The 72,089-nt window shown below is 45.4% G+C and overlaps 1 long non-coding RNA gene across 1 annotated transcript; it reads right to left on the reverse strand.

Moving 5' to 3' along the window:
- Positions 1-1,704: 1,704 nt before the first annotated feature.
- On the reverse strand, positions 1,705-44,610 carry LOC134918974 (uncharacterized). Its single transcript, XR_010177451.1, has 3 exons — positions 44,460-44,610; positions 20,858-21,040; positions 1,705-4,047 (listed from the first exon to the last, which is right to left on the reverse strand). It is a non-coding gene; the product is annotated as an uncharacterized LOC134918974 (long non-coding RNA).
- Positions 44,611-72,089: the final 27,479 nt, after the last annotated feature.

Below are 72,089 nucleotides of genomic sequence, written 5' to 3' on the forward strand. Positions count from 1 at the left end.
TAAGCCGCAATGAGGATGATGATGGATTAATTGGCATAAAAGATTGAATAAAAATCATAAGAATTTGGCATTCAAAGAAGATAACAAGAAGACAATCGGCTACAGTCCACACCACAATGGAACATTCAAAGATGCAAAAGACAATCAATTGAATTACAGATATTACATGATAATAATTACAATCACAAATGTTAGCATATTATAATTGGAATCACAGTCTATAATGTGGTCATGAGTGATGAAAAACACATTTAACAACAACAATTACTAACTTTCTATCTATTTCCTAGCCAAGGTATAATAATCTTTACGGGCAATTAACGTTGGAGCCCTGGAATAATTCTGTAGTGCCACAGCGTTTCAATGGGGGAATTGACACACAGATGTATAAAGAATCCTGGGTTGTAATGATGACAATGTATCTCAGTCCTATCCAAAGAGGGTGTAGCTAGCGAAGGGATGGTAGTGTCTCTTGACAAATATAACTCAATCGACAATGAAGGTCTCATGGTTAGATAAACTCAGTCTCTCTTAGTTAAAGGAATTTACTTGCACTTGCACACATAACTCATTCCTTTCCAGATTAAATATCTGACTTGCACTTGCACAATAAGTCAGTCCTTAATGTCCCAACAGTGTCAACGCAGAGGGAATGGTTGTCTTTACTGACCCCTTGACAGGGATTAGTTTGTGGAGATGGCGCTATGCTGTCCGTGCCCTTTTAACACTGCACAGCGGGTGACAATGGATACTTAAACTGGGTGTCAGGTCTGCCCATGGCTTAGGTCAATCAGTTTGCTGAAAGGCATTCACTTGCTGGACCAGTTTTTAGCGGTTCCTCACTGTTACAAGATGGCTACGACATCCACGCCTTCCAATAGACCGACACTTGGCTTCCCGGTAGCAACCCGCTCTCACCGCCCAGTGTGACCCTGCGGTTTGCGTCTGTTCTCAGCTCCCGCTCTGCTCCTAGCTCAGCATGCATCCAGCACCTCCAGTGACTTCTCCAGACTCCTCCTTCTTCACACAAGGCTCCTCTGTTCCCAGGCTACCTTGCCCAATTAGCCGTCAGCATCCAGACCATGTGATTGAACCAGGGTCCTCACTTAACTCTTGCTGTGCCAGCGCTTCACTTTTGCTGCTGCAGACCTGTAAGTTAACTTTAAAGGGGCACACACACTATTTTCCAGGGTGCCACAATTGACTTGAACCCAAAATTGCATGTAAATAACAGCAAGCTAGAAATTCTGGAGAAATGTAAATACATTGGAGAATACATATTATTATGCTCTTTGATGCATGTGCCATATGAAAATTTTATTTTCATTTACCACTACAAACTATTGAACACTGAGCTTTATTAAGTATATAGTGTAGCTATTTTATACAGTATGTACTTCAAGCATGTATGTTTGTGTCAATATAAATGTAATCCCAAAACACCAATGAAATCTTAGATTTTAGTACTATGTACCGCTACATGCGTGACAATAAGCAGTAGAGACTCCTCTGGGACAGTGCATAACTGTTAGTTCTATATAGTACTAATATACTATTTCAGATTTGAGACTAAGTGAGATTAATATTCCTGAGATAAAGTTACTCTGTTAAAACCCTCTCTCAAAGACTCTCTAATATAGTGGAACAATAAACAGGTAAATCATGAAATGGAATTAATAAAAAAATATTTAGTCTTGCTACAGATATTTTATACAGTACTCACCGTACTGACTTTTACTGTAAACACATTTTTAGAAATGTAAACCACAGGATACATTTATAGCTCTTCTCCCCACAAATGACAGCTCCCACATGTGGGGAGGGAACAGTTAGGATTAGGCTGCGGGGAGGGGACAGCTAGGATTAGGCTGCGGGAAGTGGGCATTTAGGGTTAGGCTGCGGGAGGAGGGATGATTAGGGTTAGGCTGTTGGGGGAGCGATTAGGGTTAGACTGTGGGAGGGTGGAAGGTTAGGGTTAGGCTGCGGAAGGGGGCAGTTATGGTTAGGATGCGGGAAGAGGTGCAGTTAAGGTTAAGCTGCAGGAGGAGGGATGGTTAGGGTTAGGCTGTGGGAGGGGGTGCCACTGCTGTCCGCAACACATTATTTATCTCTGATCACTTCCCACCCCCCAATGCTCAAAGAATCTAAATAATTTAAAACTTCATCACAAATGTAAGGTGTATAATATTTGCTGTAAAGCAGTAAAAGTGCATGCTAACACACCAAAGGGGAGATGTATCAAACCTTCGAGAGAGACAACTGGAGAAGTTGCACATAGCAACCAATAAGCTATGATTTATCTAGCACAGTCTATAAGATCACAGTTAGATGCTGATTGGCTGTTATGGGCAACTTCTCCAATTTATTTCTCTCAAAGTTTTGATCAATTATCACCCTGAGATTATCACAATTATAACCCAGAGTCTTATTGTTATTATTACAATTTGGGAAAGTTAAATAATTAGTAATTTAATAAAGTAAATATGCCCTCTCTACTATATATATACTGTAGAGAGAGAGAGAGAGAGAGAGAGAGAGAGAGAAAGATATACAGTAGATATATATATATATATATATATATATATACTGTATGTAGGTATGTGTGTGTAAAAAAGTCTCTCTCACTTGCAGGGGACTAGGAATGGGCTGTGTAAAGATACAGGGTTCCAAAAAACAGTTCAGCTCACTTCTGTAATTCAATTCCACACGTCAATTCCCACCACAAACTCCTGACAGAATATAATTTCTTAGCCTATGAGCAGAGAATCTCCTCTCAGCTCTCTTGATAGCTCTATTTATATCCCCAGAAGCCTCAGATTGCAGCTGGGTTCACACTGGAGCGATGTCGCTCCAAAATGCTGTTTTGGAGCAACATATTGCTTACATTGCTCAGTGTGTACCCAGGATTGCGCGCTCCCACGGTTGAATGCAACAAACACTTGGTTTGATGTGCTGCACATCAAATCAAGCATCCCTCACTAGCGTTCTGTGTTATGTTAATGAAGGACTGTCATTCTGTCCTTCATTAAAGTTGTCCCAGTGTTTAGGGGCAATTTGGGCTGATAGAGATTCATTCCTATGTTGGAACGAATCCCCGTTGCACCAGTGTGTATCCAGCTTAAGGATCTTATGACATTGGAATACAATACACATATTATAATCAAGGTGATTACATCAGCCAGAAAGTCACCCTGTCTGGCCAGCTTACTGTTGGACAAAAGGGAGTACACAAAAGGGACAATGGTACCTTAAATTACTTAACCTTTGAATGTCCACTGTAGTGTAAGTAAACATTAGAAAACTAGGGCTAACATGACTATATTACCTAGAGTGTGTCATGCTCCAGAGTCTTTAATTTAGTTTCAGACCTATGAAGTGTCTGTCCTGGCTGGTGCTAAGATCCGCTCATGTTGCACATCCATCCCAGTGTGGATGTTCCTGTATGTGACTCTCCACAGTGCTCCAACTCCGCTGAGTATCTTGAATGTCGGAGTTCCCACCAAAACACAGCATGGGTGCTGCCATCATGGAAAAAATCAGTTGACTCTCCACAGTCAATCTGGACGCTGCTCTAAGACCAGATGACCAAAGCTTCCAATCAACTTCAACTCAGTGCTATAAAGGGGACTTCCTATCAAGACCAAATCACCTGTACAACCTCACTTCTACTGAAGGAGACAACTCAGTACTGTGCTCCCGGTTACTGTGACTCTTCACAGCTCCGATCCTTTCGTTCCATAGTGTACAGTACCTGCTACCAGTCAAGTCTGCTAAACTAGTCCCAGCATGCTCCAGTCTCCAGAACTTGTTTGGTAATTAAGGGACTTATTCTCAGTAACACCAGCACAGTTCCAGTCCAGTCGCATATTTTGATTCCAGTCCAGCTCCAGCTAATATTCTTGTTCCAGTCCAGCTCCAGCTAATATTCTGGTTCAACTCTAGTGCCAGCCTGGCTCCAGCTAATATTCCAGTTCCAGCTAATATTCCAGTTCCCATCCAGTCATGGTCCAGTTCCAGTTGTCTTCCAGTTCTAGTTATTGTCAGTTCCTGTTCCAATACAATAAAGTTTATTTATATTCAGTACACACTTTCAGGCAATCCATTGCTAACACAACTACATCACCTACTAGTCCTTCTAGCAGTACCCATTACTGCTTTGCTCCATGAGCAAGAGCTGGATCAAGCCTCCCAGCCTTGTCCACACACCCACAGCTTCAGCCACAGCACCCCATGCCAATCCAAGCCAAACCCAAGACTTAGGTGTGACAGAGTAAGATAAAACAGTTGCATATATTACCAATATTAAACAAATTCAAACACAATGTTGGGGGTGAGCAGGGTCATGCTATGGGTAATGAACAACCACATAAACTAAATATAGATAGTTCTATAGGGAGACTTGTGGATAAAAAGTAAATATTCAACAGGTTTTGTTGACGTGGGAAATGTGGCAATTATATTAAATTTCACAGATTTCTAATTTCCTCACAGGCTACTTTATGCCTGTATCTCTGAGGAATCTGACTTTTCAACCCTTTCTGAAGGGCACTATCTCTTGGGCTGTTCTGAGAACACAACTTATTATGTTATAAACCCGATTAGCACAAACTTTCATAAACACAACAATAATAGAGGCTACAGATGTTTCCAAAGTATATATGATACAGATATTGTTGTTGACAGCAGATGTAGTGGGAGTTACAGGCAACCACGGGAACTTTGTTTCTACCTTATGTTCTTTTTACCTCTTTGAGGGACCCTGTGTTCTCGCACAGATGCACTGGTAGCAAGTTAAAATAAAAGTCACAATAGCATTCCTTCAGGAGACATTTCCAGCTCAGTCACCAGAAAGAAAAGACAAAGCTGATTGTTAGAAGTTCCCTTAGATGTATTTGTTCATAAGTGACTTTCTGAAATAACTCTTATATGTAGAGATGAGCGGGTTCGGATTTACTCGGTTCTTAATGCCAGAATTATCGCAAGTTCTTTCTTTCTGGATTTTTCTTATTGGCTAACCAAAACACGTGACGTCCATGAGCCAATAAGGAGATTTGGGTAAATCCGAGTAAAACTGAACCCGCTCATCTCAATTTATATGTGAATAAAAGTAATCTGGAAAAATTAGCCTAAAGGAGTAATCAATCTTCCAGTTACTTTTTTTTTTTTTGCTTTGTCCATACCTTCTACAACCTGTCAACCTATACCAAATACGTTTCTTTATCTTTCTGCATCCTTCCATAATTTATACCCCTTTTTCACTGCCTTTGAAATTCTGGGTTTAGCCACGTGAACACGCATCAACCTGAGATTTAGGTCAGTGGAAAAGGAAACGATGGGGCCACAACCCTGCTTACTACCCAGGTCGAGCTTGAGACCCGGGATTTTGCCAGATTGATAGACTTGGCAATTTCCCAGGTTAGCAGTGGAAAAGGGGTATTATATTATATTTATTATCCTGAAGTAGAACATAAAACTCATTAACCTCAGAATCTATAGCACCAGACAAACTTATATAAATTTTCCACTAAAATCCCAGATCCAACCCATGTTTTTGAAGATGGTTTCCACCAGGGTTAGACCCCGTTCCCACCGTACCTTCGACCCAGGTTAATTCTAGGTTGGCCCCATTTACACTGCACCTGTGTGCAGTGTTTCTGTTCTGGCAGTGCTTGGAGAAAATGCCATACTGCAGCCAGCACCCACCCCCCTGAGCACACATAAATGTGGTGCCTGACTTAAACAACATCCTCATTAGCACCAGCGTCAGCTAAACAAATATCCCCCTCATCCTCTTGCAGTTTCACAGTGGCATTGTCAATGTGCAGATCATCAGCTATACTTCAGTTGCTCATTACCCACATTTGCAGAGGGAGCAGAAATGGAGGAAGGTGGCTTCTCAGAGAGTACAGTATCAGAAAGGTCAGGCTCACACATAGAACTCAAGGACTCTCCTCAGGCATTTGTGACATTTCGGTTTCTGAATTCACAGTTTGTTCTACTGCCTTAGTGGTTTTCAGTTTTTTACACCTCTTCTAGACTCTGAGTGAAAAGGTCTTGCATTGTCATGAGAGGCAGCAGAAGATGCCTCACTAACAGCTGCAGAATCATCACTCAGAAATAATGGCCAAGGCCTAAGCCATTCCTTGCTACTGCATGTGGTGAATGGCATGTTGGCAATTTTATGTTTTTCTGCATCAAACCTTCCCTTTATAAGAGGTGTCTTTTTCTTTAACACTGTATATTGTTTTTTTTATTTTAGATGCCCTGACTTAGACCCGCTATGCCCATGAGCATTGGCTTAAGTAGATGACGCTGCTGGACTAGCAGCATCACCTTGACTAGTGGCAGTAGCTGCTGCACTAGTATTTGGTTGCTATTCTATAAACTGATAGTTATCCATCTGTCAAGTCACAGATCACTGCATGGACCACAGGGCTTATAGATGTACGTGAACAAAGAGTAGAGCGCACCACCCAATACAAACAATAGATAGATATATTCTGTTGCTCTTTTTATAACTTGCAGCTCTGCTTAAACTGCAGGGATCACAGGACTTATTATTAATGCACGTAAACAAAGCACACCAAACAGTACAAGTAATAGATATAAGAAGAGTTATGATAGACTTACCTTTGTTAACTCTCTTTCTGTGAAGTACATAGGATCCACTGAGAAACATTGGGGTGTAGTGGTGGATCAGGAATCTGGGCATCAAACAATTAAAGCTTTCAGCTGTCCCAAGATGCACGGCTTCCCTCCTCTTTAACCCCGCCTCCAGGCACAGGCAACTCAGTTTTGTTAACCAGTCCAATGCAGAAAGGAGAGAAGATATATGTTAAGCACATAAGAATACACTCTCACTAAAAGGAGAAGGCAGCAGAGGTCGATGCCATACGAATCCCAGAGAGGCCAGGTGCGTCTTGGTGGGTACCCTGTGGACCCTATGTACTTTGCAGAAAGAGAGTTAACAAAGCTAAGTCTACCATATCTCTTCATTTCTGCAGCAGGGTACATAGGGTTTCCACAGGAAAACATCAAGGATGTCCCAAAGCAGTATGTCAAGGTAGGGGACGTGCCTGAGCAGATAAAAGAATCCGGCGTCCAAAGGAAACATACTGGGAGGTGAATGTATCAAAGGCATAAAACGTAAGAAACGTGTGTACCGAAGATCACGTAGCTGCCTTGCACAATTGTTTGGGGGATGCTCCACAGCATGCCGCCCAAGAAGGTCCCACAGACCGAGTAGAATGGGCAGATATCGAAGCTGGAACTGGAAGAGTAGCTCGAGTGTAAGCTCGTGCAATTACCATTCTAATCCATCTGACCAGCATTTCAATAGGTACCACATTAGGGGTAATGCCACAGGTGGACCCATAGGGGGCACGAGGCGATCTACAGAGTACCTAACAGTATGGAGAAGGCTGCCCATGGGGGTTCCTGTGCAAGGGCAGGAGCAGCAGACTGGCTGGGAGGTAACAATTAGCACAGAGACCATCATTTAACATATCCTCAGATATACCGGCTGAACAAATGCTGCATGAGAGTAACACAGGAGCTTCAGCCTGTTTGCATCCCTTTTTGTTAAACATATTTGTAAAACAAAGTGGATGTACACAGTACAGTTAGTGCAATTAGCACAGGGTAGTATGTGACTGAATCACAGATATAAATATTCTTTACTTTTTTTTAATTATCTTTATTGGGTTTTTTCATAATAAAGATCAGAGAAATAGAAATAGCACAGAGTAATGTACAAAAAAACAATGTATAAGAAATAAGGGTCAGGTAGTATAGCAAGACATTTCCATCAATAGAGCAAACAGCGCTGGTCCATAGAGGCAGAGCCTATCGCCGATTAAGGAAAGCGCAACACAATAATGGAGCAAAAAAGTGCAGCTACCAGACCCAAAGCAGACACAGAGTAAATATACATACAGTCACTTAATAAAATACACCACAATAGCAAGAGAAAGAATTACATAGACAAGGAGAAGAGTCAAAGGGAGAGGGGAGGGAAGGGGGGTTGTAGCTGTTGGTAAATATACTACTAAAAAGGAGAAGCAGAGGCATAGTAAATAAACAGAGGCTTTGGAAGAGTAATACTGACAAATAATATAAAAAGTGATGGTGATCATAAGGAACCCAATGACCAAGTACAGGCTAAATAGGGATACAGATCCTGCGGTAGGATTCCCTGCTAAGTGAGTCAAATAACTGCAAAATATGCTTTTGTTGTGAGGGAGGGAGAGACTCAATATAAGGACTCCATTTTTTATAGAAACACGCAGCATTGAGTTCTAGTTCAGGGAGAGTGGACTGATGTTCAAAGTATAATGTAGCAGTGAGTAGGGATTTTAGATTCTCAAGGGAAGGGGAGGTTAGAAAAATCCAATGATTCAAGATAAATTTTTTCCCCCAAAGTCAATAAGACATACAAAAAAAAAGTATAATGTACCTGAGAAACAGGTAAGTGCCAAGCGGTGGTGTGCAGACCCAGAATTGCGACCGGGTCCATAGGGAGATGGATAAGAAAAGTAGATTTAATATACCACAACACTTTATACCATAATCTTTTTACTTTAGGACAGAAGTTATGCATCAGGAGAGCGTTAGGTGCTTTGCATTTAGGGCAGTGCCTGGTTTCCGTGGAAACTATGGGTCTAATTCAGATCTGATCACTGGTCTGCGTTTTTTGCTGTCCTGCAATCAGATAGTCACCGCCTACAGGGGGAGTGTATTTTTTGCTGTGCAAGTGTGCGTTCCTATGTGTAGCATAGCTGTTTAAATTAAAATCAGTTTGTGGAGTCTCTGCGCAGCCCAGGACTTACTCTTCCAGTGTGATTGAATCCTGCTAATCGGGGCCGGAGCTGACTTCAGACACCCTCCCTGGAAATGCCCGCCTGCGTTTTTCTGGACACTCCCTGAAAACGGTCAGTTGCCACCCACAAACGGCCTCTTCCTGTCAATCACCTTGCCAACGCCCGTGCGAATGGATCCTTCCCACCATCCTTGCACTGACCGCCGATGCCCGTTTGTAGCCGTCCAACCCGCCTACGCATTGCGGCTCAGATGCATGCGCAGTTCAGATCTGACCACCCGCTGTGCGAAAACGAACAGCAGCGATCAATTCTGAATGACCTCCTATGTGTTTACGCTGACCAGGGGCAATATAAGCACGGTGGAGAAACCTGATATGAATCTCCAGGAGCTAGGCTGAGTGTAGGGCTTTAAGGATATGAGGAAGAGGGGACTCAGGTTCCTGGACCAATCAGAGGACCATTTAGAAATCATAGAGGGTCAGAGAACATCAGGTTGACGTGGAAGAAGGTCCCAATACAACCATCTAGTTTTATAAGAGAAATGTTGCAATCTCAACAAAAGGGATGACAGGGGGTCACTCCTCCGCTCGTGCACAGGAGGAATAGGAAAGGATTGCACATAGTGTCAGACTTGGAGAAACATATAAAAATCAGACGGGAGCGCAGCATGCCTCTCAGCTAAATCTGTAAAAGACAATAAAGTCCCACCAGGGTCAAACACATCTTTAATGATATCAATTCCCTTAGATTTCCAGGCAAGAAATTTGCTATTCTTAAGAGACAGGGTGAAACATGAGTTCCTACACAAAGAGATGAAGGGGGAATATTCAGGGTTCCTGTTTATGGATTTAATTATGGCCCACCGCAAGAGGTAGGCATCCCAAAAAAGCATGTTCGTACGGGCTACAGGTGGGAGTGAGGCCTTGGGAGCGTAGAGAAGTGCCCTGAGATCATAAGGATGCACCAGGGCTTGTTCAAAAGCACAATTAACATAAGATGAGGTACCCAATAACCAGTCAGATACATACCTAAAATTCATGGCCCTAAAAAAGGTCAAGAGGTCCGGGACAGCAAGAAATTCTCGACTTCTTGTTGTTCCATAAAAATTTAGAGAACAATCGGTCACACAGAATCAAGTCAGATATGGAGGGCTTTACAGGCAACATCTGAAGGAGAGAATAAATTGTATGGAAAATAATACTTTTTAAAACAGTAACCTGCCCCAGTAAAGAATTAGAAAGGGAAGCCCAGGTAGTAAGGAGTTGGGAAATTTTTGCAAGGACTGGGGCATTTTTAATGGAGTACAAATCAGACATATTAACCGGGATATAAACACGCAAGTATTTCAATTTAGAGGTGTTCCAGTGGAACTGGGTGAGAGTGGGAGAAGAACGCACACATGCAGCCAGAGTAAGTGGGAAGAGCTCAGATTTGGAAGTATTTATCCGATAGCCTGCAAAGGAGCCAAAGTTAGCAATCACCTAGAATTATTGGAATAAACAAAGAAATAAACTAAACCACAACTCAAAGTCCCAGATCTTAACACATGAGTAGATGGGGGGATGAAGTAGCATGATGGCTAGGTGCTCCATCGCAAGGGCAAACAATAACGGTAAGAGGGGGCAGCCTTGCCTAGTGCCCCTATGGAGAGGAATGGGGCCAGACAGATAACCATTACACATTATGCGGGAAGCTGATTGGGAGTAAAGGGTGCGTAGCACATTGATCAGGTCCAGCGGGAACTCAAATCTTTCCAAGGCAGTTTAAAGATGGTCCAAGCTAACAAGATCAAACGCTTTCTCAGCGTCCAAGGAAAGCACGTACTGTGGGTCAGGGCTCCCGCTAGAATGTAACCAAGTAGCTGCCGATATAACCTTGCGAATGTTATTGGTAGAGTGGCGGCCAGTAATGAAACCCGTTTGGTCCTGGATAATAGAAGGAAGGAGTCCCTTCAATCTATCAGCAATAATTTTAGTAAACAATTTATAGTCTACATTTAGAAGGGAAATGGGGTGATAAAAGCCTGGGAGATGGGGATCTTTACCAGGTTTAGGAATAAGATGGATCAGTGCATCAGTGAAATATAGGGGGATAGAGCGGGTGGTTAAAATATTGGTAAATACCAAAGTCAGGGGTTCCACTAACCAAGGCAGCAGCATTTTGCAGTATTCTCCCGAGAAGCCATCCGGCCCTGGGGCCTTTAACATTTTAAGACTTTTTAATGCACATGGATATATATGTACTATAATTAAAATAAAGTAAACTTTTATTAAGCACTTACAAGTGCCACCAGGAAGACTACAGGCCGCAGAGGACGCTAGACAGCCATTAATAATAGTCATGCAGCAAAAGAAAAAAAAAATTTTTTGGTGGAGGGGGTTTCTGGGTGCTCGGAAACCCCCCTGGGTGCGCCACTGGCTAGAGACCGGGAAATCTGTGGGAGGGAATCCCAAAAAGATGCTTTGGCATGTTCATTAATGGGGGGTTGGGTGTATACATCTGTATAAAATTCTGAAAGGAGCAGAGCCATATCACTAGACCTCACAGCCAATGATCCATCCGCACATTTCAACGTCTGGATCACAGAAGGCACAGATCCATTTAGAAGATTGGAAAGGAGGCGACCCATCTTATTGACAAATCTATAAAACCTATTATTTTTATGGAACGTGTGCCTATCACCCATAGCAGACAGAACGGCATTAAACTGGGACTTAGTTTCCAAATACAATTTCTTGGATTGGGGGTAGGGGTGCTGTTTGAAAACCTGGTAGGCCTCAGTCAGGCTACGCTGAGATCGTTTAAATTCAGAGAGGAACTATTTCTTCCTTGAGGAGACATAGTCAATAAGTCAACCACAGATAACTGCTTTTGAAGCTTGCCAGAAGTCCATTCTAAACTCTTCCCAGAATACATCCAGTTTATTGCAAAACTTCAATGAGGAGGTGAAAGCGGATGGGAAGTGCCAGCATTTAAAGGAACCACAATCAAAGGAGGTAGTGAGAGACACCCAAACGAAAGAATGGTCAGATATAGACATGGGTTCCATTTGTGACTCGGTAGTCGTAGGAATCAAGGGGTCTGACAATAAAAAGAAATCAATCCTGGACAAGTTACTATGGGCAGCTTTGAGACATGAGTACTCCCTGTCAGTAGGGTAAAAAAATCTCCACACATCAGTTAAGTGGAGTTGCTGTGTAAAAAAGGGAATACCAAGGGCACAGGGAGAGCATGCATGTTAGAGAAGTTAGAGTCCATAAAGTTAAAGACAACAATATTAAAATTGCCTCCCACAATCATAGGAAGAGAGGCAAATGGGTACAATTTAGACAAAAGGGTTTTAAAAAACAGCTTGGAGCATAGACAATACACAAAACATATCTTATGTTACACATGTTAATAACAATATGAGAAACCCGCCATCTGGGTCACAGACAGAATTAAGAAAATCAATTTGTAAGTTACGTTTAGCAAGTATCAGGACACCTCTAGCTTTTGAGGTATAGGGGGCGTCAGAGAGTACCTTCCATCCCAGAACACCCAGTTTTTGGCCTCCGAGGGGGAGAAGGTGAGTCTCCTGTAGAAATATGTAATCTATTTAAATAAATCAGAATCTTCTTCCGCTTAACAGGGGAATGTATTCCCCTGACATTCCATGTTCCTACTAATCGAAGACATAGAAAAGCAATACACAGTATTCATATTCCCGAACAACCCACATACCCACAAACCCCAGGGAAGGGAAGCAGACACACGAGGAGGGATGGGAGAAAAGACAACAGAAACACAGAAAAAAGAGAAGGAGAAGAAGAGACCCCTGGGGGGGCCCATCAAAATCAAGTTCAGAAAGACTTCACGGGAAGTAAATACAATAACAACATAATGCAGGGAGTACACAACTCCTAGCCAACCACCACTATATTAAGCAATGTGGTAATAGAGGAAGGGAGCAGCCAAAAGTGGATCCCAAAGTCTAACTGGGTAGGGAAATAGGGAGGCTAAACAGCCCCCCGAAAACTATAACAGCAGATAAAGTGCAGTAAACCATACATACAAAATGTGGCAGAGTCTTAATTCTGGCATATGTATACATCACCCTTCGGACCAGTAAAAGCATGTAGAAACAGTCTTTGAAGGTCCACATAGGTGGATCTTGGTCCAAGGAGGGTAAGGGGAAAAAAAGGGAGTACGAGGTCAGTTCATAAAATGCAACATAGGTCCAAAAGAGTCAGGTAAATAGAAGCAAAGGGTACATTCACTCCAACACAGAGCCTGGGGCGAGGAGTTCAGAAAGAAAAGCTTTGGCATCCTCAGGGTTAGTGAAGTTCCGGGGAGAAATCCTGAAAGAACAACAGCTTAGCAGGTCATGTTTATGACCACATCAGGTCATGTTTACGACGAGAGGCAGACCACAATGCTTCTTTGTGCAGGAAGTTAAGATACCGAAACAAAACTGCCTAGGAGACGATGAGGATGGGTGGGTTCTATGAACACGCTCTACCACCAGGTCTGAACAAACATCCTGGACACCAAGGAGGTCAGCTAAGGTATGTCGAAGGAAGTGATAAAGCAGAGCCATAACTAGGTGTGTGCTGAGTGTGCCTGGCACACAGTGGACTTGCAGTGGGAGCGCATTTGCGCTGTGTGCTCCCGATTGGCCATCCTGGCAGATGCAGAGCTGTTCGGTTCTGTGGGAGTGTAGTACCTGCTGCAGGAACCTGACTTCTGCCGCTGGTGCTGGGCAGCAGATCCCGACTCCAGTGCCTCCTCCTCCTCTGCCAAGATAACTCCGCCTCCAGCCCAGGTGCCCCTGCTGCATTTCTATTGGGTTTTTATTAAAGGGGCATGGCCACGGAAGTCCATGATTAGGCTATGCCCCCGACTTTGCCTGGCCATCGGTGGTTGTCTGTGTGCGGCCCAGCCCTGCCTGCTACCTCTGCGGGACCTGCAGGTAACATGTATGTATGCATGTGAGTCTGTGTGTTTTTGTGTGTGTGTGTGTGAGTGGGGTGGGGGTAGGGTCAGGAGACTGGAGGGGACAGGCTGTGTGTGGCCCAGCCCTGCCTGCTTTATCTGTGGGGACATGGAGGTAAGATGTATTAATGCATGTAACTGTACATACAGAATGTATATATGCATGTATGTATGTATGTATGTGTCTGTGTGGGGGAGGTGGGGTGACTAGAGGGAACAGGCTGTTTGTGTGTGTGGCCACTGGGGGGGTAACAGGCTGTGTATGTGTCGGGATCCCAGCTTTTAACTGGCTGGCAGGGGGCAAGCGCAACCAAGGCCCTTGCGGGCTCGTTGCGCTCGCTAAAGGTTCTATTCCCACTCTATGGGTGTCGTGGACACCCACGAGTGGGAATAGTCCCTGTTGGTCAGCATTCTGACAGGTGAGATATTGAGGTTTCGGGATCCCGGCGTGGATATTGTGACCAGCTGTTTCCTGATTGCCGGTCACATAACTGCATCCCGTTGTGTATAGTGATTGGAGATGCCAGGCTGTGTGTGTGTGTATGTGTGTATGTTTTGAATGGGGGGAACAGGGTGTGTATGTGGTGACTGGAGGCACTGTTGGTTTTTCTTTTTAAACAGGAACCTGCAGCTGTGTGGCGCGATAAAGGGGCATGCAGCAGCACTGTCAGCGCAGTACTAGCAGGAGGAGATCCAGCCAATACAGACCCTCCTCTCACCTTTTCTTCCCCTCAATGCCGCTGTTGCCCGACATCACAATTCCACAAAAAACTGCTGCCGGTGCTGAAAAGAGGACCCGCTTCTATCGGCACTGATGAGAAGGGGGACCTGCCACTGCCTAAGGTACACAGTGCCGCTTGTACTTAAGGAAGGGGGGGGGGGGGGGCGACATACAGGGACACTTGTATCGGGGTTAGGGGGGCAGAGCATGGTACATAGTGTCACATGTACCCCTTCCCTCTTTTTCACCCCCCCTCTTTTTAACCTCTCTCCCCGTTTCTCTCTTTCTCACTTTCCGTCTTTCCTTCTCTCTCCCCATCTCTCCCCTCCGCCTCCCTCTCTTTCACACCGTCTCATCCATCCATCCATCCATCCATCTTTCTTTCTCTCTCACTTTTTTCTTTCTCATTTTCTGCTCCCCTTCCTCTCTCTGCCCTGTTCTCTCTCCCCCACCCCCCTCTCCCTCTTTTAACCCTCTCTCCCACCCCCCGTCTCACTTAACTTAATCTCTCATCCTCTCTCTCTCTCACGACTCTCTTATTCTCTCTCTTTCTTTCTCTCTCTCTCTCTCCCCTCCCCTCTCAACTCTGTCACCCTCACTCTCTGTCTCACCTCTCTCTTTCTTTCTTTCTCTCTCTCTCTCGAACCCTCTTTCTCCCCCGTCTCTCCCTCTTTTTGTGCTCTCTTTTTCTTTCTCTCATTCCCTCTCTGCCTAATCTCCCTCACTCTCTCATCTCCCTCACTCTCTCTCATCTCCCTCACTCTGCTCTCCCACTCTATAAACCCTCTCTCTCACTCCCCCTCTCTCTCACACCTGTCTTTTTTTCTCTCTGCTCCTCTCTTTATCTTTCTCACCCTCATGCTTCTCTCTCTCTCTCTTCACACTGCTTTCTCATCCCTGCTGTCTGTCTCACTTCTTTCACTCTTTCTTTCCCTCCCCTTTTACTCTCTCTTTCCCTCCCCTTTCTCTATCTCCTCTCTCTTTAACTCTCACACCGACTCTGTCTCACCTCTTTCATTCTCTCTTTATTTCCCCTCCCTCTCTCTCACCCCGTGCCTGCCCCCTCTCTGTCAACCCTTTCTTTCTTTCTTTCTTTCTTTCTCTTTCATTCTTTCTCCCCCCTGACCCCTCTCTCTGACACCCCCACCTGTCTCTAACCTTTCATTCTCTCTCTTCCCCCCTCTCTCTCCCCCGCCTATCTCCCTTACCCGCTCTCCCCCAGCTCCCTCTCTTTCACCTCTTTCTTTCTTTTTTTCTCTCACGCTTTATCTCTCTCTTTGCCTTGCTCTCTCTTCCCCTGCCCCCCTCCATCTTTCAACCCTTTCTCTCGCCCCTGTCTCACCTCTATCGCTCTCTCAACCTTATCTCTCATCCTTCCTCTCTGTCTCACTTCTCTTTCATTCTCTCTCTTTCTCTCTCTCTCTTTTCCTATCTCCATCTCCTCTCTCTCTTACTCCCTGCTCCTCCTCTCTCAACCCTCTCTCACTCCCCCTCTGTCTCTCTCTCTCCCTCTCTACTGTCTCTCACCCTGCTTTCTCTACTCTGCTGTCTCTCTCTCTTTCTACCCACTCTCTCTTTATCTCTACCCGCTCTTTCTCACTCTCTCACACCGCTCTCTCTCTATATATATATACATACCCTCCCCCTTTCTGAGAGGTAATGGGTGTTGCTGGCTGCTGCTGTGATCTGTACTGCTTGGTGAATGGTGCTGGGTCAGAGGTGGTACTAGCGTCAATGCTGGGGGCACCAGCCAAAATCTTGCCTAGGGCATCAAACTGGTTAGACAGTTTACAAGATGCAGAAGGGTGCACCCCGGGGTAATAGAGGTTGTCCAAATGAATTTTTTTTTGTGTTCAGAGATTCTCCCTTTTTAAAACAGAACAGGGTTCCTCTTCATTCCCTGTAGTATCTATGAAGATAGTTTATGTGCATTCGCTAGATGAGGTAGCGAATGCACATAAACTATCTTCATAGATACTACAGGGAATGAAGAGGAACCCAGTTCTGTTTTAAACTATCATCTAGCGAATGCACATAAACTATCTTCATAGATACTACAGGGAATGAAGAGGAACCCTGTTCTGTTTTAAAAAGGGAGAATCTCTGAACACAAAAAAAATTCATTTGGACAACCTCTATTACCCCGGGGTGCGCCCTTCTGCATCTTGTAAACTGTCTAGATACGTTTTTGGAAGTGGGGGTGACCACTTCGGCTGACGGTGCAACACTGCTGACTTGGAGCGCTGGTTGGAAAACGTTTTCTAAACACATCAAACTGGTTAGGGCCGGCTCTGCGGAGTGGATATTGGTGCTTTTCCATCACCTAAACACACACACATATACACTCACACTATGTCTAAGCCTACACACACTCACACTGTGTCTAAGGCTATACCACACACACACACACACACACTCACACTGTGTCTAACGCTACACCACACACACACACAATCACCCTGTGTCTAGCGCTACACCAAACCAGGAGTGTAACTACGTGTGTGCAAAGTGTGCATTGCACACAGCTCACTTTAGCTGAGGGCACATCATGCACTGCGACCTCGATTGCCCGCCCTATTTGTGTTGCAGCGCTGTTTGCTGTAGTCAGCGCTGCCGAGTTCATAGGTAGGAGAAGAAGCGCCAGGACCATGCAAAGGTCGTGCTCACCTGAAGAAGATCAGAGCATCCTGAGAGCTACCTTCCACCACTGCCACCCAAGCAGAAAGGAACTGCTGGCAGTGGGAGTTCGGGAGCCAGTGACTGGAGTCTGCACTTTCTGTATTACAACCGGTGTGTTGGAGTGGCAGCAGCACTGAGGACCCAGGAGCTGACTGCATCTAAGCTGGAATGTCCTCAGGAGTGCCTGCACGGAAGGAAGTCATCCAGAAGGAGACCGATGGAAGGATCAAGCCACTCAGGAGCCGTGGTAGTGGAGAGCAAAATGGTGGAGGAGTCCCCCTTTTTTTGTGGCCACAGAAGACCTGGCAATGAAGACCAAGAGCGTGCAGGCACCGCAGAAGACAAACCCCACCGGCTTCAAGACCCGTCAGGACCCACGTAAGAACCCCTACAGTGAGCACTCAGCCTTAAGAACACCTTACAGAGGACCCCAGGAGAGAGGACGATAGGAGCACTCCGGTGGGAGTCGTAATCGGAGGAGTCGTGCCAGCTGCCAGATAGGATCAGCAAGGACCCTCTTTGCGGCAGGAGCAGCGTGGTGCAGTTTTATACATCCTGAGCCAGCTCAAGACTTCGGAAGTGGCAGAAGAGCCGCAAAGCAGAGTGGTGAGAAACATCGTTTTTTTGTTTGTTTTCTGATGCCCTTCCGCTGCATACCCTGCCCTGTAAGGCTAAGCCATCCTGGGGGAAAGGGGGGGAGGCGCCAATGCGGTTTCTTGCACACAGCGCTGAAATATCTAGTTACGGCACTGTGATAAAGAGCCGGTCCCTTAACAGACTCAGGGAGCACAATGAGCCTGAGGTTGTTGTGTTCTGATCTATTTTCCAGATCGTCGGATTTTGACCACACCATGGGGGTAATTCAGATCTGATTGCAGCAGCAAATTTGTTAGCAGTTGGGCAAAACCATGTGCACTGCAAGGGGGGGGAATGAAAAATTTGCAGAGAGAGTTAGACTGGGGTTGGTTATATTGTTTCTGTGCCGGGTAAATACTGGCTGCTTTATTTTTACACTGCAATTTAGATTTCAGTTTGAACACACCCCACCCAAATCTAACTCTCTCTGTACATGTTATATCTGCCACCCCCTGCAGTGCACATGGTTTTGCCCAACTGAAAATTTCTGCTGCAATCTGATCTGAATTAGGCCCAGTGATTTCAGATTTCTGTAGTTTAGCAGAGACATCAGAAAGGTCAGCAAGCTTCTGGAAGTTTTCCCCAGCGGCATGTTCCACATGTATAACTCTCTTAGCCAGCTGCTTATATTGACTTTTAATGTTGAGGACTAGGGCTTAAAGTGGTCCTGGGGAGGTGGTGGAACTCATTTACTCCACCCCTTTATTCACATTGCACTACATAATGTTACACTTTATACATGTTATGCCACACAGTAGTGCCCCTTAGATACAATGCCCACAATAGTGCCCCTTATACACAATTCCCACAGTAATAGTGCCCCTTACACATAATGCCCACAGTTGTAGTGCCCCTTAGACATAATGACCACAGTAGTGCCACTTATACACATAATGCCCACAGTAGTAGTGCCACTTATAAACATAATGCCCACAGTAGTAGTGCCGCTTATATACAGAATGCCCACAGTAGTAGTGCCCCTTTCACACAATTAAAAAGATTATGAGTGCGCTGTCAATGGCAGCCTGTATAGGGGGGTCAGCTCCTAATAAGTGATGCCTAGAGATATAAATATATATACTGGCACTGGCTAATAATCCAATGAGGGACGATAAATCAATTTGAATAAAATTATCAACAATTTATTAAACAAGCAGGAAAAAATATATATACAGGTTGAGTATCCCATATCCAAATATTCCGAAATACGGAATATTCCGAAATACGGACTTTTTTGAGTGAGAGTGAGATAGTAAAACCTTTGTTTTTTTGATGGCTCAATGTACACAAACTTTGTTTAATACACACAGTTGTTAAAAATATTGTATTAAATGACCTTCAGGCTTTGTGTATAAGGTGTATATGAAACATAAATGAATTGTGTGAATGTACACACACTTTGTTTAATGCACAAAGTTATAAAAAATATTGGCTAAAATGACCTTCATGCTGTGTGTATAAGGTGTAAATTTAACATAAATGCATTCTGTGCTTAGACTTAGGTCCCATCACCATGATATCTCATTATGGTATGCAATTATTCCAAAATACGGAAAAATCCGATATCCAAAATACCTCTGGTCCCAAGCATTTCGGATAAGGGATACTCAACCTGTATTAAAATGATTTTAAAAACTGTGTCACGGTTCTCTATCTGAACTGAATTGTCACAGTTCTCTGTCTGAACTGAATTGTTGACAGAGAGATATATGCAAATGACCACTTAGATATATGCAAATGACATATCTATCCAAACACAAGTGTGACAGAACAGATGATATACTCTGATAGGTTCACTCCTAGTCACGTAATCGGAGTACGCTCACGTGAACAGGAAGTATTACAAATGGCTTAATACTTTATGCACTGTATAAAAGTAATAAATACTCATTTTTAAGATATATAATGATTATTAGCTATGGGGGTAATTCCAAGTTGATCGCAGCAGGAATTTTGTTGGCAGTTGGGCAAAACCATGTGCACTGCAGGGGAGGCAGATATAACATGTGCAGAGAGAGTTAGATTTGGGTGGGTTATTTTATTTCTGTGCAGGATAAATACTGGCTGCTTTATTTTTACACTGCAAATTAGATTGCAGATTGAACACACCACACCCAAATCTAACTCTCTCTGCACATGTTAAATCTGCCTCCCCTGCAGTGCACATGGTTTTGTCCAACTGCTAACAAAATTCCTGCTGCGATCAACTTGAAATTACCCTCTATGTGATCTATTGGTAATGCCTTCCATAATAAATTTTTATTAGTTCTTTGGGCTTTTTTTTTTAAATATACTTTGATAACAACAGGTGACTGTGATCTAACCCTAATTAAGAGGGTATATAAACTTACATAGACAGCCTGTGAGATATGCTCCTAAGGAAGCTGGCAGCCATTAGTCCAGCGAAATGCGTTGAGCTTCACATCATTTGACCCCCAGCACTGTATCTACTCCTGCTCCCTCTGGTAACAATTGGACTCTTTTGCCTCCATTGGACTTCTAAAAGTGTTTCAGTTCTGGGATCCAAAATTCTCCCCTACTGCCATTTCGATCTACGGCTGCAATTGAGATCCTCTGGGGACTACACCTGAATGGACTGGGTAACACTACACTTTAAAGTAAACCAATGGCTATGATGAAGAATGAGCCCTAACCAGAAGTTGTGCATAATAATTTGAGACAGAACTAAGTGGTCATTTGCATATATCTCTGTCAACAATTCAGTTCAGACAGAGAACTGTGACAATTCAGTTCAGATAGAGAACCATGACACAGTTTTTTAAAACATTTTAATATATATTTTTTACTGCTTGTTTAATAAATTGTTGATAATTTTAATCAAATTGATTTATCATCCCTCATTGGATTAACAGCCGGCACCATTATATATATTTATACCCCTTTCACACAATGGCCACAATAGTCATGCCCCTTACAAACAATGCTCACAATAGTAGTGCCCCTTACACATAATGACCACAGTGTGCTCTTAAATCACATCTCTGTCTCTGTCACTCCAGCAACTCACCGCCTGTGTCCCTCCAGCAGCTTCCTTACGTCTTGTCCCTCCAGCTCCTTCTCATCTTGTCTTCAAGATACACAGAGCCTGCTCCTGTTGATGGCTCATCTTCACTTCAGCAGCGGTGACACCATGACATCACATACACTGTGCTGGAAAATAATCCACTGGGACCTGAGGAGGGGATGAATGCTGTCCAACAGACATAGCATGTGTGAGTACCAGTAGTACATACCCTCCAACATTTTACACATAAAAATCGATACAACTTAGAAAAGGGGGCGTGGCCATGGTTAAAGGGGTGTGGCCACGTCCCTTTTCCTATACTTTCAATGGAAGTTTTGGAAAGCCAAAAATCGGTACAGACTGCTAAAAAGGTACAGTTGGAGGCTATGGGAGTGGTGCATTGTAAATGGAGGACCATGGAGCCACCAGGACTTGAGAAAGGGAGAGGTGGCTGCAACTCATCAATAACACTAGCACCGCCTGCATTATCTATTGATGTAGGTGATGGGGCAGGTGTTTCTGTTGGAATTACTGTGCAACGAAATGGAGGTGGTGGAACTAGTTCCACCTACCATTACTCAGTTCCACCTCGTCCCCGTCCCCCCCCACTTTAACCCCGACGAGGACAGCTTGTTGCAAAGCTGCAGCTTTTGGGTGTGCTTGCTCCAAAAACATAGGCTGTACAGTCTCCTTCACAACCTTGACAATGTCCTCTTAAGACAGGGAAGTCTGAAGGGATTGAGGGTGAAGGGTATTCCCTGAAGCCAGGGTCCCAGCAGAGAGAGAGCAGGAGGCAGGGGAGCCTGACAATCAGCCCGGGTGCCCGCCACCGGAGCTCCAGGGTCCGCAGATGCTGCAGTGTCCATCTTGGCAGAGGAGCCACGAGCAGCTTCAGATTTGGTGTGGGAGGCTTTGCCCTGCATATTCAGGGGTAGAAATTTCTCCATGCAGGAGAGCAGGACACTGGGAGAGTGTAGGAGGGTTTCTGGCCACTCAGTGGATGCCCAAAACGGTCGATAAGCAAGGTTTGTGGCGGGAAGCACTGGAGCTACAGGAGGGAGTGACTACTCCATACAGAGCTGGAACCAGAAGTCAGATATAAATATTCTTATATAGATATATTCTGTGAGTTATGACCCAAACAGCACCTTAGTCCAGGATATTGAATAACAGTGATAGATATCTGAGATACACTGAAAGTGAAACCAGACAGCAGAATTTGGTACATAGTCACACAAAATGCAGAAAATTATACAATATAACTGCAATGGCTCCTTATATCAACTACTCAGCCCTAAGGCAGGTAGGATAATGCAGAAACTTATACAATATAACTGCAACTATTATGAGGCAGGTAAGATAATTAAGTGATGTAAAAACCTGGCCTGTTAGACGTTTTTTAAAGCGAGATGTAGCCCAGCAATCATGGAGACCTGCTTGCTTGCTGTAAGATGGCCGCATGGTCTCTGTGAGGTAAGAGGGAGAGTGAGGCAGCTCAAGGGCAGGAAATCTGCAGTAGATGGTGGAGCTACAGGTCAAAGCACTGCCTCTCTTATGCTGGTCTGCAACCCCAGGAACTGCAGCCTAAATATAATGTGATAGGACACCTGTGACCTGTGTCTGCTTGCCCTGGTGGTCTAGTGGGGACCCTGCTTGAAGACAGTGTCCACACCAGCGTAGCACTCCATTTCCCCAGACTGCGGCGGGGCGCAATTTAGCCGTGGGTCCGCAAGGAGATCCCTCTTACCTGTCCCCCCGGTGTCAGCCACGCGGTTCTGGGTTCAAACCGCAGTGGTGCCAGAGCTACGGATGTCCCCGCTGCAAGTACCCATGTCAGAGGCTGCAGCCAGCGGTAGTATGTGGCACCGGTGTGGGGGGTGATGGAGCTGCAGCACTGAAGTCACCCTGGCTTACAGGGCTGCCAGCTCTGAAGAACACAATCTAAAGGCTCGTACACACTGGTCGATGTATCGGCCGTTCTCTTGAACGGCCGATACATCGCGGGACCGTCGGCCAGTGTGTACGGGCGATACGTCTGTGAACTCCGTCATTCACAGACGTATCGCGTCGGCCGCGCAGCACAGCCGACAGCCAATATATCTAACGATATATTGGCCCGTCGCTGTGTGTGTACGGGGCGGTCGTCCGACCGCCCGTACACATGCTGCGGCGGCCGGCGGTGATTGACAGGTGAACTGGGCGGGCGCGAGCGCGAGCGCCCGCCCAGTTCATGACGTCAGTCCCCCGACGGATCGGGCTGTGTGTATGCACAGCACACTGCCCGATCCGTACATAAATATATCTGCAGATCAATTGATCTGCAGATATATCTAATAGTGTGTACCCACCTTAAGTTGAAAAATGAAAAGCTTTTTGGGCTGCAATAGCAGCCCTCTGTTCAGTGCACCTGCTTTGCTGCAGGCACCAACTAAAAGCTGAGTTGCCTGTGCCTGGAGGCGGGGTTATAGAGGAGGGAAGCTGTGCATCTTGGGACAGCTGAAAGCTTTAAATGTTTGTCAGATTATAGCTCAACACACAGCAGCGTGCAACGTACCCACTATATATACACAGTCACTATACTGTACAGCCACTAATGAGGCTGGACAGAGCCCTATACAGCAGAGTATAGTGCAACACACAGCAGCATGCAGCGTGCCCTCTATATAACGGTCACAATACTGCACAGCCACCAATGAGTGTGGACACAGCCCAATACAGAAGTTTATAGCACAGCACACAGCAGCGCACAGCGCTACAGTCACTATACTGCACAGCCACTAATAATAAGTCAGTGCAGCATACAGCAGCATGCAATTCTGTGAAACAGCGCCAAGCCCCAGCCGTGGCACCTTATTTAGAATTCAACTCCCCTGAGAATCCGACACTGTGAGAATGACGTACGTCCTTGCAGTGGGATCAAAGTCTTGCGTGAACACCCGAGTCTTGGCTTAGGTAGGCTCAGATCCCTGGTGTTTGGGTTCGGATTCCAAGCAATCTGAACCGTTCATCTAGGGGCATAGCCAGAACTTTGTGGGCCCCATATCAGCATTTTTAAGGGGCACCCGTCCCAATGCTTCTCTGCAGCAGTTGTTAATTTTATGCCTTATAATAGTGGCCTACCTGTAGTTAATTTTCTGACCCATAGTCAGAGGCGGAACTCCCGGAGATAGTGGAGTCATTTGCCGCCGGGCGTCAGCACTGAAGGGGGCACTTCCTCAGTCCCTCATTCTGTGTCCTTGCTGCGGAGGAGGGGTGCTCACCCCCTGCTGCTCTTCCCTGCACTATACTGTTCTTCATGTGAGGTGCACCTGCCAGTGATTTTTACTGTGTGCATGGGTTTGGAAGTGGCCGGGCGCACCTGCTACATAGCGGTAGATTGGTTGTGTGAGCTGGCTGCAGAGGGGAGGAAGGTGTCGGGGTTGTTTGCTGATCACCATTCAGCGAAGGCTGCCCGGGTGTTTTTAACTGACCTGCAGTCTGTGCATAACCATGTGCTTCCTGGTTGTTGCTGAGCTGCATCACCGATTACCTTGTCTACCTCTCTCTGGTCTTGATATTTATCTCCACTTCGGACACTGGGAATGGGGCGGGAGACCTACTGGGAGGTGCCTGTGTGGTTGGAAGACCCTCTGATATCCCCTCACCCCCCTTCCCCATCTCCGCAGTAGCTATATCTCACTCTGGGCATTTTGCTACAATGTATATAATATTGTATCCGTTCACTGAAGTTGTCACTCAGAAATCTGAACTCAGCCTGAGCTCTCTCCACACACCCCAGCCTCCACAAACTTCTACCTACTGCCACCCCCACCTCTTCTTTTCCTGCCCCATTGAGGCTATGTTGGGGTGTCTTCCCCTCCTCCCCCATCCCTTTCCCGGAAGTAACCGCTGAGTCCTGGTCCATGAGGGAGGGGTGGCTGGAGAGTGAAATTGTCCTGCAGTTCTGCCCAATGTGCCCACACAGGGGTTATAGGTGAGGGCTGCACCCAGAACCTTGAACCTATCACCCCTCCCAGGTCTTTGTTCCACTAATTATCAGCCCCCATTTGTGCTGGAGTTTGGCACCTCCCTCCGCTAATCACTCCTATCCTACAGCAGTATGGAAAGCAGTCACTTCAGAGGAAGATGATAAAAGCCCCAAGGAAGCAGTGGGCCACTATAGATACCAGGAATAGTTCACCCTTCACCACAGGGGTCAATAAACTTCAGTCCAGGGGCATACCTAGATATATTGCAGGCCCCAAGGAAAAAGTTTGAAAGCACCCCTACGTACCACCCAATGGTGAAAAATTTATATAACACATGTAACTCTCTCCATTACCCCATAGTCAGAATAAGGGAGAGCACAGGACATACTGTACTCCGGGCCCCACTCTGTCAAGAAGTCCCCTGGCCAGAGCACACTGACATCACCAGCTCTCCTTCTTGTGCAGCAGCAGTAACGGGCTGCCAGAATGTGAGCAAAGACAGTGCACATTACAGGCAGAGAGACACAGGAATATTAGGTTTCATGAGATACTGACGGAGCTTCCTGACAATCGGAGAGATGGGAGGGGGGAGAGAGCTTAAGTGACCCAGGGATCCCAGCTTCTCCTCCTCCCCACCTGGGTGTGATGGTCCTGTGTAAACTGTTATCTAATGAGAGTGCTCAGGTCTAAAGAGACACACACAGTGCTGCCCCAGTGTGTAAGTAGTACAGAGGCAGCTGGTATTGCATTTTTGAAAGATAAATTATAGATTTTACTTTTCTATGTGTATTTTAAGGTTAAGTTTATAAATAGTTGTTTCTCAATTAAGTGGAGCTATAAACAGTACCAAGGCATTATTAAACTATTTGTTTAAATCCAAGGCTTAAAGTGGTCCTGGAGAGGTGGTGGAACTCATTTACCCTGCCACCTACCCCCATCCCCTCCCGCGTTCATCCTCACATTAAGCGGAGATAGGGTCAGTACTAGTGTTTTCTCAACCCCCCTGCAAACTATAAATTAGTGCCCTACTTTCCGTACTTTATAAAGGGACATTGATCTCACAAAGAAGCAGCATGGTCACATAACAGTACCCCCAATTCAAATTACTTATCTTCAAGATACACAGAGCCTGCTCCTCTTCATGGCTCCTCTTCACTTCAGCAGCGGTGACAGCATGACATCACATACGCCGTTCCGGAAAAGGAAACCACTAGGACCTGAGGAGGGGATGAATGCTGTCCAACAGACACACCATGTGTGAGTAACAGGAGGGGTGGGCTGTAAATGAAGGAGGACCATGTAGCCACCAGGATCTGGGGAAGGAGGTGGCTGCAGCTCATCAGTAACACTAGCACAGCCTGCATCATCTATTGATATAGGTGACGGGGCATATTTTTCTTTTGGAATTACTGTGCAAGTCAATGGAGGTGGTGGAACTAGTTCCCCCTACCATTACAGGTAGTGGAACTCAGTTCCACCTCTTCGTCCCCCACTTCAACCCATGTTTAAATCTAATATACACCATTGGTTTATATTTAATATGCAAAATCCATACCTCCCACCATGGCCCATTCCAGGCGGGACAAAATACTCTCTACCTGGACTTCCCTCTTAACTTATGATTGCAATCACCTGTGTTGTGTTGAAATACCTTTCCCATCAATTACAAGTGACGTCAATTATATATTAAGAGGGGAGTCCAGGTAGAGAGCAATTTTCCCTCCTGGAATGAGTCATGTTTGGAGGTATGAACAATCTGATATACACCTTCCCTTCCCCAGGGACACCTGTCTTAAGTGTCGCGGGCCTGCCAAGGCTTAATCCGGCTCTGCGTTACCCATATCACGCATTTGCTGGAAATGTTTTATTGTTTAGGTAACGAATAAATAGTGCAGTATAGCATGTATAATGTGTAGGATGTCAAAATATGAGGCGATTACGAGACCGCCTGTTGGGATCCCGGCGGTCACAATGCTGATGACGAAATCCCGACAGGGGTAAAATGCCACTACCGGAATACCAGCGCCACAGGCTTTTCTCCCTCTGTGGGTGTCCACGACACCCATTGAGGGAGAATAGATCCTGTGGCGAGCGCAGTGAGCCACCGTGCCCGCAGTGTGGCGAGCGCAGCCAGGATCCCGGTCACCGGTAAAAAGCCTGTATCATGTCAAAACACATACCCTGTATTGTACTATGACATACAACTATGATTTATGTTCCACGGGGTATAGTTTTTGGGGCTGCGTTGCGATGCAGTACACTTGAATATAATGTCTTATGTCTATTTTCCTTTATACCTTATGCAAATGAAGTATACATATTTCAATCAAAACTGTGTATCTCTCTGTGTGATAGGGAATATAGATTGTAAGCTCCATGGGGCAAGTGCTTATGTGAATGATGTCTTCACTGTACAGCACTGCGTAATATGATATTTACATATACACAATAATAAATATGAAACTTCAGATCACAGAGTAATGTACATGTTACTTTCCTTTCCAAGTTAGCGATGGCAACATTATTTGTTATATATAGTAAATAAGTGTTAATAAATAAAATATCAATAAAATGTTTTATATTAGTGGGCGATGTGAAATGAACATGTTACAAAAGCGCCATCTAGTGACAATTTGACCTTTTTTTCTCTTCATTTATCAAAATAACTATACTCAACGGTGCAAGAATGTGGGCAAAACAGAATGTAATTATTTGTAAAATAATTTGCCTAAAATAAAGATGTTGCTGTAAAAGGTCAAAAGAAATCTTATATTGGGGTTATTTGTGGTTTCTGAACTAGATACTAAATTGAACATGATCTGAAGAGAGTATAAAAACAAAACACAAAAAAGAGTTATGGATAAGCTCTGTTGCATAGGATGACATGCTTGGCCCGAGTACTGTTAAGATAATAAACACTTTAATTTGCCTGCAGCATGTTCATGTGGGCCTAATCAGAGATGTAGGCATCTGCTGTCACAGGTGTGAATTTGTTGGCAGTGACTGTGTAAAAATATGCAATGTCACAGCCACCGGGATTTGTATTGAAACACCTGCTGACAGAGTCTCTGTACTACCGCTTGCATATGAAATATTGGACTACGTAGTTCAAACTAGAGATGAGCGCCGGAAATTTTTCGGGTTTTGTGTTTTGGTTTTGGGTTCGGTTCCGCGGCCGTGTTTTGGGTTCGACCGCGTTTTGGCAAAACCTCACCGAATTTTTTTTGTCGGATTCGGGTGTGTTTTGGATTCGGGTGTTTTTTTCAAAAAACACTAAAAAACAGCTTAAATCATAGAATTTGGGGGTCATTTTGATCCCAAAGTATTATTAACCTCAAAAACCATAATTTACACTCATTTTCAGTCTATTCTGAATACCTCACACCTCACAATATTATTTTTAGTCCTAAAATGTGCACCTAGGTCGCTGGATGACTAAGCTAAGCGACCCTAGTACCCGACACAAACACCGGGCCCATCTAGGAGTGTCACTGCAGTGTCACGCAGGATGTCCCTTCCAAAAAACCCTCCCCAAACAGCACATGACGCAAAGAAAAAAAGAGGCGCAATGAGGTAGCTGTGTGAGTAAGATAAGCGACCCTAGTGGCCGACACAAACACCGGGCCCATCTAGGAGTGTCACTGCAGTGTCACGCAGGATGTCCCTTCCAAAAAACCCTCCCCAAACAGCACATGACGCAAAGAAAAAAAGAGGCGCAATGAGGTAGCTGTGTGAGTAAGATAAGCGACCCTAGTGGCCGACACAAACACCGGGCCCATCTAGGAGTGTCACTGCAGTGTCACGCAGGATGTCCCTTCCAAAAAACCCTCCCCAAACAGCACATGACGCAAAGAAAAAAAGAGGCGCAATGAGGTAGCTGTGTGAGTAAGATTAGCGACCCTAGTGGCCGACACAAACACCGGGCCCATCTAGGAGTGTCACTGCAGTGTCACGCAGGATGTCCCTTCCAAAAAACCCTCCTTAAACAGCACATGACGCAAAGAAAAAAAGAGGCGCAATGAGGTAGCTGTGTGAGTAAGATAAGCGACCCTAGTGGCCGACACAAACACCGGGCCCATCTAGGAGTGTCACTGCAGTGTCACACAGGATGTCCCTTCCAAAAAACCCTCCCCAAACAGCACATGACGCAAAGAAAAAAAGAGGCGCAATGAGGTAGCTGTGTGAGTAAGATAAGCGACCCTAGTGGCCGACACAAACACCGGGCCCATCTAGGAGTGTCACTGCAGTGTCACGCAGGATGTCCCTTCCAAAAAACCCTCCCCAAACAGCACATGACGCAAAGAAAAAAAGAGGCGCAATGAGGTAGCTGTGTGAGTAAGATAAGCGACCCTAGTGACCGACACAAACACCGGGCCCATCTAGGAGTGGCACTGCAGTGTCACGCAGGATGTCCCTTCCAAAAAACCCTCCCCAAACAGCACATGACGCAAAGAAAAAAAGAGGCGCAATGAGGTAGCTGTGTGAGTAAGATAAGCGACCCTAGTGGCCGACACAAACACCGGGCCCATCTAGGAGTGGCACTGCAGTGTCACGCAGGATGTCCCTTCCAAAAAACCCTCCCCAAACAGCACATGACGCAAAGAAAAATTAAAGAAAAAAGAGGTGCAAGATGGAATTGTCCTTGGGCCCTCCCACCCACCCTTTTGTTGTATAAACAGGACATGCACACTTTAACCAACCCATCATTTCAGTGACAGGGTCTGCCACACGACTGTGACTGAAATGACGGGTTGGTTTGGACCCCCACCAAAAAAGAAGCAATTAATCTCTCCTTGCACAAACTGGCTCTACAGAGGCAAGATGTCCACCTCATCATCATCCTCCGATATATCACCGTGTACATCCCCCTCCTCACAGATTATCAATTCGTCCCCACTGGAATCCACCATCTCAGCTCCCTGTGTACTTTGTGGAGGCAATTGCTGCTGGTCAATGTCTCCACGGAGGAATTGATTATAATTCATTTTAATGAACATCATCTTCTCCACATTTTCTGGATGTAACCTCGTACGCCGATTGCTGACAAGGTGAGCGGCGGCACTAAACACTCTTTCGGAGTACACACTTGTGGGAGGGCAACTTAGGTAGAATAAAGCCAGTTTGTGCAAGGGCCTCCAAATTGCCTCTTTTTCCTGCCAGTATAAGTACGGACTGTGTGACGTGCCTACTTGGATGCGGTCACTCATATAATCCTCCACCATTCTTTCAATGTTGAGAGAATCATATGCAGTGACAGTAGACGACATGTCCGTAATCGTTGTCAGGTCCTTCAGTCCGGACCAGATGTCAGCATCAGCAGTCGCTCCAGCCAGCGGGTGGGCTCGGAATTCTGAGCCTTTTCCTCGCACCCCCAGTTGCGGGAGAATGTGAAGGAGGAGATGTTGACAGGTCGCGTTCCGCTTGACTTGACAATTTTCTCACCAGCAGGTCTTTCAACCCCAGCAGACTTGTGTCTGCCGGAAAGAGAGATCCAAGGTAGGCTTTAAATCTAGGATCGAGCACGGTGGCCAAAATGTAGTGCTCTGATTTCAACAGATTGACCACCCGTGAATCCTTGTTAAGCGCATTAAGGGCTCCATCCACAAGTCCCACATGCCTAGCGGAATCGCTCCGTGTTAGCTCCTCCTTCAATGTCTCCAGCTTCTTCTGCAAAAGCCTGATGAGGGGAATGACCTGACTCAGGCTGGCAGTGTCTGAACTGACTTCACGTGTGGCAAGTTCAAAGGGCATCAGAACCTTGCACAACGTTGAAATCATTCTCCACTGCGCTTGAGACAGGTGCATTCCACCTCCTATATCGTGCTCAATTGTATAGGCTTGAATGGCCTTTTGCTGCTCCTCCAACCTCTGAAGCATATAGAGGGTTGAATTCCACCTCGTTACCACTTCTTGCTTCAGATGATGGCAGGGCAGGTTCAGTAGTTTTTGGTGGTGCTCCAGTCTTCTGTACGTGGTGCCTGTACGCCGAAAGTGTCCCGCAATTCTTCTGGCCACCGACAGCATCTCTTGCACGCCCCTGTCGTTTTTTAAATAATTCTGCACCACCAAATTCAAGGTATGTGCAAAACATGGGACGTGCTGGAATTTGCCCATATTTAATGCACACACAATATTGCTGGCGTTGTCCGATGCCACAAATCCACAGGAGAGTCCAATTGGGGTAAGCCATTCCGCGATGATCTTCCTCAGTTGCCGTAAGAGGTTTTCAGCTGTGTGCGTATTCTGGAAACCGGTGATACAAAGCGTAGCCTGCCTAGGAAAGAGTTGGCGTTTGCGAGATGCTGCTACTGGTGCCGCCGCTGCTGTTCTTGCGGCGGGAGTCCATACATCTACCCAGTGGGCTGTCACAGTCATATAGTCCTGACCCTGCCCTGCTCCACTTGTCCACATGTCCGTGGTTAAGTGGACATTGGGTACAGCTGCATTTTTTAGGACACTGGTGACTCTTTTTCTGAGGTCTGTGTACATTTTCGGTATCGCCTGCCTAGAGAAATGGAACCTAGATGGTATTTGGTACCGGGGACACAGTACCTCCAACAAGTCTCTAGTTGGCTCTGCAGTAATGATGGATACCGGAACCACGTTTCTCACCACCCAGGATGCCAAGGCCTCAGTTATCCGCTTTGCAGTAGGATGACTGCTGTGATATTTCATCTTCCTCGCAAAGGACTGTTGGACAGTCAATTGCTTGGTGGAAGTAGTAAAAGTGGTCTTACGACTTCCCCTCTGGGATGACCATCGACTCCCAGCAGCAACAACAGCAGCGCCAGCAGCAGTAGGCGTTACACGCAAGGATGCATCGGAGGAATCCCAGGCAGGAGAGGAATCGTCAGAATTGCCAGTGACATGGCATGCAGGACTATTGGCATTCCTGGGGAAGGAGGAAATTGACACTGAGGGAGTTGGTGGGGTGGTTTGCGTGAGCTTGGTTACAAGAGGAAGGGATTTACTGGTCAGTGTACTGCTTCCGCTGTCACCCAAAGTTTTTGAACTTGTCACTGACTTATTATGAATGCGCTGCAGGTGACGTATAAGGGAGGATGTTCCGAGGTGGTTAACGTCCTTACCCCTACTTATTACAGCTTGACAAAGGCAACACACGGCTTGACACCTGTTGTCCGCATTTCTGTTGAAATACTTCCACACCGAAGAGCTGATTTTTTTGGTATTTTCACCAGGCATGTCAGTGGCCATATTCCTCCCACGGACAACAGGTGTCTCCCCGGGTGCCTGACTTAAACAAACCACCTCACCATCAGAATCCTCCTGGTCAATTTCCTCCCCAGCGCCAGCAACACCCATATCCTCCTCATCCTGGTGTAATTCAACACTGACATCTTCAATCTGTTACACAAAGGGGGCGACCCGGCACCGGTCTAAAAATAGTTTTTGATTACAGAAAAACCAAATTTGGACAATTTTCAAGTAAAATCTTTAATATAATGTCCAGTTTGGGGGTGCGCCCAGAGCCAGTGACATATGCATAAACAAAAGGGAGAAAGAAGAAGGCTCTTGTGTGGGCGCACTCATTAATGGTAGTTAAATAACTAGAATGAATAACACTAGGTTGATTAGTCAGCAGATAAAACAAAATTTATTTGGAAATATTAAGAATATAATTGCCCCTGGTTGAGGAGATGTGAATGATCCCAGATAAAAATGTTCTGGTCCTGCCTCAGGAAATGAGATGGAGAGGGGTAGAGACACTGCAAGTCATAAACCCTTTCTCACCCGGCCAGTACAGATGATCTGTATTAATGAGATCAATTAAGTCAATTGATTTTAGATTCTGTCATAATCCTAATGAAGAAATAACAGCTATTATGGCAATAAGTAATAATAGAAACAAATCAAAGGATATACCAGGGTAAAGAAAGAAAAGGATAGGAACAAATGGTGATGCTGCTGTTGGAGTCACATACCACACATCATATGCAATGATTGATGTTCTACAACACTGAGTATTCCCTGTGAGTCTCCACCTCAGGTACTAACTCAGCCCACACTGTTTCGCTTCCAAGATCGGACGGGATCGGGCATTAGCAGTGTGGTTTGATAGTAGAAGGATTTGGTCAGACGTCCAATGAGAGTGCACCTATATAGGGGGGGATAATTAGCTGGGTCTTATAGATACAGTGTGGATCTGCTTTTTGTGTTAGGCAGGAGACATCAAGTCCCACACCGGTGGTATTGTGTCCCTGGATCACAAATGAGAGTCCACGAAAAAGGAAGATATATAGATTTATGAAAAAAACGAAGATATATAGATTTATGAAAAAAACCCTAGAAAGGATAATGGAGATCAATTAGGCTGTAGTTATTAGGAACGGGTGATAAAAATTACCCGTCCGTATAGATACAAATGGATAAAGAAACACGGATCAAGAATTTTTTTTTATTTTTTTTTTTTTTTTCTTCTTTCTCCCGTTTGTTTATCTTCAATCTGACTATCAGGAACTGGACTGCGGGTGCTCCTTCCAGCACTTGCAGGGGGCGTGCAAATGGTGGAAGGCGCATGCTCTTCACGTCCAGTGTTGGGAAGGTCAGGCATCGCAACCGACACAATTGGACTCTCCTTGTGGATTTGGGATTTTGAAGAACGCACAGTTCTTTGCGGTGCTTTTGCCAGCTTGAGTCTTTTCAGTTTTCTAGCGAGAGGCTGAGTGCTTCCATCCTCATGTGAAGCTGAACCACTAGCCATGAACATAGGCCAGGGCCTCAGCCGTTCCTTGCCACTCCGTGTGGTAAATGGCATATTGGCAAGTTTACGCTTCTCCTCCGACAATTTTATTTTAGGTTTTGGAGTCCTTTTTTTACTGATATTTGGTGTTTTGGATTTGACATGCTCTGTACTATGACATTGGGCAGAGCCGGCCCTAACCAATATGATGCCCTAGGCAAGATTTTGGCTGGTGCCCCCTAGCACCGCCACTAGTTCTGCAAGAAATGCCTGGCATGAGTAAGCTGGCAGCTCTGCTAACGTCGGGCGCCTTTTGTTTATGAAAATGCATATTATTTGCATTACTATGTGGCTACGACGCACAAGCAGCTTCTGCTGATTAAAATGATATGCAGCTTGCCTACATTCTGTGTGCGACTGCGGCTGTATCTGCATATGAAATGATACGTTACAGTGATTTCCAGGAATACACTGAAACGTTGCATTTGTATGCAGATACAGCCGCAGTCACACACAGAATATAGGCATGCCGCATATCATTTTAATCAGCAGAAGCTGCTGGTTCCCCTAAGCATACCAAATGCCCTAGGCATTTGCCTAGTTTGCCTATGCCTAAGGCCGGCTCTGACATTGGGCATCGGCCTTGGCAGACGACGTTGCTGGCATTTCATCGTCTCGGCCATGACTAGTGGCAGCAGCTTCAGCACGAGGTGGAAGTGGATCTTGATCTTTCCCTAATTTTGGAACCTCAACATTTTTGTTCTCCATATTTTAATAGGCACAACTAAAAGGCACCTCAGGTAAACAATGGAGATGGATGGATACTAGTATACTTATGGATGGACTGCCGAGTGCCGACACAGAGGTAGCTACAGCCGTGGACTAACGTACTGTGTCTGCTGCTAATATAGACTGGATGATTGATAATGAGATGAAATCAATATATATATGTATGTATATATAATATCACTAGTACTGCAGCCGGACAGGTAGATAATATATTTATTAGGTAATGATGACTGATGACGGACCTGCTGGACACTGTCAGCTCAGCAGCACCGCAGACTGCTACAGTAAGCTACTATACTATAGTAGTATGTACAAAGAAGAAAGAAGAAAAAAAAAACCACGGGTAGGTGGTATACAATTATGGATGGACTGCCGAGTGCCCACTGCCGACACAGAGGTAGCTACAGCCGTGGACTAACGTACTGTGTCTGCTGCTAATATAGACTGGATGATTGATAATGAGATGAAATCAATATATATATGTATGTATATATAATATCACTAGTACTGCAGCCGGACAGGTAGATAATATATTTATTAGGTAATGATGACTGATGACGGACCTGCTGGACACTGTCAGCTCAGCAGCACCGCAGACTGCTACAGTAAGCTACTATACTCTATAGTAGTATGTACAAAGAAGAAAGAAAAAAAAAAACCACGGGTAGGTGGTTTACAATTATGGATGGACTGCTGAGTGCCGACACAGAGGTAGCTACAGCCGTGGACTAACGTACTGTGTCTGCTGCTAATATAGACTGGATGATTGATAATGAGATGAAATCAATATATATATATATGTATGTATATATAATATCACTAGTACTGTAGCCGGACAGGTAGATAATATATTTATTAGGTAATGATGACTGATGACGGACCTGCTGGACACTGTCAGCTCAGCAGCACCGCAGACTGCTACAGTAAGCTACTATACTCTATAGTAGTATGTACAAAGAAGAAAGAAAAAAAAAACCACGGGTAGGTGGTATACAATTATGGATGGACTGCTGAGTGCCGACACAGAGGTAGCTACAGCCGTGGACTAACGTACTGTGTCTGCTGCTAATATAGACTGGATGATTGATAATGAGATGAAATCAATATATATATGTATGTATATATAATATCACTAGTACTGCAGCCGGACAGGTAGATAATATATTTATTAGGTAATGATGACTGATGACGGACCTGCTGGACACTGTCAGCTCAGCAGCACCGCAGACTGCTACAGTAAGCTACTATACTCTATAGTAGTATGTACAAAGAAGAAAGAAAAAAAAAAACCACGGGTAGGTGGTATACAATTATGGATGGACTGCCGAGTGCCGACACAGAGGTAGCTACAGCCGTGGACTAACGTACTGTGTCTGCTGCTAATATAGACTGGATGATTGATAATGAGATGAAATCAATATATATATGTATGTATATATAATATCGCTAGTACTGCAGCCGGACAGGTAGATAATATATTTATTAGGTAATGATGACTGATGACGGACCTGCTGGACACTGTCAGCTCAGCAGCACCGCAGACTGCTACAGTAAGCTACTATACTATAGTAGTATGTACAAAGAAGAAAGAAAGAAAAAAACCACGGGTAGGTGGTATACAATTATGGATGGACTGCTGAGTGCCGACACAGAGGTAGCTACAGCCATGGACTAACGTACTGTGTCTGCTGCTAATATAGACTGGATGATTGATAATGAGATGAAATCAATATATATATGTATGTATATATAATATCACTAGTACTGCAGCCGGACAGGTAGATAATATATTTATTAGGTAATGATGACTGATGACGGACCTGCTGGACACTGTCAGCTCAGCAGCACCGCAGACTGCTACAGTAAGCTACTATACTCTATATTAGTATGTACAAAGAAGAAAGAAAAAAAAAAAACACGGGTAGGTGGTATACAATTATGGATGGACTGCCGAGTGCCGACACAGAGGTAGCTACAGCCGTGGACTAACGTACTGTGTCTGCTGCTAATATAGAGTCTAGACTGGGTGATAAATTATTGATAATGAGATGAAATCAATATAATATCACTAGTACTGCAGCCGGATAGGTACTATATATATTTATTATGTAATGACTGATGACGGACCTGCTGGACACTGTCAGGTCAGTACAGCACCGCAGACTGCTACAGTAAGCTACTATAGTAGTATGTATAAAGAAGAATGAAAAAAAAAAACCACGGGTAGGTGGTATACAATATTATATATATATATATATATATATTATATACAATTATATATATATATATATATATATATATATATATATATTAAACTGGTGGTGATTGATTATTAAACTGGTGGTCACTTCAGGACAGGTCACGTTGCAACTTGCAACTAGTACTCCGAGGCCTAAGCAGACAATCACAAAATATATTATTATACTGGTGGTCAGTGTGGTCACAACAATGGCAGTGTGGCACTGACTCTGGCAGCAAAAGTGTGCACTGTACGTTATATGTACTCCTGAGTCCTGCTCTCAGACTCTAACTGCTCCCCACTGTCAGTGTCTCCCCCACAAGTCAGATAATACACTTACAGTCACACTATCTAATCTATAAATATCACTTCAGCAAGTAGTATAGTAGTATACAGTAGTACTCCTCCTAATAATGCTCCCCGAAAATACTGTGTCTCTCTCTTCTCTAAACGGAGAGGACGCCAGCCACGTCCTCTCCCTATGACTCTCAATGCACGTGTGAAAATGGCGGCGACGCGCGGCTCCTTATATAGAATCCGAGTCTCGCGATAGAAACCGAGCCTCGCGAGAATCCGACAGCGTGATGATGACGTTCGGGCGCGCTCGGGTTAGCCGAGCAAGGCGGGAAGATCCGAGCCTGCTCGGACCCGTGTAAAAAACCTGAAGTTCGGGCGGGTTCGGATTCAGAGGAACCGAACCCGCTCATCTCTAGTTCAAACATTGACCTTCTGGGTAAACTTATGGTTGTGCAGCATGGCTGCTGGAAGCAAGAAGACAAAGTCATTGTAACTGCATAAAGGATCACAATCGCAAGCTGTGACATGCCTCGAAAATGGTCACAACACTCTTGTGTTTGAGTCACTACTCTCCCGTTGCCTCCCTAATTGTCAATCATTTTGTGATCATTGCAAGACCATCACTACACATGTGCAGTGCAATTCCCATGCAAAAACATCACACTACTGCATACAGAAGTGACACTGCATTCATTTCTGGGCCCTGTAAGCTCTATAATAACTACTATGAAGTACTATTGCCTACCTTGGATGCTGAATGACACTTCGGGGGGGAGAAGCTGGCTGTTAGTCACTAAGCCCTACCCCAAAAATGCTGTGATAAGCTGGTCTACGGGGAAGGGGTGTGGCTAAATGATGCACATGGGCATTTTAGCCCCGTCCCCTTTACACAACAGATTATCTCTCTGGTGTGATGATAGAGCACTCAGATCCACAGGTACACATACACAGCAGACTTGGCAGGAAAAGCTGCTGCCACTAGGCATGTACAGCAACTCCATCCCACCGTTTATACCGCATCTAGTGGCTGCTCTCCAGGTTGTGGGCAACTGAGAAACCCCTCTGTGTTTGCCTGTGAGGACAACCAAGACGCTGGGCAGTCCCTAACACTGAGGTGCCATGGCAACTGGAAGGGATGAGAAAACATCAGGTATGGAATATAGGGGGTCAATTTACTAAGCCTTGGATGGAGAAAAAGTCGCTGGAGATAAAGTACCAGCCAATCAGCTTCTGTCATTTTTCAAACACAGTCTGTACATAGCAGTTAGGAGCCGATTGGCTGGTACTTTATCTCCAGTGACTTTATCTCCATCCAAGGCTTAGTAAATAGACCCCTTAGTCCTATGGTGTGAGGGTGCAAGGTTGTTTAATATCTCCCCTGAACTCCCTGGCCCCTGGACAGGCCTGGCTATTTTGCATCCCCCTCCCCCTCTCAGTGACCCTAGAAGTGACTTATATCTGATTATTGTTCAAATCAATTTATTGGTCCATCTTTTGTGCATGTAAGGATGTCGTTAATCTAGACTAATAAACAAATGTTCTGAGAGGTATAGATGGGATTAGTAGTTGGAGGGTATGCTGATACTTGTAGTGCCATGTAGGAGATTCTAAAGGAGCTTCCAGGTGAGTTGGTTGTAACTTTGTATTATCACCACCAGAGCAGAGATGCCTTGCAGCGGCTGGTGGCGGGTTTGGGATGTGTGACCGAAGGATGGATACCAGCGGTCACAACACCGATGCTGGCATCCCAATCTTTGAAATCCCAACAGGGGCGAGGTAAGTATGCTATCCTCTCTCCTCTACCCCATAACCGCCCATCCCCGCAGCCTAACTCTAACCTTCCCCCCAATGGTGACTAACCCTAACACCCCTTCCCACAGGATAATCCTAACCTCCCCTTCCAGCCTAACCCTAAACCCCCCCCCCCCCCCGGGTTGCACCTAACCTTAACCCACTCGCTATACTTATGGTCAGTATTTCAACTGCCGAGATACCAATAGCCGGTATCTTAACCACATCCCCTGGTTGCTTACCATATGTTTGCAAATATATGCATCTGGGATCTCTGCATTACAATTATCATATAGGATGTATGTTTGTTTTGCTTGTCCATTATGGTGTGCTGGAGGAATTTGTTTTTTTTATATATCTGATCACTGTAAGAAAGGAAAATGGCAGGTAGGAAAGGTAAGGGTAAATATGATAGTTTGCAAGATGTAAGCAATTACCCAAAGGATTTAAAGCGCCAATATTTTCAAAGGCAAAACCAGGTTGGTTTTGTCTTTGAAAAACATACCATTTTAAACATAGCAGCTAGGTCGCCTGCAACTTGTAGGCTATTACACATATTGCTTAATGTGTTAACTATGATTTTGTTCCAATTAAAGACAAACTGCTGTGTTCATCCTGTGTACACCAAATACAGTACAATAATTTACAGATCATGGGGTATATTTACTAAGGTCCCGATTTTGACCGAGATGATGTTTTTTCTTCAAAGTGTCATCTCGGGAATTTACTAAACTCAAATCACGGCAGTGATGAGGGCATTCATATTATTTTGGAAGTCCTAGGAAAAAATTACGAATCAATACACCATCGGTCAAATACGGCAGGAATTTGGTAGAAATCGGTCATTTACTAAAAAGTGCAAATCACAAACACTGCCGACAATAGCCAAACCCTGCCGTGCTAAAATACAAATCGTGAAAAAGTGCTAAAAAAAAACAGACCTGCTTTTTTTTACCGTGTTCGGATAGGCATGCACGGATCCATGAGATCCGTGCATGTTTTTCAGTGGGAAGGGGTGGGAAAGTGTTTTTTTTTTTTTTTTTTTTGAATGCGTGGGGTCCCCCCTCCTAAGCCAAACCAGCCTCGGGCTCTTTGAGCAGGCCCTGGTTGAAAAAATATGGGGGGAAAAAGTGACAGGGGTTCCCCCATATTTAAACAACCAGCACCGGGCTCTGCGCCTGGTCCTGGTTCCAAAAATACGGGGGACAAAAAGTGTAGGGGTCCCCCGTATTTCTGAAACCAGCACCGGCTCCAGTAGCCAGATACATAATGCCACAGCCGGGGGACACTTTTATCTAGGTCCCTGCGGCCCTGGCATTACATACCCAACTAGTCACCCCTGGCCGGGGTACCCTGGAGGAGTGGGGACCCCTTTAATCAAGGGGTCCCCCCCCTCCAGCCACCCAAGGGCCAGGGGTGAAGCCCGAGGCTGTCCCCCCCATCCAAGGGCTGCGGATGGGGGGCTGATAGCCTTTTTGTCAAAAAATGAATATTGTTTTTAGTAGCAGTACTACAAGTCCCAGCAAGCCTCCCCCGCAAGCTGGTACTTGGAGAACCACAAGTACCAGCATGCGGTGGAAAACCGGGCCCGCTGGTACCTGTAGTACTAATACTAAAAAATACCCCAATAAAAACAGTAAACACACACCTTGAAAGTAAAAGTTTAATACATACATCCACACCTCCATACACACATACTTACCTATGTTCACACGAGGGTCGGTCCTCTTCTCCATGTAGAATCCATGGGGTACCTGTTAAAAAGATTATACTCACAAAATCCAGTGTAGATGGCTCCACTTCTTTTCTATTTGTAATCCTGGTACTTTACAAAATAACAAAACGGACACCCGACCTCGCACTGAAAGGGGCCCCATGTTTTCACATAGGACCCCTTTCCCCGAATGCCAGGAACCCCCCCTGACTTCTGTCTAAGAGGGTTCCATCAGCCAATCAGGGAGCGCCACGTTGTGGCACCCTCCTGATTGGCTGTGTGCTCCTGTAGTGTATGTCAGGTAGCACACGGCAGTGTTACAATGTAGCGCCTATGCGCTCCATTGTAACCAATGGTGGGAACTTTGTGGTCAGCGGTTGACCGAAAGTAACCTCACCGCTGACCACAAAGTTCCCACCATTGGTTACAATGGAGCGCATAGGCGCTACATTGTAACACTGCCGTGTGCTACCTGACATACACTACAGGAGCACACAGCCAATCAGGAGGGTGCCACAACGTGGCGCTCTCTGATTGGCTGATGGAACCCTCTTAGACAGAAGTCAGGGGGGGTTCCTGGCATTCGGGGAAAGGGGTCCCATGTGAAAACATGGGGCCCCTTTCAGTGCGAGGTCGGGTGTCCGTTTTGTTATTTTGCAAAGTACCAGGATTACAAATAGAAAAGAAGAGGAGCCATCTACACTGGATTTTGTGAGTATAATTTTTTCAACAGGTACCCCATGGATTCTACATGGAGAAGAGGACCGACCCTCGTGTGAACATAGGTAAGTATGTGTGTATGGAGGTGTGGATGTATGTATTAAACTTTTACTTTCAAGGTGTGTGTCTTCTGTTTTTATTGGGGTATTTTTTTAGTAGTAGTAGTACTACAGGTACCAGCGGGCCCGGTTTTCCACCGCATGCTGGTACTTGTGGTTCTCCAAGTACCAGCTTGCGGAGGAGGCTTGCTGGGACTTGTAGTACTGCTACTAAAAACAATATTCATTTTTTGACAAAAAGGCTATCAGCCCCCCATCCGCAGCCCTTGGATGGGGGGGACAGCCTCGGGCTTCACCCCTGGCCCTTGGGTGGCTGGAGGGGAGGGACCCCTTGATTGAAGGGGTCCCCACTCCTCCAGGGTACCCCGGCCAGGGGTGACTAGTTGGGTATTTAATGCCAGGGCCACAGGGACCTAGATAAAAGTGTCCCCCGGCTGTGGCATTATGTATCGGGCTAGTGGAGCCCGGTGCTGGTTTCAGAAATATGGGGGACCCCTACGCTTTTTGTCCCCCGTATTTTTGGAACCAGGACCAGGCGCAGAGCCCGGTGCTGGTTGTTTAAATATGGGGGAACCCCTGTCATTTTCCCCCCCCATATTTTTACAACCAGGACCGGCTCAAAGAGCCCTAGGCTGGTTTGGCTTAGGAGGGGGGGCCCCACGCATTTTTTTTTTACATTTTAACAATTAATTCTATTTTAATAAAGGTGCACAATGAAGCCCAGCACGGATCTCTCATAATGGCCGAGATTCATTGTGTTAAAGTCGGCAGTGTTTTACAAGTCACTCACGTAAAACACTGCAAAAAAAAACGAATGACATCGACATCGATAAATACGAAAATGCAGAATACGACAGCTTAGTAAATTAGTCGTAATAAATTCAAAAAGTTGCAACTTTACACTTTCGATGTCATTCGTGATTGAACTTTAACCTCAGTCGGGAAAATACGAATTTTTGTAAATATACCCCAATGTGTCCTGTGCACAGCATTGTTGTAATTTGCTTCTGTAATTAATTAGCTAGGAATAAGGGAAACCGAGCACCTGTAATTTGTTAGCTAATGGGCAAAACCATGTGCACTGCAGGGGGGGCAGATATAACGTGCAGAGAGAGTTAGATTTGGGTGTGGTGTGTTCATACTGAAATCTAAATTGCAGTGCAAAAATAAAGCCGCCAGTATTTACCCTGCACAGAAACAAAATAACCCACCCAAATCTAACTCTCTCTGCACGTTATATCTGCCCCACCTGCAGTACGCATGGTTTTGCTCATTAGCTATGCTGCGATCAGGTCTAAAGTAGGCCCCATGTGCACTGCAGGTGGACCAGCTATAACATGTGCAGAGAGAGTAATAGGCCCTACACACTGGCCGATTTTTTGAAAGATATGAACGATCTCGTTCATAAATGAACGAGAACTCGTTCATATCTTTCAGTGTGGAGGCTCCAGCGATGAACGATGCGCGTCCGCGCGCTCGTTCATCGCTGGTCCCCCGTCGGCTGTACATGCAGGCCAATATGGACGATCTCGTCCATATTTGCCTGCACTTCAATGCAGCCGGGTGACGGGGGGAGTGAAGAAACTTCACTCCCCCCGTCACTGCCCCCCCGCTGCCGGGTCGCTCGTCGGCCGTATCCGCCGTCGGGCAGCTCGGCGGCGGGTCGGCCAGTGTGTAGGGCCCTTTAGATTTGAGTGGGTTATTTTGTTTCTGCGTAGGGTAAATGCTGGCTGCTTTATTTGTACACTGCAATTTAGGTTTCAGTTTGAACACAACCCACCCAAATCTAAAGCCCCATACACATTGGGAGAGATGTGTGCTGAGCGATCTAGCACAGACCGCGCCGCACACATCTCTCCCCCCGCTCCGCACACATCTCTACCCCGCTCAGCACACAGCGCGATGTGTGCTGAGCGAGGAAGGGGGGACGGGTGGGACGCTCATTTCACCCAGTGGTGAAATGAGCGATCTCACTAGATTTGGCATGCATGCATGCCAAATCTAGAGCCGGTGATAGCAACTCGTGGTACCGCGCATCGCTGTCACCGGCACCCTACACACAGAGAGATCTGTGCTTAACTTCTAAGCAATCTAGTCTAATCTGCAGTGCATTTGATTTTGCCCATTAGAGCAAAATTTTGTTTTGCAATCAACCTTGAATTAGGCCCATTATCTATAGCATAGGTGAACAACAGAAACTAGCTACATAAGTTAAAAGTAGAAATGGCTTCTGTCTAAATATGCAGTAAGTGAAGATTTCCATGTTTTATTTGAGAGTGAATCATATGTTTTCCAAGTGCCATCTACTGGACAGTGTTTTAAATTACATGGTAGTTATAACAAATGTAAAATGTATCATTTTATTCTATTTTTAGTGACATAATTAAATAGAAAAGATTATCAAATATTTATTAAGATGGAGCCTTTAGCAGTTATCAGTGGTCATTGTAATTTTTTTTTTTTTTTACATCACAGGTCTGTTTTTCCATGAATGCATATAGTAAGTTATTAATGCATACAGTAAATTATTATTATTATCATCATCATCATCATTTATTTATATGGCTCCACAGGAGATCTGAAGCACTTTAAGTAACTTACAGTACAGAATATTGCAGGACATGGTTTATATATATCAGGGCCTGTTCTGGCGCTCTGAGCACCCCGGGCGGCAATAGGGGGCGTGGCTTCGTACAGGGGGCATGGTCATTTACGCCCCCTGTACAGACTGAAATGATGTGCGGTGCGCGATGACGTCATCGCGCACCGCACAGCAAAGGTCCTCTCCACGAAGGGAAACTAGATGCATAGCGTCTAGTTCCCTTCGTGGAGAGGACCTTTGCTGTGTGGTGCGCGATGACGTCATCGCGCACCGCACAGTAAAGGACCTCTCCACGAAGGGAAACTAGACGCGTACGCATCTAGTTTCCCTTCACAGCGGCAGTGGGGGGACAGCGGCCAGCGGCAGCAGGCGGCACAAAGCAGCAGCAGATCTTGCCCTGGTGCGGCGCCCTCCGGAAGGCGGCGCCCCGGGCAAAAGTCCTGCTTGCCCGTGGCAAGATCCGCTACTGATAAATATATATATATATATATATATATATATATATACTGCTATGTCGCCCGGCACTCCTGGTCCTTCCTGTATTAATAGCCTGGGTGCCCTCCGTGTCAGATTTAACATACGTGCAAAAAACTGCGTCACTCCAGGTCTTGCGTAAAAAGTTAAAGTGTATTGAAAAATAAACACATCACATGTACGGTCCAAACTTTCAGGGCCTGTAGCCCCTTTGTCAAGGTGTGATATACAGTGCAATAACCCTCTCTTACCTTATAAAGCCAGTGTCAATCACCTGTGAAGACGAGCTTCTCCCGCGCTTCTTGCCGCTCCGGGCGCCGGGGGCCTCCTGCGTCTTGCGGGAATTACGTCATCCGCACCGCCTCACCCTCCCTGGCGTCTCGTTGCTAGGCAGCACGACGGGTCCACGGCCTGGTCACGTGGTAACCGAAGCCGCTCGCCGCGGCGTGTCAGCGCAGGGTCTGCAATGAATAGGAAAAGTGAACAAGTGTTTAACCTCAGTGCATCCTTATCATATACTTACTTAACCCACTCAATATACACCTAGTGGACTGGTATATATACAGGGAAGGCTATCAATACTAACTACATTAGTCTACTGGAAATTAGATCTACTACAGGCCCTGCTCTATTACATCATACTACAACATTTAGCTTAACAGGGTATTTTATATATAGGTAATCTAAAATCCCCCTTACTTAAACTGTATAGGGGGGCAATATCCCTTCATGCAATAGAACAGAAACTAGCCCACCACCATAGAGGTATAAGCACATGGTCCAATCTCAGTGATTAACCCCTGAATTTCAACGTTTATTAATCACATTCCACAGGATTTGATCGTTAAGGCCCTTCGGTTGTACAGTCTCTAATTTAAAGATCCATCTTGCTTCCATCTTAAGCAGTTTTCCATATCTGTCTCCACCTCTCTGGTTGCTGGGAACGTGGTCTATAATCATATGTTTCAATGCACTTAACGGGTGTCCTGTAACCGCAAAATGTTGTGCCACTGGCTGATCTGATGTACCGGAACTTAATGGCTGCTGAGATGGCTGATCTGTGTAATGCCATTCTCTGTCTCATATCCCTGATGGTTTTTCCCACGTAACCTAGCCCACATGGGCATGTTATCAAATAAACAACGTGGGTCGTAGTGCATGTTAACACGTGTCGGATACTGAAGATATTTCCTTGATATTTCTCCCCCTGGTAAAGCAACACATCGGTATACTGGATTTAAAGCACTGCAACTTCCAAAGGGCCACTAAAGCTTTGTTGCCCATACTGGCAAGTGATGAGAAGTTACAGTGCTTTAAATCCAGTAGAACGATGTGTTGCGTTGCTTTACCAGGGGGAGAAATATCAAGGATTAGTACATTCTGACATCACTGGATTCGGGACCCCCCCCCCCCCCCCCACCCCACTGAGAATTTTTTGACCAAACCACCCGGGTGTTATAAATGCCTGGGATGTACCACCTGCAAATACATGATAGTAGGACCGACATTTAAACACCCCAAAAAAGAGCAGATCTTCAGTATCCGACACGTGTTAACATGCACTACGACCCACGTTGTTTATTTGATAACATGCCCATGTGGGCTAGGTTACGTGGGAAAAACCATCAGGGATATGAGACAGAGAATGGCATTACACAGATCAGCCATCTCAGCAGGCATCAAGTCCGGTACATCAAATCAGCCAGTGGCACAACATTTTGCGGTTAAAGGACACCCGTTAAGTGCATTGAAACATATGATTATAGACCACGTTCCCAGCAAGCAGAGAGGTGGAGACAGAAATGGAAAACTGCTTAAGATTGAAGCAAGATGGATCTTTAAATTAGAGACTGTACAACCGAAGGGCCTTAACGATCAAATCCTGTGGAATGTGATTAATAAAATTTGCACCGAGGTCGCTGGATGACTAAGCTAAGCGACCCTAGTGGCCGACACAAACACCTGGCCCATCTAGGAGTGGCACTGCAGTGTCACGCAGGATGGCCCTTCCAAAAAACACTCCCCAAACAGCACATGACGCAAAGAAGAAAAAAAGAGGCGCAATGAGGTAGCTGTGTGAGTAAGCTAAGCGACCCTAGTGGCCGACACAAACACCTGGCCCATCTAGGAGTGGCACTGCAGTGTCACGCAGGATGGCCCTTCCAAAAAACACTCCCCAAACAGCACATGACGCAAAGAAGAAAAAAAGAGGCGCAATGAGGTAGCTGTGTGAGTAAGATAAGCGACCCTAGTGGCCGACACAAACACCTGGCCCATCTAGGAGTGGCACTGCAGTGTCACGCAGGATGGCCCTTCCAAAAATCACTCCCCAAACAGCACATGACGCAAAGAAGAAAAAAAGAGGCGCAATGAGGTAGCTGTGTGAGTAAGCTAAGCGACCCTAGTGGCCGACACAAACACCTGGCCCATCTAGGAGTGGCACTGCAGTGTCACGCAGGATGGCCCTTCCAAAAAACACTCCCCAAACAGCACATGACGCAAAGAAGAAAAAAAGAGGCGCAATGAGGTAGCTGTGTGAGTAAGCTAAGCGACCCTAGTGGCCGACACAAACACCTGGCCCATCTAGGAGTGGCACTGCAGTGTCACGCAGGATGGCCCTTCCAAAAAACACTCTCCAAACAGCACATGACGCAAATAAAAATGAAAGAAAAAAGAGGTGCAAGATGGAATTGTCCTTGGGCCCTCCCACCCACCCTTATGTTGTATAAACAGGACATGCACACTTTAACCAACCCATCATTTCAGTGACAGGGTCTGCCACACGACTGTGACTGAAATGACGGGTTGGTTTGGACCCCCACCGAAAAAGAAGCAATTAATCTCTCCTTGCACAAACTGGCTCTACAGAGGCAAGATGTCCACCTCATCATCATCCTCCGATATATCACCGTGTACATCCCGCTCCTCACAGATTATCAATTCGTCCCCACTGGAATCCACCATCTCAGCTCCCTGTGTACTTTGTGGAGGCAATTGCTGCTGGTCAATGTCTCCACGGAGGAATTGATTATAATTCATTTTAATGAACATCATCTTCTCCACATTTTCTGGAAGTAACCTCGTACGCAGATTGCTGACAAGGTGAGCGGCGGCACTAAACACTCTTTCGGAGTACACACTTGTGGGAGGGCAACTTAGGTAGAATAAAGCCAGTTTGTGCAAGGGCCTCCAAATTGCCTCTTTTTCCTGCCAGTATAAGTATGGACTGTCTGACGTGCCTACTTGGATGCGGTCACTCATATAATCCTCCACCATTCTTTCAATGGTGAGACAATCATATGCAGTGACAGTAGACGACATGTCCGTAATCGTTGTCAGGTCCTTCAGTCCGGACCAGATGTCAGCATCAGCAGTCGCTCCAGACTGCCCTGCATCACCGCCAGCGGGTGGGCTCGGAATTCTGAGCCTTTTCCTTGCACCCCCAGTTGCGGGAGAATGTGAAGGAGGAGATGTTGACAGGTCGCGTTCCGCTTGACTTGACAATTTTGTCACCAGCAGGTCTTTGAACCCCAGCAGACTTGTGTCTGCCGGAAAGAGAGATCCAAGGTAGGTTTTAAATCTAGGATCGAGCACGGTGGCCAAAATGTAGTGCTCTGATTTCAACAGATTGACCACCCGTGAATCCTTGTTAAGCGAATTAAGGGCTCCATCCACAAGTCCCACATGCCTAGCGGAATCGCTCCCTTTTAGCTCCTCCTTCAATGCCTCCAGCTTCTTCTGCAAAAGCCTGATGAGGGGAATGACCTGACTCAGGCTGGCAGTGTCTGAACTGACTTCACGTGTGGCAAGTTCAAAAGGTTGCAGAACCTTGCACAACGTTGAAATCATTCTCCACTGCGCTTGAGACAGGTACATTCCACCTCCTATATCGTGCTTAATTGTATAGGCTTGAATGGCCTTTTGCTGCTCCTCCAACCTCTGAAGCATATAGAGGGTTGAATTCCACCTCGTTACCACTTCTTGCTTCAGATGATGGCAGGGCAGGTTCAGGCGTTTTTGGTGGTGCTCCAGTCTTCTGTACGTGGTGTCTGTACGCCGAAAGTGTCCCGCAATTCTTCTGGCCACCGACAGCATTTCTTGCATGCCCCTGTCGTTTTTTAAAAAATTCTGCACCACCAAATTCAAGGTATGTGCAAAACATGGGACGTGCTGGAATTTGCCCATATTTAATGCACACACAATATTGCTGGCGTTGTCCGATGCCACAAATCCACAGGAGAGTCCAATTGCGGTAAGCCATTCCGCAATGATCTTCCTCAGTTGCCGTAAGAGGTTTTCAGCTGTGTGCGTATTCTGGAAACCGGTGATACAAAGCGTAGCCTGCCTAGGAAAGAGTTGGCGTTTGTGAGATGCTGCTACTGGTGCCGCCGCTGCTGTTCTTGCGGCGGGAGTCCATACATCTACCCAGTGGGCTGTCACAGTCATATAGTCCTGACCCTGCCCTGCTCCACTTGTCCACATGTCCGTGGTTAAGTGGACATTGGGTACAACTGCATTTTTTAGGACACTGGTGAGTCTTTTTCTGACGTCCGTGTACATTCTCGGTATCGCCTGCCTAGAGAAGTGGAACCTAGATGGTATTTGGTAACGGGGGCACACTGCCTCAAGAAATTGTCTAGTTCCCTGTGAACTAACGGCGGATACCGGACGCACGTCTAACACCAACATAGTTGTCAAGGCCTCAGTTATCCGCTTTGCAACAGGATGACTGCTGTGATATTTCATCTTCCTCGCAAAGGACTGTTGGACAGTCAATTGCTTGGTGGAAGTAGTAAAAGTGGGCTTACGACTTCCCCTCTGGGATGACCATCGACTCCCAGCAGCAACAACAGCAGCGCCAGCAGCAGTAGGCGTTACACGCAAGGATGCATCGGAGGAATCCCAGGCAGGAGAGGACTCGTCAGAATTGCCAGTGACATGGCATGCAGGACTATTGGCATTCCTGGGGAAGGAGGAAATTGACACTGAGGGAGTTGGTGGGGTGGTTTGCGTGAGCTTGGTTACAAGAGGAAGGGATTTACTGGTCAGTGGACTGCTTCCGCTGTCGCCCAAAGTTTTTGAACTTGTCACTGACTTATTATGAATGCGCTGCAGGTGACGTATAAGGGAGGATGTTCCGAGGTGGTTAACGTCCTTACCCCTACTTATTACAGCTTGACAAAGGCAACACACGGCTTGACAAATGTTGTCCGCATTTCTGGTGAAATACTTCCACACCGAAGAGCTGATTTTTTTGGTATTTTCACCAGGCATGTCAACGGCCCTATTCCTCCCACGGACAACAGGTGTCTCCCCGGGTGCCTGACTTAAACAAACCACCTCACCATCAGAATCCTCCTTGTCAATTTCCTCCCCAGCGCCAGCAACACCCATATCCTCCTCATCCTGGTGTACTTCAACACTGACATCTTCAATCTGACTATCAGGAACTGGACTGCGGGTGCTCCTTCCAGCACTTGCAGGGGGCGTGCAAATGGTGGAAGGCGCATGCTCTTCACGTCCAGTGTTGGGAAGGTCAGGCATCGCAACCGACACAATTGGACTCTCCTTGTGGATTTGGGATTTCGAAGAACGCACAGTTCTTTGTGGTGCTTTTGCCAGCTTGAGTCTTTTCAGTTTTCTAGCGAGAGGCTGAGTGCTTCCATCCTCATGTGAAGCTGAACCACTAGCCATGAACATAGGCCAGGGCCTCAGCCGTTCCTTGCCACTCCGTGTGGTAAATGGCATATTGGCAAGTTTACGCTTCTCCTCCGACAATTTTATTTTATATTTTGGAGTCCTTTTTTTACTGATATTTGGTGTTTTGGATTTTACATGCTCTGTACTATGACATTGGGCATCGGCCTTGGCAGACGACGTTGCTGGCATTTCATCGTCTCGGCCATGACTAGTGGCAGCAGCTTCAGGACGAGGTGGAAGTAGATCTTGATCTTTCCCTAATTTTGGAACCTCAACATTTTTGTTCTCCATATTTTAATAGGCACAACTAAAAGGCACCTCAGGTAAACAATGTAGATGGATGGATACTAGTATACTTATGGATGGACGAGCGACTGCCGACACAGAGGTAGCTACAGCCGTGGACTACCGTACTGTGTCTGCTGCTAATATAGACTGGATGATAATGAGATGAAATCAATATATATATATATATATATATATATATAATATCACTAGTACTGCAGCCGGACAGGTATATATATTTATTATGTAATGACTGATGACGGACCTGCTGGACACTGTCAGCTCAGCAGCACCGCAGACTGCTACAGTAAGCTACTATAGTAGTATGTATAAAGAAGAAAGAAAAAAAAAACCACGGGTAGGTGGTATACAATTATGGATGGATGAGCGACTGCCGACACAGAGGTAGCTACAGCCGTGGACTACCGTACTGTGTCTGCTGCTAATATAGACTGGATGATAATGAGATGAAATCAATATATATTATATCACACTAGTACTGCAGCCGGACAGGTAGATATATTTATTATGTAATGACTGATGACGGACCTGCTGGACACTGTCAGCTCAGCAGCACCGCAGACTGCTACAGTAAGCTACTATAGTAGTATGTATAAAGAAGAAAGAAAAGAAAAAAACCACGGGTAGGTGGTATACAATTATGGATGGACGAGCGACTGCCGACACAGAGGTAGCTACAGCCGTGGACTACCGTACTGTGTCTGCTGCTAATATAGACTGGATGATAAGGAGATGAAATCAATATATATATATATATATATATAATATCACTAGTACTGCAGCCGGACAGGTATATATATTTATTATGTAATGACTGATGACGGACCTGCTGGACACTGTCAGTTTAGCAGCACCGCAGACTGCTACAGTAAGCTACTATAGTAGTATGTATAAAGAAGAAAGAAAAAAAAAACCACGGGTAGGTGGTATACAATTATGGATGGACGAGCGACTGCCGACACAGAGGTAGCTACAGCCGTGGACTACCGTACTGTGTCTGCTGCTAATATAGACTTGATGATAATGAGATGAAATCAATATATATTATATCACACTAGTACTGCAGCCGGACAGGTAGATATATTTATTATGTAATGACTGATGACGGACCTGCTGGACACTGTCAGCTCAGCAGCACCGCAGACTGCTACAGTAAGCTACTATAGTAGTATGTATAAAGAAGAAAGAAAAAAAAAAACCACGGGTAGGTGGTATACAATTATGGATGGACGAGCGACTGCCGACACAGAGGTAGCTACAGCCGTGGACTACCGTACTGTGTCTGCTGCTAATATAGACTGGATGATAAGGAGATGAAATCAATATATATATATATATATATAATATCACTAGTACTGCAGCCGGACAGGTATATTTATTTATTATGTAATGACTGATGACGGACCTGCTGGACACTGTCAGCTCAGCAGCACCGCAGACTGCTACAGTAAGCTACTATAGTAGTATGTATAAAGAAGAAAGAAAAAGAAAAAACCACGGGTAGGCGGTATACAATTATGGATGGACGAGCGACTGCCGACACAGAGGTAGCTACAGCCGTGGACTACCGTACTGTGTCTGCTGCTAATATAGACTGGATGATAATGAGATGAAATCAATATATATATATATATATAATATCACTAGTACTGCAGCCGGACAGGTATATATATTTATTATGTAATGACTGATGACGGACCTGCTGGACACAGTCAGCTCAGCAGCACCGCAGACTGCTACAGTAAGCTACTATAGTAGTATGTATAAAGAAGAAAGAAAAAAAAAAACCACGGGTAGGTGGTATACAATATTATATATATATATTATATACAATTATATATATATCCATGCAGAGGATCCGGCACTCCAACCATAAATATTGTAGATGCTCTGGTGCCTTCTTTGAGGGGTCTGCGCCCCAGCACATGCAGCAAATAAACAGGAAGCGGCACTCAGAGACGTGGTAAGTAGTGCAAAAATAAAGCAACCAAGCTTTAATATATCATCACATCATCAACGTTTCGGGGTTGTCCCCCTTCATCAGGATAACAACAAGTGATCACAAAACAAACTTTATACCTTACCCCCACCAATGGAAAATATTCAGTATTCCCGCCAGCGTCCGCGCAGACCTCCGCCACTCCCCCCTGCATACACGGCTGTTTGCCGGAAGAGGAAGTGACGCGGACCACCGAACAGACTGCTGGGTGTGTTACCATGGAGACGCGGCACTGCTCGTATACCAGGAAGCCGCCAGCGTTGTCACGGAAACCCGTGCATCGTAAGCTGATTAAACTAAAGAATCCAAGTGCACATAGCAGCAAACCATGTTAGCCGCATCCCGTCTACCTGCAGTGTCAAATCATCCATCTTATAACCATAAATACATACATAAAAAAACAAACACAACAAAAAATTGTGACATTATTACAAACAAATAAAACCAATCTGCATCTCATAGAATCCGCTGCTACATTGTTATCAATTTTAGGTCAAATGACAAGAATAACATTCTCACATACTAAATTGTATATATCATGTGACACACAACTGGTACCTCAACAAGTACATAAAGGTCTAATGATAAACTCTATATACATTGTCTACACATGTATACACGGGTATAAATTTAAACTTGAATCATTTCTAAACAATTATATGTTACCCCTGTAAATGTTTTATACCGTGTCGTCTTATGTCAAAACATGTATACCACACCAGCCTAATATGGACACATTCAAAGAAAACAATTGAGACCCATAGTCTCATTCAGGCCTTTAGGGGCCATGGTGTCCAGGCGGTAAATCCACCGGGCCTCCAGCTGTAGTAATCTTTTATGTCTATCACCACGTCGCAGTGATAGAGGTACATGATCGATAATTTTATAACGTATGGTGGCCACACCATGTCCCAATCGGGCAAAATGGCGTGCCACCGGTTGTTCACTATTCCCTATAGAAAGTGCGGCTCTAATGGCCGCCCTATGTTGTGCCATCCTCTCTTTGAATTGGCATACCGTTTTGCCTACATACTGGAGCCCGCACGGGCAGAACAGCACATAAATCACAAATTTAGAGGTACAACTAAGGGGCCATCCGATTTTAAATCTCTTACCCGTCTGGGCATGCACAACAGTGTCCCCTGTCTGGAGGTATCCACATGTCGTGCATCCCAGACAACGATAGCATCCGTTTTTTCTAGTTAGAAAATTTGATGTCTTGTTTTGACCTAACCCCGTGATGTCGGTCCGGACAATAATGTCCTTGATGTTCTTACTTCTAGAATGGCCTGCAAGTAAGCGAGTGCCATGCAGGCTTTTCAAGCCTGGATCAGATGTCACCAACGGCCACCATGATTTAACATATTTCTTTTTTGCCGTGCTTTGTGTATTAAATTCCGTGATCCACGGGATGGAGTTCTGTAAAGACTCTTTCTTACGCTTTGTGCTGGACTCTGACAAGAGGGTTTGGCGTGTGTGGCCTATTGCCCTGTTTTTGGCTTTTTCCAGCTCAGGGATAGGATAGCCCTTGTCTAGAAATTTTTTTGTCATAATTTCCAACTGCCTCACGGTATCCTCTGGGTCACTAGTGGTCCTACATACCCTCAAGTATTGAGAATATGGCAGACCCCTAACAGTAGACCTTGGGTGGAAGCTGTTATACCTAAGCAGGCTATTTCGGTCCGTAGGCTTCGTATACAATGTTGTTTGTATCCGTTGCTGGACAATCAAAATTTTTATATCTAGATAATGAATCTCTGTGGTGCTGGTGTTATATGTGAGTTTAATTGGACTAGAAGACTTATTGTGATTATCAATGTGTGTGAGTAAACATTGCAAGTCCCCGTCCCAGAACACCAGGAGATCGTCAATATACCTGTAGTACACAAACATGCCCTCCGCTATACTAGCATTCTCAAAAAATAATTCTCTTTCCACTTCCCACATAAATGAGTTGGCTAGTGACGGTGCCACTGCCGAACCCATAGCACAGCCGGTTTTCTGGCGGTAAAACCGGCCATCAAATAAAAAATAATTGTGCGTGAGGGTGAACATGAGAAGGCTCAAAAAGAATTCTATATCAGGACCCCTGTACAGTGAATTATTGACCAATAGATGTCTCACAGCCTCAACACCTGCCCGGTGAGGAATGCAGGTGTAGAGGCTGGAGACGTCAAGTGTCACCATAGTGACAGTCGCAGGTACAATCTGTAACTCCTCCAAATGTCTGAGCAACATTGTAGAATCTTTGAGGTAGGAGAAGGTACTCTGGATGCATGGTTGTATGAACAAGTCTAAGTATATGGATACTGGCTCACACAAAGACCCCCTGGCTTTGTTGCTTGGTTGCTTTATTTTTGCACTACTTACCACGTCTCTGAGTGCCGCTTCCTGTTTATTTGCTGCATGTGCTGGGGCGCAGACCCCTCAAAGAAGGCACCAGAGCATCTACAATATTTATGGTTGGAGTGCCGGATCCTCTGCATGGATGTTCATTGACTGTGTGAGCCCTGGATCAGGTAGCACGGTGACATCAAGGCACCCGTCCTTTACATTAATTACCTTCAGAAAGGAATTTTTAGTATTTTTTGTGCACTTTATTCACTAAGCACTTTATTGTTGCACTAGCACTTTTTGAATCTGGACACTGTATGCGCCTTATGGGAACTGCTGCTATAAATTAAGGATATTGCTTTATCCTGGTCATTGTTTGTGCTTGTGGAATTTGCACTTTATGGAAACAGCTGCTATACACTAGGGATATTGCTTTATCCTAGTCATTTTTTTTGCCTGTGGAATTTTAAGCCTGGTAATTTCACTATGGAACAAGGGGATATGATGTCTTATGTGCTGCAATGTGACAACTCAGATACTTTTAGTTACTCAGATATGGAGGCAGAGAACATCTTACACAAAGAAACGGCTTTCAATGTGGTCACTATTGATTCCCATGAGGAATTGTTCCAGGAATGGTATAAGCTTAGAAAGCGTGATCTGGACTTTACCTTTCACGGACGCACTTTATCTGACTATTTCCGTTCTAAATTAATTCCCCGCGGTTTTAGAATTCATAACATGCCCACCATTGGTCGCAACAGCATCCCTTTCTGCAAAAAGTGGATTTCAATTTTAAATAAATGTTCAATGGACCTGATTTTATTGGTAATCGAGGAATCCACAAGGGAATGCGCTGCTACCAAAGAAAAATTACTGGTGTTTGAGACTACTAATAAAAAGAAATTAGAGAAAGATAAAACCGTTAATTGGGTGGAGAAATTGGAGACCCAAATACAGTCTTACCAAAATGAATTAATTAAATTTAAAAAACAGAAATTGTTGAAAGTCCAACAGGACTATGAGTTACACCGGGTATACTCTTGGCTGGGTTCTTCAAACAATGAACAGAGGGGCCCAGCGAAAACATCATATTATAAACGTAGGAATTTCTCTAGGAACACCGCCAGTTCGGCTAGTGAGACAGATGAACGTTCTTCTACTGCCTCAACATCAAGAAAATCACAATCCCCTTTAGGCGTGAACACCCGGGCAAGATATACTACCCGAAAAGGTCACGCACAAGGAGGGGCGGGCAACAAAGGCGGCAAGCACGCACAGAAGCCGCCAAAAGGGAAAAAGACTTAATCTTTAATCTTTCCTCATGCATTCTAACACCTTCTGAAATTGGGGTCTTGAGTAAGGGGCTGTCTTTCGTGCCCACAAACCAGCCAGATATGTTCTATGACAAGATTGAGAACTTTAAACTACAACGCACCCTCAAGCTTAGGGAATACCATGATAAAAAATTGGATATTTCTCCATCCGAAGTACTACCTCGAGAGTTACATAAACTTGGACCGAGATCGCAGTTTGAACCCATCACAACCAACCCCTCTATCAAAACGTTCTGCCGCATGGTGGAATCTATGCAATGTCCTAGCCCTAGTCAGATTCATCCCAATTTAACTAAACAAGAACGTTTAGCTCTTAAATCATTGGGAGAAAGGCAAGACATAATAATACGCGGTGCTGACAAGGGGGGTTCAATTGTTGTGTTGGGTATAGATGAATATCGTACTGAATGTATACGGTTGCTTAATGATAGTGATACCTATTGTTTACTTGACCATGATCCAACAGATCAATATAAGAGCGAATTGGATTGTATTTTGGATAAGGCGGTCACTGATGGGGTTGTTTCAAGTGGTATATGTGGTAAATTAAAAACTGGGTTCCCAAAAGTACCAATATTTTACACGATACCGAAAATCCACAAGGACCCACTAAGACCTCCTGGCAGGCCCATTGTGTCTGCCAGGGGGTCTTTGTGTGAGCCAGTATCCATATACTTAGACTTGTTCATACAACCATGCATCCAGAGTACCTTCTCCTACCTCAAAGATTCTACAATGTTGCTCAGACATTTGGAGGAGTTACAGATTGTACCTGCGACTGTCACTATGGTGACACTTGACGTCTCCAGCCTCTACACCTGCATTCCTCACCGGGCAGGTGTTGAGGCTGTGAGACATCTATTGGTCAATAATTCACTGTACAGGGGTCCTGATATAGAATTCTTTTTGAGCCTTCTCATGTTCACCCTCACGCACAATTATTTTTTATTTGATGGCCGGTTTTACCGCCAGAAAACCGGCTGTGCTATGGGTTCGGCAGTGGCACCGTCACTAGCCAACTCATTTATGTGGGAAGTGGAAAGAGAATTATTTTTTGAGAATGCTAGTATAGCGGAGGGCATGTTTGTGTACTACAGGTATATTGACGATCTCCTGGTGTTCTGGGACGGGGACTTGCAATGTTTACTCACACACATTGATAATCACAATAAGTCTTCTAGTCCAATTAAACTCACATATAACACCAGCACCACAGAGATTCATTATCTAGATATAAAAATTTTGATTGTCCAGCAACGGATACAAACAACATTGTATACGAAGCCTACGGACCGAAATAGCCTGCTTAGGTATAACAGCTTCCACCCAAGGTCTACTGTTAGGGGTCTGCCATATTCTCAATACTTGAGGGTATGTAGGACCACTAGTGACCCAGAGGATACCGTGAGGCAGTTGGAAATTATGACAAAAAAATTTCTAGACAAGGGCTATCCTATCCCTGAGCTGGAAAAAGCCAAAAACAGGGCAATAGGCCACACACGCCAAACCCTCTTGTCAGAGTCCAGCACAAAGCGTAAGAAAGAGTCTTTACAGAACTCCATCCCGTGGATCACGGAATTTAATACACAAAGCACGGCAAAAAAGAAATATGTTAAATCATGGTGGCCGTTGGTGACATCTGATCCAGGCTTGAAAAGCCTGCATGGCACTCGCTTACTTGCAGGCCATTCTAGAAGTAAGAACATCAAGGACATTATTGTCCGGACCGACATCACGGGGTTAGGTCAAAACAAGACATCAAATTTTCTAACTAGAAAAAACGGATGCTATCGTTGTCTGGGATGCACGACATGTGGATACCTCCAGACAGGGGACACTGTTGTGCATGCCCAGACGGGTAAGAGATTTAAAATCGGATGGCCCCTTAGTTGTACCTCTAAATTTGTGATTTATGTGCTGTTCTGCCCGTGCGGGCTCCAGTATGTAGGCAAAACGGTATGCCAATTCAAAGAGAGGATGGCACAACATAGGGCGGCCATTAGAGCCGCACTTTCTATAGGGAATAGTGAACAACCGGTGGCACGCCATTTTGCCCGATTGGGACATGGTGTGGCCACCATACGTTATAAAATTATCGATCATGTACCTCTATCACTGCGACGTGGTGATAGACATAAAAGATTACTACAGCTGGAGGCCCGGTGGATTTACCGCCTGGACACCATGGCCCCTAAAGGCCTGAATGAGACTATGGGTCTCAATTGTTTTCTTTGAATGTGTCCATATTAGGCTGGTGTGGTATACATGTTTTGACATAAGACGACACGGTATAAAACATTTACAGGGGTAACATATAATTGTTTAGAAATGATTCAAGTTTAAATTTATACCCGTGTATACATGTGTAGACAATGTATATAGAGTTTATCATTAGACCTTTATGTACTTGTTGAGGTACCAGTTGTGTGTCACATGATATATACAATTTAGTATGTGAGAATGTTATTCTTGTCATTTGACCTAAAATTGATAACAATGTAGCAGCGGATTCTATGAGATGCAGATTGGTTTTATTTGTTTGTAATAATGTCACAATTTTTTGTTGTGTTTGTTTTTTTATGTATGTATTTATGGTTATAAGATGGATGATTTGACACTGCAGGTAGACGGGATGCGGCTAACATGGTTTGCTGCTATGTGCACTTGGATTCTTTAGTTTAATCAGCTTACGATGCACGGGTTTCCGTGACAACGCTGGCGGCTTCCTGGTATACGAGCAGTGCCGCGTCTCCATGGTAACACACCCAGCAGTCTGTTCGGTGGTCCGCGTCACTTCCTCTTCCGGCAAACAGCCGTGTATGCAGGGGGGAGTGGCGGAGGTCTGCGCGGACGCTGGCGGGAATACTGAATATTTTCCATTGGTGGGGGTAAGGTATAAAGTTTGTTTTGTGATCACTTGTTGTTATCCTGATGAAGGGGGACAACCCCGAAACGTTGATGATGTGATGATATATTAAAGCTTGGTTGCTTTATTTTTGCACTACTTACCACGTCTCTGAGTGCCGCTTCCTGTTTATTTGCTGCAATTATATATATATATATATATTAAACTGGTGGTGACTGGTGGTCAGGTCACTGGTCACACTATCAGCAACTTGCAAGTAGTACTCCTAAGCAGACAATCACAATATATATTATACTGGTGGTCAGTGTGGTCACAATGGCAGTGTGGCACTCTGGCAGCAAAAGTGTGCACTGTACGTTATATGTACTCCTGAGTCCTGCTCTCAGACTCTAACTGCTCCCCACTGTCAGTGTCTCCCCCACAAGTCAGATAATATACAGTCACACTATCTATCACTTCAGCAAGTAACTAGTACTCCTCCTAATGCTCCCCAAAATTACTACTGTGTCTCTCTCTACTGTCTCACTCTCTTCTCTATAAACGGAGAGGACGCCAGCCACGTCCTCTCCCTATGAATCTCAATGCACGTGTGAAAATGGCGGCGACGCGCGGCTCCTTATATAGAATCCGAGTCTCGCGATAGAATCCGAGCCTCGCGAGAATCCGACAGCGGGATGATGACGTTCGGGTGCGCTCGGGTTAACCGAGCAAGGCGGGAAGATCCGAGTCGCTCGGCCCCGTGTAAAAAAACATGAAGTTCGGGCGGGTTCGGATTCCGAGGAACCGAACCCGCTCATCCCTAGTATATATACCAGTCCACTAGGTGTATATTGAGTGGGTTAAGTAAGTATATGATAAGGATGCACTGAGGTTAAACACTTGTTCACTTTTCCTATTCATTGCAGACCCTGCGCTGACACGCCGTGGCGAGCGGCTTCGGTTACCACGGTGACCAGGCCGTGGACCCGACGTGCTGCCTAGCAACGAGACGCCAGGGAGGGTGAGGCGGCGCGGATGACGTAATTCCCGCAAGACGCAGGAGGCCCCCGGCGCCCGGAGCGGCAGGAAGCGTTGGAGAAGCTCATCTTCACGGGTGATTGACACTGGCTTTATAAGGTAAGAGAGGGTTATTGCACTGTATATCACACCTTGACAAAGGGGCTACGGGCCCCGAAACGTTGGACCGTACATGTGATGTGTTTATTTTTCAATACACTTGAACTTTTTACGCAAGACCTGGAGTGATGCCGTTTTTTGCACATATATATATATATATATATATATATAATTTACTGCAAAAATTCTGGGGTGCAGTCAAGTAAATGTACACTGGCCCTGTCTTGTATGCTTCAATAATTCTAGGGTGCAGTGAAATACTGTATATGTACACTGGCCCTGTCTTGTATTTTACTGCATCCTAGAATTATTACAGTATACAAGACAGGGCCAGTGTACATTTATCTGACTGCACCCCTGAATTATTACAGCATACAAGGCAGGGCCAGTGTACATTTATCTGACAGCACTCCTGAATTTTTGCAGCATACAAGACAGGGCCAGTGTACATTTATTTTACTGCATCCCTGAATTATTACAGCATACAAGACAGGGCCAGTGTACATTTATTTTACCGCACCCCTGAATTATTACAGCATACAAGGCAGGGCCAGTGTACATTTATTTGACTGCACCCCAGAATTTTTGCAGTAAACAAGACAGGGCTAGTGTACATTTATTTTACTGCACCTTAGAATTTTTGCAGCATACAAAACAGGGTTAACTTCATTTATTTTAACAATAGCAACCCTGAATTTTTACAGCATACAAGATAGGGCCAGCACCCGTATGTTTTCACTGCATACAGGATACTGCTTCTGGTCCCTGTACAACACAGTGACAGCCAGTACAGCAACACCACCCATGTACAGCTGCAGCACCCCTAACAGCACATGAAACACCAGTGACAACCAGGACAGCACCCCTAACATCACAGTGACAGGACAGCACCCCTAGAGAGCACACACTGACCCCACCCGACACCACCACCCACAGAGACAGAGGTGTGTCTTCCTCACTCTCCAAATCCGGAGTGAAAATGGCGCAACGCGCGGCTGTTTATATGGAATCCAAAACACGTGAGAATCCGACAGCGGGGTGATGTTTTGGCTTGTTCTGGTTTCCAAATCTGGCAGGAAGTCCCGAGCCAGACTCAGAAACTGGCTCAGAAAGAGATGTTCGGGGGGGTGCAGTACCCAATCCCACTCATCTCTAAAATATATATATATGGGATTTGGTGGCGGCACTCGGAAATGAATGGCATTAGGACTGTAGTCTTGTCTTTCATTTCCGAGTGCCGCCACCACCAGATCCCATGTATTAGAGCTGGAGTGTCTATTGCAGCATGGAGGGCACTGGTAACATTGTTTCATTATTTAAATGAGGAGTGCAGCACCACTGCAAAATTTATATATATATATATATATATATATATATATATATATTACATACATACACAGTATATATTACCCAAATAAGCACTGCGGGCTGAACCCAAAGGTTTGGTGTAAGTATTGACAGTGGGGAGATAATTGTACAAGTGAGGGAAGGAAAAGAACATGATGGAAGATGGCACTGCTCATAAGGGCTTACAATCTAAATTAATTTTATGTGGAAGCGCATGGACTTGTGATCCAAGATCGTGGAATTTGTGGGGTTGTAAACTTTTGCATCTTATGATAGGAAGAGTGAAGAGGTTAGAGTGGGCATTACACAGGCCGGGCCTGCCTTTCTTATACCATGGATCATGGGATCCTGCTTGAGTGCCTGAAAAATTTCTGTGGACTGTATGGCAGAGTTCTTAGCTGGCCCATATAGTTTCTCACCAGCAGGTCACAGAGCAGGTTCTGGAGTATATTCATTATCACCAGTGCCACTGCCATGCATTGTTCCACAGGGTCCTATACTTACTCCATGCTTCTTGCAGTATGAATCAAACACTTCATTCCCTCTGAAGAGCTGCCAAAAGTCATACATGCATTTGTGTCAACTCGATTAGACTACTGCAATGCCCTCTACCTTGGTCTCCCAGTAAAAGAATTGCACCGCTAACAGCTGGTATAAAATGCAGCTACCAGGCTTTGGCCATTCAGCCCTGTTCCAGCCACATAACACCCATTCTCCACTCCCTCCACTGGCTACCTGTAAGATGGTGAATCTATTTCAAGATTGGTTTATTGACTTTCAGAGCCCTACTTGACCAGGGCCCAATGCACCTTAAGCAACTTCTGATTCTATAGTAGTAGTACTTAGAACAGGCATGTCCAAACTGCGGCCCACCAGCTGTTGTGAAACTACATATCCCAGAATGCCCTAACACAGTTTTGCTGTCAGTGAATGCTAAAGCTGTGTCAGGGCATGCTGGGATGTGTAGTTTCTCAACAGCTGGAGGGCCGCAGTTTGGACATGCCTGACCTAGAATCTCTGTGAGTTCATCTGAGGGTCGGACTTTTAGCTTTGCGGCATTGACTCTATGAAACTTGTTTCCTTACACAGTTTGAGAGGCCACCACTCTAGAACCCTTCACAAACATACTCAAGACTTTCCTGTTTACCAACATATTTCACTAATGTCCCTTAAATTCCTAAAACAATACAACCCAAATACTTAGCTCTCTTTTCTGTTAAACTTATTTTTTGTTTTGTGTTGTAAATACAAATGTAAAGCAGTAAGTCATATTAGGAAAAAAGTACTATATAAATAACATTATTATTATTATTAGTTTAACTTTTGTGTTTTGGATTTGTGCGTTTTTCAGAACTGCAAAAATGCAAAGTGCAAATAGTGACGAGACATGATTTTCACCAATTATTTTAATAGTTGGATCAGTTTTCTGCTGTGACACTAGGCTGGGCAGGGCCGGATTAAAGGTGGTGGGGGCCCAGGGCAACGTAGATTGGGGGGGACCCACCTATGATCTCTGACGAACTTTTGTCGCCCCCCCCCCCTCTCCTCCAAGGGCGCGTTCACACACACACATACATATACACGCACATGATACACACATATACACACGCACACACACCTTCACTTACATTTCAGTAGGGAGCGCAGGCTGTCCAGCGGCTTGCAGTCACTGTCTCGCTGGATTTTCCTGTCCTGCGAAACTGACTGTGCAGGAGCTCCTCGGTGGCCGCTGTTACCAAACAGCTGAGCCAGGGCCGGCTCCAGGCCTACTAGCACCCTGAGCGAGAAAATGTAAAAGCGCCCCCCCCCCCCCCCCCCCCCAATGCGCGCGCCGAAGGCGTGCGCGCTCCCGGAAAAGTGGGTGTGGCCTCTGGAAAAGTGGGCGTGGACTCGTAACTTCATATCATCAAACTGTAAAAATATTTTCACACAATTAGCATCCTTACACATAGCCACAGTAGTGTTCCTTACACACAATGTCTCCAGTATAGTGCCAGATACACATAATGTGCAGTGCCAGATAGACATGACATGCCTCCCAGCAGTGCCAGATAGACATGACATGCCTCCCAGCAGTGCCAGCTACACATGACATGCCCCCCAGCAGTGCCAGCTACACATGACATGCCCCGCAGCAGTGCCAGCTACACATGACATGCCCCCCAGCAGTGCCAGCTACACAGGATAGTGTTCACTTTTTAGGGCATGGTGCTGATCACAGGGAGGGCACATTTTTAAGTTAGGAGGGCAAAATGATGTACATACTGCTTGTTGTTCCAACACCTATATGACAAAGCATGGACAGTGCGCGCCGAAGGCGCGCAGCAAAAATTAAGGGGAGTTACTTCGTGGGGAAGGTACGTGGCCACATAATAGTGGCAATTTGCATTACACCACACAGTAGTGCAGCTAATACACACTGCACCAGGTAGAACCTCCTATACACTTTGCGCCAGGCACAGCACTGAGACACATTGCCTAGCCACAGACGCCTAGCGGGAACACTACATGACATGCCCCCCAGCAGTGCCAGCTACACGTGACATGCCCCCCAGCAGTGCCAGCTACACGCGACATGCCCCACAGCAGTGCCAGCTACACGCGACATGCCCCCCCCCCAGCAGTGCCAGCTACACGCGACATGCCCCCCCCCAGCAGTGCCAGCTACACGTGACATGCCCCCCAGCAGTGCCAGCTACATAAATGGCCACACAGTGCCAGATATGCACCCACAGTTCAGATACATAAATGCCCCCAAAGTGCCAGATACATAAGTGCCTCCACAGTGCAGATATGCCCCCCACAGTGCCAGATACATGATGCCCCCGCAGTGCCAGATACATAAGTGCCCACACAATGCCAGATATAAAAATGCCCACACAGTGCCAGATATGCCCCCACAGGGCCAGATACATAATGCCCCCACAGTGCAGATATGCCCCCACAGTGCCAGATACATAATGCCCCCACAGTGCAGATATGCCCCCACAGTGCAAGAAACATAATGCCCCCACAGTGCAGATATGCCCCCACAGTGCCAGATATATAATGCCCCCACAGTGCCAGATACATAATGCCCCCACAGTGCAGATATGCCCCCACAGTGCCAGATATATAATGCCCCCACAGTGCAGATATGCCCCCACAGTGCCAGATACATAATGCCCCCACAGTGCAGATATGCCCCCACAGTGCCAGATATATAATGCCCCCACAGTGCCAGATACATAATGCCCCCACAGTGCAGATATGCCCCCACAGTGCCAGATACATAATGCCCCAACAGTGCAGATATGCCCCCACAGTGCAAGAAACATAATGCCCCCACAGTGCAGATATGCCCCCACAGTGCCAGATATATAATGCCCCCACAGTGCCAGATACATAATGCCCCCACAGTGCAGATATGCCCCCACAGTGCCAGATACATAATGCCCCCGCAGTGCCAGATACATAAGTGCCCACACAGTGCCAGATATAAAAATGCCCACACAGTGCCAGATATGTCCCCACTGTGCCATATATAAAAATGCCCGCACAGTGCCAGATATGCCCCCACAGGGCCAGATACATAAATGCCCCCACAGTGCAGATATGCCCCCACAGTGCCAGAAACATAATGCCCCCACAGTGCAGATATGCCCCCACAGTGCAAGAAACATAATGCCCCCACAGTGCAGATATGCCCCCACAGTGCCAGATATATAATGCCCCCACAGTGCCAGATACATAATGCCCCCACAGTGCAGATATGCCCCCACAGTGCCAGATACATAATGCCCCCACAGTGCAGATATGCCCCCACAGTGCCAGATATATAATGCCCCCACAGTGCCAGATACATAATGCCCCCACAGTGCAGATATGCCCCCACAGTGCCAGATACATAATGCCCCCACAGTGCAGATATGCCCCCACAGTGCCAGATATATAATGCCCCCACAGTGCAGATATGCCCCCACAGTGCCAGATATATAATGCCCCCACAGTGCAGATATGCCCCCACAGTGCCAGATACATAATGCCCCCACAGTGCAGATATGCCCCCACAGTGCCAGATACATAATGCCCCCACAGTGCAGATATGCCCCCACAGTGCAAGAAACATAATGCCCCCACAGTGCAGCTATGCCCCCACAGTGCGTGCCAGATATATAATGCCCCCACAGTGCAGATTTTAACTTACATGGCATTGTCACTGCAGACTGCGGTGCTGGGTGCCGGGAGGGGGAGTACTGCTGTGGGCGCAGGCAGGCGGGCAGGCGGGCGGCTGGACGGATGAACGATTCCGTCTGCGCTGCGCCGGTTCTAACGTCAGACGCCGGCGCCGCACAGCGCGCTGCGCACACACACACAGTTTGAAGGCTGGCTCCAGGCAGGAATATGGCGGCCGCAGCGTGCGGCGCCCTATAAGAGTGGCGCCCCGCGCGGCCGCTCCAGTCGAACATGCCTGGAGACGGCCCTGAGCTGAGCCACCGAAGGAAGACTCCTATAAAACCATTTTGTAGGAGTCTTCCTTCGGCGGATCAGCTCTGGTAATGGGTGAGAGCATATGACAATTAACCATTTGCTCCCAAACACTGGAAAATTAACAAAAACTGTTCAGACAAATTTGTTAAATCACGGATTTAACCAATTTGCATGAATGACAGTATTTCTTTATTTTCCAGTGTTTGGGAGCAAATTGCCAGATAATTGTATAGTGTATGCCCAGTTTTAGATTACAATGTAATCTGTTTGTATGGTCTGTCATCATCTTGTACATATTTATCTTTTATTAAGTATGTACTACTGGTCAGGTTTTACATACTTACTAGTGGCCACGTCTTAATCTTACAAAACTTAGGGGTCTATTTACTAAGCCTTGGATGGTTATAAAATGACAGAGATAACGTTCCAACCAATCAGCTCCTAATTTGTCATTTTTCAAATACAACCTGTGGCATGGCAGTTAGGAGCTGATTGGCTGGTACTTTTATCTTCATCCATTTTATATCCATCCAAGGCTTAGTACATAGACCCCTGAAGATGGAACTTTTCAGTTATCTTAAGGATATCCAGGCTGCTCAGCTCGGTATGATGCACTGGGAGAACATAACATTTAACCCTATGTTTGGACGCATTGTGACATGTCCAGAGATTTCATACAATGCTTTTAGCATTAGCTATACAATGGTGCCGATTCGCTTTAGGTTATATGTGGCACTGCTATTTGATATTATCTTCGTAAAGCGCCTTATATTTTATGTAAATGGTTACGTAATTACGCTATAAGGGGGTTTCACAGATGAATATCAGTACTCATAATTGTTTACCAATAACTCACAACATATATTTCGGTTGTTTAATAAATTGATTCTGCTACCTGTCTGATGGAGTGACCCTTTACACTACTCGAAGGGGGACCAATGACTTTAATACATTCTGACGATGAGATAAGTAAGTTTATCATTTTAAATGCCACTTTTAGAAGATTGAAAATGTGAGAGCACCCTTGGTTTGTGTAGGATTAATTTTATCAGTTTATCAGTACAATATGTGAGAACTGCTTTTTACACACCAGTAAAGAATTTGATCCTTTTATCTATTGGTTGGATTATAGTTGTGAAGATATGAATTAAATACCATGACCTATTTGTCTGACCTTCCCCACATAAAGGTGAACAGTAACTATTTTGGATTTATTGGCAGAAATGTTATTCTAAAAAATATTACACTATATTTATGCAGGGCCCGTGCTAGGGTGTTCGGCGCCCCCCTGCAAACTATAAATTTGCGCTCTCCCATACTTTACAAAGGGACAGTGCACATAATGCCACCTATAGCAGTAACGTTTATACATAAAGCTCCCTATAGTAGTGTCCCTTATACACACAATGAACCCTGTAGTAGTGAAGCTTACAGACATAACACCCCCTGTAGCAGTGAAGATTACACACATAGCACCCCCTGTAGTAGTGATGCTTACACACATAATGCCCCCTTTAGCAGTGACGCTTACACACGTAATGCCCCCTGTGGCAGTGACGCTTACACACGTAACGCCCCCTGTGGCAGTGACGCTTATACAAGACGCCCCTTGTAGTAATGACGCTTACACACGTAATGCCCCCTGCACCAGTGATTCTTACACACGTAACGCCCTCTGTATCATTGACGCTTACACACGTAATGCCCCCTGTATCAGTGACGCTTACATGCCTAACGCCCCCTGTACCAGTGAAGTTTACACACGTAATGTCCCCTGTATCAGTGAAGCTTACACATGTAACGCCCCTGTACCCAGTGATGCTTACATGTACCAGTGATGCTTACACACGTAATGCCCCCTGTACCAATGACGCTTACACACATTATGCCAGTCACACATACACACACGTGTAACATACACATATATACACATATGTATGTCACACATGTGTGATACATATGTGTGACATATGTCACATATATATACATATGTGTGACATATGTCACATATATACACATGTCACACATATATGTATGTGTGACATACACCGTCACACATACATATACACAGATATTGTATACATATATATATATATATATATATATATATATACATACACACACAAACACACACTTACCTAAAAAAGGCTTGCAGGCTGGAGATGTAGCAGCTCATCCTCCTGAGTAGCAGAGGGCTGCAGCCTGTTCCTGTGTAGCTCTGCCTCCTTTTGGGTCCCGCACGGCCACTAAACTGTCACAGGTGAGTGGAGGTGAGAGGAGGCGTCATGCTGCCAACCCTACAGTACTTTACAAGCAGCAGCTGTACCTCTTTGAGTATCTGGCAGCCTGGTCCATGTAGCTCCGCCCTGTGAAGCTCCGCCCCCTTTTCTTCCTAACACTATCAAGTGGGGGAGTACTGGAGGCTTGCCTTGAAACTGCCTGCACCGGTCACACAGTATGACAGGGGCAGCAGCGGCAGGGGGACAGGCGCAGCGGTAGCACAGGGATGCAGAGCAGGGAGAGTGCCTCTACAGCCTGGCTCCTACCTGCCTTGCATCCCTTTGTTGAGCGGGTAGTGCCAGGCCTGTATTTCTGTTTTCCTTTTCCTCAATCTGCGCAGAAGGAACACCTTGGGGACTCTTCAATCTTCAATAAAATATACCATTAACATTTAAATAGTCTTTTATGACAAGGCACTAGTCTTTTTAAAGAGAAATACTGTATATACATTTTAATGGTATATTTGATTGAAGATTGATTCTAAGAGGCACCCTTCTCCTTGGATGCCTTGACGTGTCACTGAGTACAAACTATCTACAGAGGAATTATGATTGTAAAGCTGGTGATATATCAGCTGTTCGAGCAAATGGCGATTTGTCACAAACACGTCGGCGGGTGTGTACACCTGATATGTCTGTGAATGACATCTTCACAGACATATCGCATCGGCTGTGCAGCACAACCGATGACTGATATATCTTCAGATATATCGGCGCATCTGGCTGTGTGGGTCTGGGCAGCATACACTCACCGGCTGGTGAGCTGTATGAAGCCCTGATTGTCTCAAGTTCCGCTTCATCACTAGTGTACACATAACAGTGAGTATGGTTGTACCCAGTGGCGTAACTACCATGGGTGCAGCTGATGTAGCTGTTGTGGGGCCCATACTGACTCCAGGGACCGCAGCTCCCTCTGCTCCCAGTCACATCACACTCCATCTAGAGAAGGGCCCCGACCAACCTCCGCCAGTTTCCTGAGGAGTCCTCTAAGCACTCGGCTGTGACTCTGGCCTCAAACCTGACATTACTGGCCAGGCAGCTCCATGGGGCTGCACAGCACTCACTGAGCTCTGTGACCAGCTTGGATCCCCTGCCACCAGCCTTCTCTCTGACCTGTACCTGGGTCATACACTCTGCTGCTCACACAAAGGTGGATCAAAGCACGGAGAGGTGAGCACCTGGGAAGCCCTGTACCTACCTACACCCCCCCTATGAGTGACCCCCTGTACCCCATACCTCTGTGTGTGAGACTCCCACTATCCCCCCTCACCCCTAGTGTGTGAACTCCCAGACTCTCCTATCCCTGTGTGTGTTACACACCTTGTACCTCCCCGGTGTTTGATAATTATACCACCTACGTCTGTGTATATGACACCCTGTACCCTCCTACCTGTGAGCATGACACTCTGTACCCTCTTACCCATGACTGTGTGGCTGGCGAGCAATCCGTGAAATTTTTGAAATTTGCGGATGACACCACTGTCATTGGTTTGATTAAAGATGGGGATGAGTCAGCATACAAAGAGAGGTAGACCAGCTGGCCTGTTGGCGCTGTAGGAACAACCTGGAGTTAAACCCTCTTAAAACGGTTGAGATGGTTGTGGATTTTTGAAGGTGTTCAGTTTCTGTTTCTACACTTGTGATTGCTGGCAATGTTGTGTCTGGTTGACTCTTTTAAATTTCTGGGGACTACTATTACATGAGATCTAAAGGGGGATCCCAATAATGATGCCATTGTCAAAAAAGCTCATCAGAGATTATACTTTGTGCGTCATCTTAAAAAGTTTAGTCTGCTATAATCGAGTCCGTATTGTGTTCCTTGGTTATAGATTGGTTTGGTTCAGCAACAGAACGTGATAGGCTTAGGCTACAAACGGTTGTAAGAACAGCTGGAAAGATTATTGTGGCAGATCTTCCATCTGTTCAGGAGTTGTATTTGTCTAGGTTGAAGAAACGGGCAATTAACATTGTGAGGGATCAGTTGCATCCTTGATGTTCCCTGTTTCAACTGTTTCCATAAGGCAGGCGCTATAGAGCACTGTTGGTAAAAACTACTAGACAGTAGACACCAAAATAGTTTTTTACTGCAGAAAATTCGGTTGTTGAACACTTGAAAAAAGAGTCTGCCCTGTTATACCACTAGTTTTCTTTCGGTAAGTGGATGTTGTTTTGAGAACTATTGTTGTAAACTTTTTAGGTGTTATTTAATGTGTTGTGATTTGCAATATAAGATGTCGTTTTATGTGATTTCTTTGGCGTGAAGTTGACCGGAGACAAATTCCAGGTATACAAAGGTACATTTGGCCAATAAAAATTCTGATTCCGATTCCTTTGTGTATGACAGTTGCCCGTGTGTGTGTGTGTGTGTGTGTGTGTGTGTGTGTAGCATTCTGTATACCCCATCCATGTGTGATGCAGTGTACACTTTGTACGCCCCCACCCATGTAGGATGCAATCTACAACCCTACCAGTGTGTGTGTGTGTGTGTGTGTGTGTGTGTGTGTGTGTGTGTGTGTGTGTGTGTGTGTGTGTGACACCCTGTAACCTCCTGGTGTATGACACACTGTACACCCTACCTGTGTGTGACACCCTGTAACCCCCTACCTTCCCAGCCGTGTTACAGTGTACACCCCCTACCGCTGTGTGTGTGTGACACCATATAACCCAATCTCTGCTGTGCGTGACAGTGTACACCCCCTACCTGGTTGTGTGACACCCTGTACCCTCCTACCCCTGTGTGTGTGTGTGTGTGTGTGTGTGTGTGTGTGTGTGTGTGTGTGTGTGTGTGTGTGTGTGTGTGTGTTTATGATGCCTTGTAGGGGAAAAATAATATGATTGTTGACTCAACTTTAGTTATGTTTAAGTTTTTACATTTCATGGTCTCTTGTGTAAATTATGTATGTATGTGGTAAAACAGTAATCGAATGTCAAGTAATGTATACCTTTGTTAAGCATCTAAAAGATTGGGAAGTCTACTGTTGATTTAACCTGGCATTTTTAATTCTGTTCCAAAAGCTTGCATTTTTGCTGTAACTCAAAACGTAAGGCAGATAAAGTAATTTGGTTTGGATGTTTGGATCCATGAATAAAATTTAACTTAGGGGTTCAAATCTGTTGGTGATTCCTTAATTAACACCCGTGATCTTTCAAGTAAACTGGAATGAATAAGCTGCGATCAGTAAATAGTTTAATAAATTGAAAAACGTATATTTCAGAAACTAGTAGTCTAGATATATGCCAGAAATAGTTTTTCTGACATCCTCTCTTAACTAAAATAAATTTGTAAAAATTTGAGATGGGTAGTGGACACACCTGGTCTAACAGATATGAAATGATCCAAAACTATTTCTACGGCTCTGTGAGATCTATTATTTCAAGTGCAAAAACTTAGAACAGTGGTGAGTCTTCCCAGGAGTGGCCAGCATACCAAAATTCTAAGAGTGCATTAACGACTCATTCAGGAAGTACTAAAAAGAAAACAGACTAAGGGGCCCTACACACTGGCCGACCCGCCGCCGAGCTGCCCGACGGCGGATACGGCCGACGAGCGACCCGGCGGCGGGGGGGCAGTGACGGGGGGAGTGAAGTTTCTTCACTCCCCCCGTCACGCGGCTCCATAGAACTGCAGGCAAATATGGACGAGATCGTCCATATTGGCCTGCATGCACAGCCGACGGGGGACCAGCGATGAACGAGCGCGGGACCGCGCATCGTTCATCGCTGGAGCCTCCACACTGAAAGATATGAACGAGTTCTCGTTCATTTATGAACGAGATCGTTCATATCTTTCAAAAAATCGGCCAGTGTGTAGGGCCTATAAGACATACTAGATGGGCCAAGTGGTTCTTATCTGCAACTAAATTATATGTTTCAGCGTAAGACAAACAAGGAACTGCAGACCGTGCATGCCTCAGTTAGTGTCAGTGGTTATGATTCCACCATAAGAAAAAGACTGGGCAAAAAATATTGTACATGGGAGAGTTGCAAGAGCTGCTTAAAAAGAGGACTATAAAGACTTGTCTCATGTGTGCCAGCCCCCAAATAAACTGGAATAAATAAGACATGGTTAGTAAATAGTGTAGTACATTGAAAATCATTGTTTAGAAACTAACAGTCATCAGACAGTA

The sequence above is a fragment of the Pseudophryne corroboree genome, chromosome 1, assembly GCF_028390025.1.
Source record: "Pseudophryne corroboree isolate aPseCor3 chromosome 1, aPseCor3.hap2, whole genome shotgun sequence".
NCBI lineage: Eukaryota > Metazoa > Chordata > Amphibia > Anura > Myobatrachidae > Pseudophryne > Pseudophryne corroboree.